At 42.6% G+C, this 72,089-nt stretch overlaps 2 protein-coding genes across 7 annotated transcripts in view; one reads left to right on the top strand and one right to left on the bottom strand.

Annotated features, from left to right (window-relative positions):
* The window catches only part of wwox (WW domain containing oxidoreductase), a 977,325-nt gene extending 970,858 nt beyond the window's left edge, over nt 1-6,467 (bottom strand). For 5 of the 6 annotated variants that reach the window (XM_055648844.1, XM_055648848.1, XM_055648849.1 and 2 more), the window contains exon 1: nt 6,300-6,467. In XM_055648844.1, the coding sequence (XP_055504819.1) occupies nt 6,300-6,406 (107 nt within the window). In that variant the 5' untranslated portion in view covers nt 6,407-6,467. The remainder of the gene's footprint in view (nt 1-6,299) is intronic. The other variant, XM_055648843.1, reaches the window with a different exon arrangement.
* Nucleotides 6,468-10,537: 4,070 nt separating this feature from the next.
* Nucleotides 10,538-50,310, top strand: LOC129705331 (dynein light chain roadblock-type 2). The gene is made up of 4 exons (XM_055648853.1): nt 10,538-10,696; nt 21,473-21,548; nt 37,194-37,361; nt 50,097-50,310. The coding sequence occupies exons 1-4, from the start codon at nt 10,694-10,696 to the stop codon at nt 50,138-50,140; spliced, it is 291 nt and encodes a 96-aa protein (XP_055504828.1). The 5' UTR covers nt 10,538-10,693; the 3' UTR covers nt 50,141-50,310.
* Nucleotides 50,311-72,089: the final 21,779 nt, after the last annotated feature.

The following is a 72,089-nucleotide window of genomic DNA, read 5'->3' on the forward strand; positions in this document are numbered from 1 at the left end:
TTTTTCAATTTTGAATTGGAATTTAAAAGGGACAATAGGGAACAGATGTAACAACAACAAAATTCAACTTCAATCCTCATCCAATCAAAAATTAAATACACTTTCAAAAGTTGTACAATGCAGGGCCCAAAAATATTGTGCACGATCCATTCTCTGTAATTATAGTATGCAACTAAAATAGAATTCATAAATAATAAAAATCAATATCCATTTACTGAGAATTAAATGACCTAGTGAATAAAAATAGCACAGGTTACAATTCAAGGGCAGCCTCAGCCTAAAAAGGGTAAATTCCCTCTAAAGCTTGAAAGCATTATAAGCACTGGAATGGTTCTGATTGTGCAAATTGTATCATGTTTGTTAACACATAAAATGCCTCAGGGATCGCTGCTGGGCTCTTTGCTGTTCATTTTCTATATCAACTATTTGGATGAGAATGTACAAGGCATGGTTAGTAAGTTAGCAGATGACACAAATATAGGTGGTGTCATAGAGTGTGAAGACAGCTATCAAGAATTATTGCAGGATCTGGTACAACTGGGCAAGGAATGGCTAATGTAATTTAATAACAGTTAGATGTTGCAGTCTGAGAAGTCAAACCAGGGCATGATCTTTGCAGTGAATGGTTAGGCCCTGAGGTGTGTTGTAATCAAGAGGGATCAAGCAGTTCATAGTTCCCTTAATGTGACGTCGCAGGTGTACAGGTCAGTGAAGAAGGCTTTTTACACGGTGGCCTTCATCAGTCACAGAATTGCATTTAGGGCGATACAGTGCCCTCCATAATGTTTGGGACAAAGACCTATTATTTATTTATTTGCCTCTGTACTCCACAATTTGAGGTTTGTAATACAAAAAAAATCACATGTGGTTAAAGTGCACATTGTCAGATTTTATTAAAAGCCATTTTTATACATTTTGGTTACGCCATGTAGAAATTACAGCTGTGTTTATACATAGTCCCCCCCATTTCAGGGCACAGTGTTTGGGACACGTGGCTCCACAGGTGTTTGTAATTGCTCAGGTGTGTTTTAAATGCCTCCATAATGCAGTTTGCCAAGAAGTACTGAAAAGAGCAACCACAGTTCTGGAAAAAAGGTCTTGTGGACAGATGAGACAAAAATTAACTTATATCAGAGTGATGACAAGAGCAAAGTATGGAGGAGAGAAGAAACTGCCCAAGATCCAAAACATACCACCTCATCTGTGAAACGTGAGGGGCATGTATGGCTGTTGAAGGTACTGGCTCACTTATCTTCATTGATGATACAACTGCTAATGATAGCATAATGAATTCTGAAGTGTAAAGACACATCCTATCTGCTCAAGTTCAAACAAATGCCTCAAAACTCATTGGCCGGCGGTTCAATCTACAGCAAGACAATGATCCCAAACATACTGCTAAAGCAATAAAGGAGTTTTTCAAAGCTAAAAAATTGTAAATTCTTGAGTGGCCAAGTCAATCACCTGATCTGAACCCAATTGAGCATGCCTTTTATATGCTGAAGAGGAAACTGAAGGGGACTAGCCCCCAAAACAAGCATAAGCTAAAGATGGCTGCATTACAAGCCTGGCAGAGCATCACCATAGAAGACACTCAGCAACTGGTGATGTACATGAATCGCAGACTTCAAGCAGTCATTGCATGCAAATGATATGCAACAGAATGCTAAACATAACTACTTTCATTTACATGACATTGCTGTTCCAAACATTATGGTGCCCTAAAATGGGGAGGGACTATGTATAAACACTGCTGTAATTTCTACATGGTGAAACCAAAATGTGTAAAAATGGCCTTTATTAAAATCTGACAATGTGCACTTTCACCGCAAGTGATTTTTTTTCCTATTACAAATCTCAAATTGTGGAGTACAGAGGCAAATAAATAAATGATAGGTCTTTGTACCAAACATTATGGAGGGCACTATATGTTAAAGTTGGACAAGACATTGGTGATGCCATACTTTATTGAGTATTGTATTCAGTTTTGTTCAACCTGCTAGAGGAAAAATAGCGTGGGCTGGAAAGACTACAAAGAAGATTTACAACGATGTTGCCAGGACTCGAGACCCTGACATTGAAAAGACATCTCACCAGGTGCATGTATAAAAATGGTTTGGAGGATATGGGCCAGGCATGGGCAAACAGAATTAGCTTGGATGGGGCATTTTGATAAGCGTAGACGAGTTGGGCTAAAGGGTCTGTTTCCATGCTGTTTGACTCTATGATTCTATGTGACCAATTCTTCTGTATCAATAGCTTGATTACAGCAAATGGAACAAATACATTTTTGCTAAAAACGCACGACCTGTTGTACTTTTATAATTGTATCCACTACTAGACCAAGTGGGACCTTGGTTGGGTCCCGTTGGGTCCCGTTCCTCCAACGCAATATTCCACCATTCACCCGTTCCAACACAATATTCCATCACTCACCCATAGCCCCCAACTGCGTAAGCACGGCTCATTTCCTCTCATCCCCCGGCACACCCCCCCCTCTTCTTCATCCTCCCTCTTCCTTACCCCATCCTCCTGCCCTCCCCCCTCACCTCTCCCTCCCCTTTCCCCTACTCAGTCACTCCCTCCCTCCGTCCATAACCCCTCTCCCCTCCCTACCCACTTCCTCTCCCTCTATTTCCCTGCTCCCACACTCCTCCCACCCTCCCCCCTTTCCCACCCCCACACTAAACACAATATTTAAATAACATTAGACAACAATCCTCGCCCCTCCCCACTCCCTTCCTCTCCTTACAACAATGTAACAGATTTCTCATTGCACTGGGAGTCCTGTCATTTGTTAACATTGTAACGGGTAGGGCAAGTGAAATTGGATTTTTGAAAGTGAAAAGTGATTTTTTTTAAGTTTAAAATGTGAATAACTGTGACAATGGGGAGTAAGGTAGGCCAGAAATTGGTGCACTAGCATGTACCGTTTTGGCGTAATTTCAGGATCACACTCACAGACACACGTGCATACTAAAAAACAAGATGAGAGTTTTAGTAATATATTAGACGAAGTGCAGACCCATTGGGTCTGTTCCCCCAACGTGCAGTTGCGGGGTGGGGGGGGGGGAGCGGCATGCGGCGTCACACACACTAACCACCCCCACACACACTAACTACCCATCTGCACACATGCTAACTACCCCCCTTGATATTATATTAATATTATTAATTTGCTTCTTTTACCCCATAACCGCCCTATCTGATGATGCATAGCCCCCAACTCGCAGGCGCATCTAGAGGGAGGGGTGTAGAGAGTGAGGGCAGAGAGAGAAGGGCAAGAGACAGGGAGGGCAAGAGACAGGGAGAGGGGGGGAGGGAGGGGGGGGGGTGGGAGACAAGAGAGAGACGGGAGGGGAGAGAGAGAGAGAGAAGGGGGACAGGGACGAGGGGATAGAGAGATAGATAGAAACGAGAGAGAGAGGGGAGAGAGGGGGGGAGAGAGAGAGTGAGGGGGAGAGAGAGGAGAGAGAGAGAGAGGGGGGAGGGGGGGAGAGGGAGAGAGAGAAGGGGGAGAGGGAGAGACAGAGAGAGGGGGGAGAGAGAGAGAGGGGGGGGAGAGAGAGAGAGAGAGGACATGACTAAAGAAGAGAGAGACAAGATGTAAAAATTCCGCTGTTATTGTAACGTCAGCAGCTGGGCTGCGGTCAGATTGGTCAACAATTTTAATAAAACAGTCTGAAAATAATGTGCCAAATGTACAGAGGAGTGAATTTCTAAAATCGCTAGGAGATACGTTTCAAAGACACACACACACACACACACGTTTAAATTATAGATAGATATACTCGACCAAGTGGGACCCATTGGGTCCCTGTCACACAGGAGGCCTGGTCCCCCAATGCAACCCATTCCCACAACGCAATATTCCACCATTCACCCGTAGCACCCACGGGAGGCCAGGTCCCCCAACACAACCCATTCCCAACGCAATATTCCACCACTCACCCATTTCCCCCAATGCAACCCGTTCCCCTATCGCAATATTTCCACCACTCACCCCTAGCCCCCAACTGCACGGGGGCAGCTCATTTCCCCATATTCACCCTCCCTCTTTTTAGACTTAAAAAAAAATTAAATTGCACTTGCTGCCAGGCAAAAAAAATTCCTATTGCACTTGCCGCCAAGACTCAAGTGTCCTGGGATTTGCAACATTGTAGCGGGCAGGGCTACAATCCCATTGTGACATCATAGCTGTAACTGCCACTGCAACTTCGTCATTTTTCTCAAAGTGGGGTTTTGTAAAGTAAAAAATGTGAATAACTTGTAAAATATAACATCAATCTGAATGAAACATGATACAAACCACCACAGGACACTGGTGCATAAGGTCGTCCAAAAATGGTAGCACTGTCGTGTACTGTTTTGGGGTAATTTCAGGATCAGACAGAATCACACACACACAGACAGGCATAGGAACAAACAAAATTAGAGTTTTAGTAATATATAATAGATAGATAGATAATGTGTGTACAAATCAAGTACATGATGTACATGTATACAAATTCATGTATGACAGAACCAACCGTTCAACAGTAGAGGAAACAAGAAAGAGTTTCCATCGAGGCCACTGATGTAATATAATCAGCAAAACAAAAGAAACATCATGTTAATAAGGTGATTGTATTAGAAATTTCAAAATGCTTGTTTGTGAAGAGCCTGTTTCTGTGCTGTATGACTATGTTTCCATGTGAGAACCTTGCCCACTGAACCATTGTGGTAAATAGGATTATTCACTGAGCAGCTACCTTTCAGAGTAACTCAGTACTTCTATTGTTTATAAATCCAAGCACGTAGTTTTTTCTGATTTATGTTGTTTGAATAAAGCAACTGATGGAGATACAAGAAAAATGAAAGAAAATACTGTTGCTTCCTTGGAGGTCACTTGGGTCAAGACTTGTGTTGTCACTGTTAATGGTCCAAATGCCTTTAACAGAGTTGATTTCATCAATCAGAATATTTGTGATATGATAGGAGGAACTGGAGTGTTTATAAATAGAAATGCCAAGTTTAGAAACAATAATACAATTTCTAATCTATTGTATTTCAGTTCCTTAGAATCACTCATTTTATATTAGCCTTGTTTTTCTGAAACACAAAACCATTGATTTTAAAGCGGAGCGATAAATCACATTCAGTTTTAAACTTAAGCTTTTCATTGTGCACAAGAAGCCACGTAATAAAGTGTAATAAGTTAGCATCTAATTAAAAGAACATTTCCAAATTTTGTATTAAATCATGATGATGAGTGGAGATGATCATTAGTAATTTCCATTGAGTGCCAAGATCACCTAATCAGCCATTCATAAGATTAGAAAAGCAGGAAGGTTTCTTTGCTGAATTCCTTAGACTAGCAAACCATGTTCAACCTGTACAAATGTACCTGCAAGTGAAATTTAAATAAAGGATGTTGGAATACTTATGATATTTATACTGAAAATAACAGTGCAAATATTAGCAGCATGTTTTAATAATGTTCCTTTCTCCTCTTCTCAACAAAGTGAATGGCGCAGCGTACACAGGTACACTGACAAATATAATTTATGTGAGAAATGGCAGCTCTCAGCAACCTGGGAAGGGAAGCAAAATTGTTTGTGTGGGCGATCACGTGGCAGTAACAAAGCTGTGACATTTAGGTACACCACTATTTGAAAGTCAACACCTTGATTTTCATTCAGGTTGTCTAACAAAGTCGAAGCTTCCTACTGGAATTGTCAAAAACGTGCGAGGTTTCAAATTTGGAATACACCCACATGTAGTTGTAGTGTGCGCACATGGAGCGTTTAAAGATTCGTTTGGTGGATGGAGTTCAGGGAGTGGAGGACCAAGGGAATTGCATGTAATCACATGTAACTGACAACAAAATATTATTAATGAACACTCAGAGGTTCGCAGTGTGAAGGGCTTTACTTTGGAAAAAAGTTGCTTTCAAGGTACAAGGCCAATACACACCCTTTTTCCGCAATATTGCAAGATGAGTACAGAAGAAAACATTGTTGATTGTCTTAATTCTGTGTGTAAACTCCCCTGTATATAAGGCCCAATAACTTATACTTTTGGTTTGATTGTCTATCATTGCGATGACATTGTGCAACATGACAGAAATATAAAGTGCAGAGAGAAATGTCAGCAAATTAAATAAAGTTAGTTGGGTTGTCAAAGATTTAAAAAGTTTCAGCAATGCATTTTGCTCTGGATGCTCTCGGAGATGCGTGACAGTTAAGTCTGCACATGACATGGAATCGATGTATATTTTCCCCACTGCCTCTCTTTATTTGTTTTGTTTGTTTCCTTACTTGGCGTAGTAAACCCAGCCGTCTTTGGTGGTTCTCTCCTCCCAGCCAGGAGGCAGCTCGTCCTCGCTGTCGGTGTCGTCCAGCCCCGCGTATCTGAGAGCAGACATCGCTGCTTCCTCCCCTCCAGCCGCTGTTGTCAGGAGCAACTCGGCTGCCCTCGCCCCACCCCCCGCCGACTGTTTACCTGCGTCACTTCCTCCCGCCGATTGGCTCCAACGCCAGCGAGCATGCGTGTCCGCCGTGCGTCCTGATGGAAGTTGTAGTTCTCAGATTGCTAGAGAAGGACTGAGGTTATGCTGATTTGCAAAAAAAATGACAGCGCTGGAGTAACTCAGCAGGTCAGGCAGCATCTCTGGAGAACATGAATAGGCGACTTTTTGGGTCAGGACCCTTCAAACTGATGTGCGAAATATTTAGGTGGAAAAAAACTACTCGTCAACCACCGCTTTTCTTACTAATGGTTCAGTACGTTCTTTAATCCGGACAAAATTACGAGAGCGGATTTGAAAAACAGATAATCCGGTAAGGCTCTGGAACCAGGGGTGGCAGAAAATCAGTTTACTTTGTCAACTAAGGAAACAAGCAAACAATAAAGAGAGCAAGGGGGAAATATATATATATATCGATTCCATGTCATATGGAGTGCAGTTATAGTAAAAAACCAAGAGTAAAATACATTGCTGAAACATTTTAATATTTAGGAAGCCAACTAACCATTTAATTTGCACACATTTCTTTCTGCACTGTACAGTTGTGTCATAATGCATAATCTTCCCATGTGCCTCTCCTGAGCTACCAGATGTGTTGGAATGCTGAGAAAAACTAATAATGTGCAGATTTCAGTCCTGACCCAAAATGTCACCTGTCCATGTTCTCCAAGGATGCTGCCTGACCCGCTGAGTTCCTCCAGCATTTTATGTCTTCCTTCGGTGTAAATCATTTTCTATTTATTACATAAATTTAACAATGTTGTTGAATAGGGTGATTTCACGAAAGGTCACTAGAGCGTAGATCCGCACTCACGTGACCGAAAATCTCAACTGGAGTACATGCTATACATCCGGTACATGTTAGTGAATGGGAAAACACGCACTTTCCCACCCGTTAAAAACATCGAAAACGGCCAGTTTTTGAGCTGCAATTTGCTGTGCCAGTCGGGGTGACCGTGAGGCACAGCTACCTAGATTTACAGTCCAAAAAAAAGATAGAAACTAAGGTAAATTAAAGAGGGAGCTGAAGGTGCCAATCCAGTGGAAGTGAACAGCGGACATTTGCCGTGGAAATTTAAAGGTCCAAAATATCGGGAATTATCGCGTTTGCTCGCTGCATTTCATTAAAAGTAAGTCAATAATGCCTAACTTTTGATGAAATTCAGCGAGCAAACGCGACAATTCCCGATATTTTGGTCCTTTAAATCTCCACGGCAAATGTCTGCGAAGCACTTCCGCTGTTTTTCCACCTTCAGTTCCCTCTTGTAATTACCTTACTTTCTATCTTTTTTTTGCCTGAAAATTTAGGTCGCTGTGCTTCACGGTCACCCCGACTAGCACAGAAATTTTCAGCTCAAATATCGGCCATTTTCCATGTTTTTAACTGGTGTGAAAGTGCGTGTTTCCCCATTCACTAACATGTACCGGAGTGACATATGTCCTCCAGTTAAATTTTTCGGTCACGTGAGGGGGGATCTACGCTCATTTGACCTTTGGTGAAATCACCCTATATGCTCTTCCTCAATGCCATTCTTCTAATAATATCCACACAGCTTATAAAATCATACTGTTCATGCAGAGAAGGTCATTCAAATCTTTGTCATTTCCAAACAAAGATCATCAAGTCCAATTTTTCTCTTTCCCAATAGCCCTGTAAATCACTCTCACTTAAGCACATCCAATTCCATTCAGGAAAACAGAATGATTCTGTCTCCACATCCCTGCAAGCAATGAATTCCAAGTTTAACTACTCTTAGTAAAAATTGCTTTCTCGCATTTATTGGTTAAAAGATATGACCATTCAGGTTTTGTGCCTTGGAACAAAACCTGAGTTCAATGAAGGAATTCTGTAAAGTGGGATTGAAACAGTTTAATGCACAGCTACTGATAAGGGGATAACAAGGGATGAATGTGTGCATTCTCTTTCAGAGGATCAGGAAATACAGACGGGGAACAGAATAACTGGAAGATAATATGAGCTTTCAGCACATTAATAATAATTTTTAAACTGCACAACCAGGCAATAGACAAGAATGGTTGCAAGGGGCAAGTACGACAGTGTGGGGTGGAATAAGAGGCAGCCTTTTGGATGAGATTCAGGGCTTTTCTGAAGAACTATGAGCAGCAGGAACAACGTGGTGAAAGGGAACAGTCAAGAGTGTTTTAATTGTCAATTGTACCGAAAGCAAAACAATGATAATCTTACAGCAGCAAAACAGGCCGAGAAACACAATGCATGCATAACACAAAAAACAAAAGAAAGTTCAATACATTTAAAAAACAATATTAGTGTAAACAAAAGCCGTAAGTCCCTGGTACAACCAAGGCAGTTCTTAGTTCATAGTTTAGTTGGTGTTTGTCATGTTCAAGAGTTTCATGGTTGCGGGGAAGAAGCTGTTCCTAAACCTAGGCGGAATAGCAAGCAATAAACAGGCAAATAAAACTTAAGGCTTTATTATGCATAAATAGCAAAAGATGTTCTTCACCAGTGACTGAACAGAGAAGAGGAATGGAAATTGTAGATTCCCATCGGAGCAACCATGGAGGAATGGAGATTTTTTCAACTAAAATCTGATAATACTATGAATGCTACACCTCAGGTGTCCACTGACTCAGAAACAAAATTATCTAAATTGTATTTTGAAAACAATTTGTAAACTTGGAATATAAATGAATCAATCAGAAGAGAGCACCAGCATCAACATTAACAAATCCGCAAGGATCATACAACTTTCTATGGTGTTGTTTCCATCGTTCAATGACATTCTCCCTTGTGGACCATAAATACACCTTTCACTATGTCCATAGATCTGCAGGTCTTAGCTTTTCAAGTACACATCTATGTACTTTTAAATTCTGATGAGCATTCATGCAGTGAATCCCAACCACATTATGAGAAAAAACATGCCCCCTTTTCCGCTATACTCGTTCTGTCAATTTGACACTTCTGCTACAAGAAACTGGTCAGTCATATAGCACGCAGATCCAGACACTTCGGCCCAACTCATCCATGATGCCCTATCTAAACTAGTTCTATTTGCCCGTGTATGGCTTATATCCCTCCAATCCCTCTACTCTACTGAACGTTTTTCCTTCCATTATTTATTATGTAAAAGAATATGTGTGTTATGATTGTGTTTATAGTTTGTTTGGTTGTTTGTCTTTTTGCACAAAAGTCCGCGAGCATTGCCACTTTCATTTCACTGGACATCTCGTATGTGTATGTGACAAATAAACTTGACTTGACTTTTCCTATCCACGTACCTGTCCATGTATCTATGGAATGTTGTTATAGTATCTATCTAAATTACCTCCTCTGGCAGATCGTTCCAAATACCCATCACCCTCTGAGTGAAAAAGTTACTCCTCAGATTCTTATTGAATATTTCCCCTCTTACTTTAAACATATCTCCTCTGGTTCTTGATTCTCATACTCTGGGTAAAAGACTCTGATAATTCACCCTGTGTATTCCAATGTTTCCACATATAGTACCTCAGGATTCATATTTTTATACAGCTGAATTAAGCAGCCCTTCAGCCTACTGTATTAATAAGGAAAATCTCTAACTCATCCTATTATTCTTCATAGTTGCTGGCACAAATAGCCACTGGAAAGACACTGAGCACCGGGTGTCAATCAGGTGAACAGTGAGACTGTCCCAAACAATCCATCCAGCTGCCCTTTTATGCTCAACCCACTTCACCTTGCAGCAGAATTTACAGATTTGTTAACTACAGATTTCAACATCTGCGTGTCTCGATAGTGCACACTTATGCTTGTCCCTTTGTTTTTCATTCTGATTATCCTGTTTATTTGATTAATATATGAATCACCATTAATAATTACCAATAATTATTCTTGTCAATAATATTTAACAATTATTCTTATTGTTAATAACAATTATTCTTGTTAATAATTATTAATATAGCGATCAATATAGTTCTTATTATTGGAGGAAGAAGAATCCTCTGATGGTTTGGTGAACCTTTCGGACAAAACCACTGAAGTCTTAAGGGTGCATAATCCCAATTCCAAGTTACAACCATAAGTAGATCATATTTGTGCCGAAGGCGTCCTACAGTGAGCGCATCCGGGTCAAGAGTCACTTCCGGTTCCGCCTAGCAACCAGTGGACCTTCTCGAGTGTTTGTGTCGCTGTTCGCTGCTGGATTTCGGGGGGAGAAGATGGTAAAACACCAAATTCAATCTCTATTAACGATACTACTTACTTTTGTATCGTGCGGGAAATTAGCTGGGAGGTGTTTATGCTGTTGTATGGCACGGTCTGCTGTGGAATGGTCAGCAGTGGAACTGAGTACTCTGTAAATGGCTTTTTTTTTAAATAAAGGGTTTCAAAATTATTTGAAACGCATCTGCAACCTGATCTGTAAGTTCACAGCGTCCATCTCTCTTCAATGTTGGGGTTTTATTGTAACGATATTTTGGATTTTTATTGTTCAATTTTTATCTCTCTGTGAGGCATGTTAATTTTAGCAATGGCTGGTTCTGGTGAAAGATAATTCGGCCTACATTTCATCTTTATTATTACTGTTTAATTCTTGCTCTGAGTGGTTGATTGATTATTGATGGGTTGTCCTCCAATCAGCCATCCAGTATTTTACAATAATTAACTATTTTAATAGCTTTCTTGCTTCCTGGTTTTCTAGGAACCTTTTTTTAATCGATTTTTTTTGTTGATTGGTAAATTAAAATTGTCATTGCTAATTACAGTCGTAATGAATATCTCTGGGCTTCTGGAAATGCTCTGGCCTCTTTTTTGTTTGCAAAGACAAATTGAAACAATGGATTGGGGAATAGTTTATTTTCAAGTAGTATTATTGTGAAGATTGTAGTTTTTTTCTAATGGATTTGAGTTATTGGCAATGTTTGATTTTAAACTGTCTAATACCATAAACCAGTCTTATTGTGGATTTTGGCTTCCAGTTTTATCTCTGGAGGCAAAACAAAGAGGTGAATAATAAATGGTTTAAGTGTTGGTCATTGTTGGCCCTTTACTGCTCATGGAAGTAGTGTGAGATTACTGAAGCATATTGATAAAGATCCTTTTTACACCCCACAAAAACGTGGATTGTAATTGCTATACTGAGTAATCCTGTCAAAATTGAAAATGACAAATAAAGAATTAGGTTGTTAAATGTGCTTATGTATATAAGAAGAGAATGGCACCTAGTTTCTATGTTTTTATATTGGGGACGATCAGCCATGATCACAATGAATGGTGGTGCTGGCTTGAAGGGCCGAATGACGTATTTTCTATGTTTCTATGAAATCTCCATATTAATGTTTGATTTTTGTAACTTGAAAGAAAGTGCATTATTCAATCGTAATATATCATATTCAGCATATGAATGGTATTTTTCAGCATAAATTGAATTTAGGCATGCCTCTTGGTAAACAAACCCAGTTGCAGCCTAAATAATGTTTTATATAGTTGTATCATAACCTCTGTTGTTTTATTCCATGCCATGGCTATTAAACACATCTCATTTATGCTTTCTCAACCATCTTATCTACCTGTGCTGCTACCTTCAGGGATCTTGGGACACGGACATCAAGGTCCTGTTCTTCCTCAGTTATTCCTCACTTCCTTAGATGTATAATTTATTGTGCATTGCCAAGCCGTATTTACCTTTCCAAGCTGCATTGCCCCAACCTTTTCTGGGCTTAATTCCATCTGCCATTGCTCTGTCCATCTTACAAACTAATCAATATTATTATTTTTTACCAAATACTATCATCCGAACTACCAGTGGTGCTCCAATTTTCATTTTATCTGTCAATTTACTAACTACACTTCCAAATTGTTAATACATATAACTAGCAGCAAATTTGCTAGCACCAATTCCTATGCCACATCACCAGTTACAGGCTAACAGAAATAAAAACAGCCCTCATCCATCATCTTTACTCTCGTTACCAAGCCAGTTTTAGATTACATTTCCACATCATTCTGATATAGGGAGTTCTTGCTTTCTCCATGTGGAATCTTGTTTTCATCAATATACTTAGTTACCTGTCCGCATCAATATATTTGGTTACCTGCTTTGAAAAGTTCAATCAATTTAGGCATTAAAAAACAACAAGTGAGAGGATTAATCCATGCCTCGTCAGGTACACATTAATCCCCTCCCTGTTTTTTTTCCCCCCCCAATAATTTCCCCACCACTGATGTGAGACTCTCTGGCATAAAATTACCTGTTTTATCTCTTTAGCTGTTCTTTCATAAAGTCTCTGCATTTGCTGTTCTCCGGTCAACCTCTTCTGTGGCCAGAGGAGATTTGAAATTTTCTGTCAGAGCCCCAGTAACCATCTTCTTTGCCTCCAGTTTCTAACTCGGACACATCTCATCCGATTCTGAGTGTTTGTTCACTTTTAGTCCCACTGAGATATTCCTTTGCAAATTCCATTTGTTCTGTATAGTGAATAGGGCTGGAAAAATAAATCATATCATACCTTGTCTATATCCTCTGACTCTGCAGGCAGATTACCATTTTACTTCTTGGGCTGGTTCCCTCTTTCTCTTTACATTTTGGCAAGTATTGTGTTATTGATAAGGTGACTGTTTATTCATGGCAAATATAACTATAAACTTTTGTCACAAACCATCGTTTCACTAAGTGTTCTGAGCATGAAAGCACACTTTTGTATAATCCCCTTGTCTTCCTTCCCCACGCCCCCGAACGAGAGTTGGAAAGAATTATCGTGTTGAATACTGAGCTGTAGTAGATGAACAACAGCCATCCAGCTCCTTGTTAGGTCATGGAAATGATGCAAAGAGGAATTAAAACAAAACTTAAAAGCTCAAAACTTGGGTGGTTTTGCAGATAGTGAAAGTGGTTGTGAAAGATTGCAGCAGGATCTGGATTAATTGGCCAGGTGGGCTGAGGAATGGTTTCAGAATTTAATACAGAGAAGTGTGAGGTGTTGTATTTTGGGACATCTACCAAGGGCAGGACCTACACAGTGAATGGTAGACCTCTATGGGATGTTGTAGTGCAGGGGGATCTAGGAGTGCAAAGCAATACCGTAGAAGCTGATTGTAAGGGAATCCCCGACTTGACGGAGCATCGCAGGTACTATACCTGGAAACACCGGGGAGACCGCCATGGTTTTCGGAAACGTGGCCAATTGACAGCATCTCCCGGCAGCAACGGACTGGACCTGTAAGGGAATCCCCGATCACTGGGGAACGCCCGACCTGGCGCAGGTTCTCAGGTAACAGTAAGTACAGTTCCTGGAAACGCCGGGGAGACCTCCATGGTGTCCGGAAACCTGGCTGAGGGGCAGGACTACAAGTCAGACTGAAGCGGAGGGGACTACGACCCACTCAGCCCACCATCCTATTAGCCAACGTACCAGAAAATAAAGTGGAGGACTTAAGGCCAAAGGGAGCTGAGGGAATGCTCTGTGTTCTGTTTCACAGAGACATGGCTCATCCCCAGCTTCCCAGACTCAGCTGTCCAGCCTGAAGGTCTCTCCATCCATCGCATGGACCATACGCAGGCATCTGGGAAAGGGAGAGGAGACGGCGTCTGCCTCATGGTCAACTCTTTGTGGTGCTCAGAAGTGGCAGTTCTGTCTAACTCTTGCTCTACGCACCTGGAACATCTGGTGGTGAAATGCTGCCTCTTCTACCTACCGAGGGAATTCACCTCCATCATCCTGACCGCAGTCTACATCCCACCCCAGGCAGACATCCGTCTGCAGGGCTCGAAATTAGTGGTATCCCGGGTGCCAATGGCGACCTAAAGTGCCCCGGGCAACCTAAATGGCATGCCATTATGCCCGGCTTGGCAAGCAACCGGGACATCTATCGTTTAATTCTGACCAGCCCCACCTCTCTATCTCTCGCTCCGTCTCCGCCCGCCATCTCTATCCGTGTCCGGGTCTCGGGTCTCAGCTCTCCGACCGCTCATTTGCTGGCACGGCCGGCCGCCTTACACTTGCGCACTGACGCGGCCTGGACACCCTCCCCTGCACATGCGCACAACCACGGCCAGCACATCATCGGCCGTGGTTGTACGCATGTACCGCCCTGCACACGTGCACTGTCATGGCAACTGGTCGGCGTCGGCCACTTTCTCCCTCCCTTTGCATTGTGGGAGATCTGGCTGCCATTGCTGTCCGGTCACCACCTCGCCGCGACCGCTAAAAACCAACGCAGAAGCACTCCCTGGAGCTGGAGTAACTCCCTGAAATAACTCTTGCTTCTTGGTTTTCTGGTCCTCCAAAAATATTCCAAATGGAATTTAATCAGGAGAGGATCCACCACCATCAAATTCTGAAAAATAACAGCCTATTGCACTTTATCAGTTTATTTATTGTGTATATCTATGTAATATAGACACACTGAACTTTTTATCTCCTGTTCTGTATTATGTTTACATATTTTGTTGTGCTGCAGCAAGCAAGAATTTCATTGTCGTATCTGGGACACATGGCAATAAAACTCTCTTGGCTCTTGACTTGGACTTAAACAAAAAAGGGTTCTTAGGAAATAAGAGCTACCTTAAATTTAGTTGTGTCTGGTTAGGTACCTTTGGTAGGGTGAAGATGCTTTAATTGTGCGGGGGAACTCCATGGACCAGCCAGCATCTCCGGATAGAAGAAATTGGGTGACGTTTTGGGTAGAGACCCTTCTTTAGATTTCCTCTGGTTTTAGTGTTTTTAGTTTAATTTAAAGATACAGCATGGAAACAGGTTCTTCAGCCCACCGAGTCCACGCTGACCACCGATCACCTGTACACTAGTTCTATCCCACACATTAGCGACGTAAGTCAAGAGTGTTTTATTCTCTCACGTCCCAGTTGGAACAATAAAATTCTTACTTGCAGCAGGACAACGGAATATGTAAACATAGTACTCTGTAAACAATGTTATAAATGAGAAAACAAAACAGTGTATATTTATATATGAACCTATATAAAAAGGGTCTGAAAAAGGTTCCTGCACACCTTTGGAATGTGGAAGAAAACAAGAGGAGAAAACCCATGCGATCAAAGGAAAAAGGAGCAAACTCCATACAGACAGCACCCATATTCAGGATCAATTCCGGGTCTCTGGCAATTTTAGGCAGCAACTTTATGGCCAATGTACTGCCCCATGGTCTTGAACTGAAGTAAAACATACAGTGGCTGTAAAGGGGGACATAGCATCACTTAGAAATTTAAAACTGAAAATGGATAGATTCTTTTTTTAGTAACCAAAGTTATCAACATATAATTTTTTGTGTGTTGGAAAATAAAATATAGTGGCACAGCTGGTGGACTTGCTGCCTCGCATGCCAGAGATTTGTGTTCGATCCTGTCCTCGTGTACTGTCTGTGTTGAATTTGCACATTCTCCCTGCAAGCATGTGGGTTTCCTCTCACATCCCAAAGTCGCATTGGCTTTGTCTGTTAACTTGTCTCTGTAAAATTGCCCCTGATGTGTAGGGAGTGGGTGAGGAAAGTGGGATAACAGAACTTGTGTGAATGGGTAGACATAAATGCTGGAGAAACTCAGCAAGTGAGGCAGCATCTATGGAGCGAAGGAAATTGGTGACGTTTTGGGTCGAGACCCTTCTTCAGACTGATGTGAGGGCGGGTGGGGCAGGAAGAAGAAAGGAAGATGCGGAGACAGTGGGCTGAGGGAGAGCTGGGAAGAGGGAGAAAGCAGGGACTACCTGAAATTTGAGGTCAATGTTCATACTGCTGGGGTGTAAACTGCCCAAGTGAAATATGGGGTGCTTCTTCTCCAATTTAGGGTGGGCCTCACTTTGGCCATGGAGGAGGCCCAGGACAGAAAGGTCAGATTCGGAATGGGAGGGGGAGTTGAAGTGCTGAGCCACCGGGAGATCAGGTTGGTTATTGTGACCAAGCAGAGTTGTTGGGCGATGCGATGGCCAAGCCTACGCTTGGTCTCGCCGATGGAGAGCAGCGGATGCAGTAGATGAGGTTGGAGGAGGTGCAAGTGAACCTCGGCCGCACCTGGAAAGACTGCTTGGAAACTTGAATGGAGTCAAGGAGGGAATTGACCAGGGAGTTACGGAGGGAGTGGTCTTTGCTGAAAGCCGACAGGGGAAGAGATGGGAAAATGTGGCCAGGGGTGGGATCCGTGCGTCTGTCTGTCTCTGTCTGTCTCTGTCTGTCTCGTCTTTGCTGAAACCCCACAGGGGAAGAGATGGGAAACGTTGGCCAGCGGTGCGATCCCAGTGTGTCTGTGTTCAATAAAACACTCTTTACTAGTGCATTATGAAGCTTCAGCATTACATCTCTGTTGATAACCAACTGTTAGGGTGCACACTGCTTTTACTCTTGACAAGCAATGGTTCATTTTGACCCAGGGGTGAGATTGGTGAGGTTAAATGGTCCACCCTATTAATGTGACTGAAATATTAGAGGAGATTAGAAATGAAAACTCATGTAATGCCTGTCGCAAGCAATTGCCAAAACGACTGGATATAGCCATGCATCTCATTCTTTTTTCGTGCTCCAATTTCCGAGTTATGTGAGCTGAAGTGATTGTTTGGCTGACTACTTTAAACATCCGATGCATAGTATACTTGTATCTCTTTGTGTCGCACTAGCAGGTCTCAAAATGTAACGAGTTGCTAACTTAATATGGCAGAGCATGTCAGTGTTTTGTCGCTATTGGTTCCAATCCTGATAGTACCAGAGGATGAATGGAGTCAATGTCTTCAGAATTTAGGCTATGCATTTACAATATGTAGAAAAGTTTGGTCTTGTTTTAAATAATACTTAGATTATTTGCCGTTATATTGTGAAAATTACTATTTTCTTTCCTTGGATAAAATAGTTGATTTATTTCAATGGTCTTCCTGTCCCTACTATTTTCCACTTCACTGGGAGAAAAGCTTGCTTTCTTGGATCTTGCTAGGGCAATTTCTGAGTACTTTAAAATATGGCAATCCACAATAAATTGGCCATTAATCTGTTTTGCTATCTTCCTCTGATAGAGAACCCAAGATTTGAAATAATCATATACAGGTGCACAACCTTTTATTCGAAGATCCAAATAACGAAAACCTCCGAATAGCGACATTTTTTCAGTCCTTGAAAAAAGGTCCTTGAAAACGTTCACCGAGGGCGGCCCGCAGAGGTGACAGAGGAACCTCCGGTCGGTCCTCGAAGAAAGGGGAACTAAATCCCCATCCATAAAAGAGAAGGTGAGGGTATATTGCGCGGGAGGGTTAATAATTGACAATATGCTGCTGTCTGCCCGCTGAGTTAAAAAAGTTCCCACGGTAGACTCACGATACACAGTGTATCGTGAGTCTTGTGTGGGAACTTTTTTTAACTCAGCGGGCAGGGAGCTGCAGATTGTCGCTCCCTTCAGTTTCACCCCACCTACACCCCTCTGCTTCCCGGCCATGTGTGTGACCCCTTCCCTCCCCTCTCCAGCTCCCCGTGCATTGCACCGGCGTAGGGGCTTTGCACTGTCTTCACGTCGGCAATGCCAGTCACCGGAGACGTCAGGACCAACGGAACACCGACCCCCAGGCCCACTGCAAGCACGGAGATCCCAGAGACCCACAGCCAGCAGCAGCCCAGCCCCGTTCCAACTCCAGAGGAATACTGCAAACTAGCGGGAGACATCAGGACCACCAGAAGCCGCTCCCCGGTGGGCGCTACGGCGACAAGTGGCAGTTCGCTCACAGCCCGAGCTGTGCCAGTCACCGGAGACGTCAGGACCAACAGGACACCGACCCCCAGGCCCACTGCAAGCACGGAGATCCCAGAGACCCACAGCCAGCAGCAGGTCAGCCCCGTTCCAACTCCAGAGGAAAACTGCAAACTAGCGGGAGACATCGGGACCACCAGGGGCTGCTCCCCGATGGGCCGCTACGGCGACAAGTGGCAGTTCGCCCACAGCCCGAGCTGTGCCCCCTCATCGGGACACCGACCCCCAGGCCCACTGCAAGCATGGAGATCCCAGATCAGCAACTCCAGCCCAGCCCCGCTCCAACTCCAGAGGGGCAGAAACTGATGGTGCGCAAGGTGCGTCTTGTTCTTGAGGTCGCGCAGCGCGTCGCCGTAGCGGCCCATCGGGGAGCGGATTCCTCTGGAGTTGGGGATGGGGGGGAGGGGGAAGGGGGTATTGTGCTGTTTGATCGCCCCCTGCTATCCCAGGGACAGGGAGACAGGACGTTCACCGAGGGCGGCCCGCAGAGGTGACAGCGGAACCTCCGGGAGTCGGTCCTCGACGAAAGGGGAACTAAATCCCCATTCATAAAAGAGAAGGTGAGGGTATATTGCGCGGGAGAGTAGGAATCCCAAGACAAAGTTGAGTGAGCGTTCACCGAGGGTGGCCCGCAGAGGTGACAGCGGAACCTCGGGTCGGTCCTGGAAGAAAGGGGAACTAAAAAGAGAAGTGGAGGGTATATTGCGCGGGAGGGTATATCGCCTACCTGGAAGAAACCAGACATTTTTTCCAGGATGTCGTCTGCACACCAAAGCTCACGTTTGGCGCCTCTGCTGCACACGGATATAAGAGTGTGAAAATGTCGCCTTAGGCCGCCTAAGGGCATGTAGCCCCGCTAGGGTGACATGAGTGCGGGAGGTGATTCAATGCTGCGGTCACATTTACAAATTCAGGAATTCATTCAACACACTGCATTTCATACAGACATTTATTCTGCAAGAAAAAAACTACACTGAAGACTCAAACTCGCGACCGAGGAACTGCCGGGATCAAGGCGCAAACTCGCGACCTTGCGGATATGAGCCGAGCACTCTACCACTGAGCCAGCCATTAAAATCTACACTAAAAAATTTCCATTCCGAAGACCGACAAATTCCAAATTACGAAAAGTGTCTGGTCCCAAGGCTGTCGGATAAAAGGTTGTGCACCTGTATTTCGAAATATAAATGTTATGTTTTCATGAGCTAATTCCTTTTACCTCTGAACTCCATCCAAACTTCAATCTAGGTCTTTTCCAAATGTGTAAATGCTGCTTTCCTGTCCGTTTGCAGCAGTGTCTGACGTTCGCACTTTCCTGCCTCATTCCAAATTCCTCATTGAATCTTGCTCCTGCATTTCTTTGTGCATCTTCATTCTGCATTTATCTTTCTCCCTTGTTTTTCTATCTAATTTATCTCTCCCATCTGATTTTTATTTTAAAGAATATCTGATTACCATTTTGTAAAGTTAACATCCAATAACTTAAAAAAATATATAAGTAGAGGCAGGAGTTGGCCTTCAGCTAATTGAATCTCGTTGACAAGATAATGTCACGCCGGAAGTATTACCTTGGCACCACTTACCTTCTCTAATATTATACCCTTGATTTCCTAATTCTGACAATCCATTTCTAAATTGATTATTCCAAGTAACCGAGCCTCTGCAAATCTCTTGGGTGTAGAATTCCTCAGATTCCTCTGGCAGAAGGATTTTTTTTTCTCACAATAGCAATCCCTGTTTCTGGACTGCGGCCAAGTGGAAATCCTCCCTTTGTCTACCCTATCAAACCTCATAAGGGATTTGTATCTTTGGGAAATGTATATTTTAAACGTAAGAGGCAATATAACCTAATTTGCCCATTCTTTCCTTGTTAGACAAACCTTGTATCTCGAGAATCAGTCTGATGAACCGTCATTGCAATCTCTTTTAACTCGTAGAGTATTTCAGGTGCCATTACACTTGAAATTATTGCAGTAAAACATCATTAATTTCTCACTTTCCGGAATAAGGCCCATATGTTTTCTTCCTGTTATCCGAATACAAGAATATCAATGTTGCTCTGAACAGCATTTTCCAACTCTTTTTTTAAAATATTCTGGTTTTCTGTCAAATTGGATAACTTTTACACATTGTTACATCTGCTTTGTCCTTTCCCATTCAAAACCTATCCATGCAACTGCTTTCCATGCTTATAACTCTCACTGCCATCTTAGCTTAGTATAGATACATAGAAAATAGGTGCATGGGTAGGCCATTTGGCCATTCGAGCCAGCACCGCCATTCAACATGATCATGGCTGATCATCCACATACCCTATTCCTGCCTTCTCCCCATATCCCTTGTTTCTGCTAGCCCTAAGAGCTCTAACTCTCTTTTGATTGCATCCAGTGTATCGGCCTCCACTGCCTTCTGAGGCAGAGAATTCCACAAATTCACAACTCTCTGGGTGAAAAAGTTGTTCCTCATCTCAGTTCTAAATGGCCTACTGCTTATTCTTAAACTGTGGCCCCTGGTTCTCACTCCCCCAACATCGGAAACATATTTCCTGCATCTAGTGTGTCTGGGAGGGGGAAGGGGAAAGGGGAACTTGCCCCACAGGTTGCCATTAAACCTTTGCTATCTTGTTCTTGATTCCCCTGCGCTGGGTAAAATAATCTGTGCATTCACCCTATCTCTTCCAACCTTTTTGTGTACTTCAGGATTCATAATTTTACACACACGAATTAAGCATCCTTTCAGCATTCCAAAAGGAAAACCCAACTTCATCCTACTATGTGATCTGAGATTTGTTTTCTACACTGTCTGCTAATTTGATGTGCTTGCGCTCAATGTAGATTAAAGTCTCCCATAATTATTGCAATGCAGCTGTTATATGCATCTCTAACTTCCTTATTTATACAATGCCCTATGTTACTACTATTACTTGGGAGCTGATTGGTAATCTCCATGTTTCCTTCCCGCATCAGTTTCGTGCATCTATCCAAATTTACTTTATCGGAGGCATTCTTTTATGTTTCTTCCTTCCTAACATACTTGAGTTATCATTATCCCCAACACAATTACATGATCGTTTTGTAATTTTCCATTGCCGTAATTCCAGAATAATGCATTAATTAGAACATAAAATGATTCTTTGGGTTCCCATGTTCTCAAATTCTTCGTTATTGTTACCTCAGTGCTCGCATTTTGGAAGAAATGTCATGTGAGCTTTTGACTTGCACCAAATGCCGCCTTAGATTAATCGAATATCTCTTGTTTGCAGAGCGAGGTAGAAGAAACTCTGAAAAGGATTCAGTCTCACAAAGGTGTGATTGGTACCATAGTTGTGAATTCTGAAGGTATGTCAATCTTTGTGTTAATATATTTATAACTTGCCTTTTTCGCTCCAAGATCATAATTTAGACCCTGGAGTATTCTAGGATCCTGCAATCAATTGCCTTAATGTGGTAACAGATTTATAGATCCAACCAATCTCTAGTGATGGCAATGGACGAAACACATTCATCTTGGGGAACCCCATCCTTGAAGCAATAAATGTAAATTAAACCAGTTTTCCAAGTATGATTGCGAACCATTTTATTTTTAATTAGTCAGAGCAAACTTTAATCCGAGTAATTTTTCATCCTTTTCTGGAGCTTAAGCAAGTTCTAAACTTGTGGCAACTTGAATTTCATAAATGTCTGAAGAAGGGTTTCGGCCCGAAGCATTGCCTATTTCCTTCGCTCCTAGATGCTGCTGCACCCGCTGAGTTTCTCCAGCATTTTTCTGTATCTTTGAATATCATAAAGCTTTGGTATTATTTATCCACATTTTTGAATTTGGAAGCAAAGGAAAGCATTATAATGCGTGATGGTGGTTCAAGTAAGCAGTTGATTAGCTCCTTGAGTTCCTGATCATTCTCATAATTGAGAGCAAATGCAAGCCATCTGGCCCTTTATGCTTGCCCTCCCATCGATCAAGAACCTAGCTGATAATTTATCTCGGTTTCATTTACCAGCAATATCCCCTCGATAAACTTGATATCCAGACACCTATCGATAACTATTTTGAATGAACTTGATCATTTACAGTCCTTTGAGTAGAGAATTCTAAAGACGAGCCACATGTGAGTCAATAAATTTCTCGTCTCGGACCTTCATACTGAGTGGGTGACCCCTGGTCTCAGCCTGTTGAATGATATAGGAAATTTGTATGTTGTGATGAGATCACCTCTCATTCTTTTAAACTTTGGAGAGTACAAGTTATGTCCACATAATTGCCCCTCGTACGCTCGGTATTCAATCCAGGGACCAGTTCAGTGAGTCTTCACTGCATTCCTCTAAAACAACTACTGTATATTCTTTAAAGGTACAGAAACAAAATCTGCCTGCAGTACTTTGATTGTAGTTTCACCAAGTCACAATATTATTGCAGTGCGGAATCTTTACCACTGTATCTGAATCCTCTTGTAATAAAGTCCAGCGTGTTTGGTTTTCTAATTACTTGGCTGTACTTGCAGTTTACCTTTAAATAACTAATGTATAAGGATACCTTGGTTCCTTCTGAATATCAACATTTCCCAACATGTCATCATTTTGAAAATAAAGGCAGTCCCTGGGTTACAAGGTTCTTTCCAGAGAACTTTTTGTAAGCAGATTTTGACTTTTCTCTCTGTACATCAGGAGCATCTCTCCGTTTTATAGTTACCCATATATTGCAAAAATGTCATTTCATCAAAAATTTAACTTAACACTACCCATAATTAAAATAATGCAATACATTCTGTATCCAGCCATTATTAAACATCAATATTATTACCATCTTGAAAAATGCTTTAACGTCTGTGCAAGAATTTGCATAAAAGTTGGATTTCCGTATGTCATGCCATGTGTAACTCTGGGAGCCCCTGTACTCTGCTCTTCTGTTTTTGCCCCAGTGTATGAACTGCTTTGCCACAAGATATTCCAGGGCTCTCGCTTAACTTTTTCTTTGGATAGGATGGTGGTTGGTTGGGGGGGGGGGTTGAGAAGGCAATCGGTGAGGAATGGATGGATTGAGGCAGGTGAATTAGTACATGTTGGTTGGAGTATGTAAAATTGTGAGGGGAGTTGTCAGTGGTGTTGAATGGGGGGGATCAGTACGGGAAGGATGGGGAGGGGGGGGTCAGTACAGGATGAATGGGGGTAGACAAAAATGCTGGAGAAATTCAGCGGGTGAGGCAGCATCTAAGGAGCTAAGGAAATGTGTAACGTTTCGGGTCGAGACCCTTCTTCAAACTGTTTCCCCCCCCCCCCCCCCCCCCCCATTGGGGGGGGGATCAGTACAGGATGGATTGGGGGGGGGGGGGGGGGGCAACACAGGATGAATGGGGGGGGATCAGTACAGGATTAATTGGGGGGGGGGGGGTGGTGTGGAGGACTGTGGAGGCAGGATAAATTGGAAATCACTACAGGATGAATGAGGGGGTCAGTATAGGATGAATGGGGGATGGATACGGGATGAATGAGGGGATCAGTACGAGGATGGGGGGTTCATGAAAGGAATGGATCAGTACAGGATGAATGAGGGGATCAGTACAGGATGAATGGGGGGGTCAGTAAAAGATGAATGGGGAGATCAATACAGGATGGATGGGGGGTTTGGTGCAGGGTAAATGGAGGGTAGGTCAGTACGGGATGAATGGGAGGATTAGTGCAGTATGAATGGTAGGAGAAGTGCAGGATGGATGGGAAGGGGGGTCGGTATAGGATTAATTGGGGGACCAGTGTAGGATATGGGGGGGGGGGGGGGGGGGGAGAATCAATGCGAGGTGGGTAGAGTGATGATTAGATTGGGGGGGGGGGGGGGTGATGGGGAGGGGAGCACAGGGGATGTCAGTGAGGACTGAATAGAGGAGGAGGGAATGGGGATCAGTGCGGGATGGAGGGGGTGGGTCCCAGGATTGGAGGGGGAAGGGGGGGGGGGGCAGACGAGAGAGAGAGTCCTCGGACAACATCGGCCCGCTGCCGTGGCCGTCTCTGTCTAACGCCAAAGTGCTGCCGCCTCCGCCATGCTTGCCAATCCGCCAACGGAGCATTCACAACCCCTCCCGCACGCCGAGGCCGGGAGGAGGGAGGGAGGGAGAGGAAGGTTCCTTCCGCTGGGCGGGGTGCGGGAGGGGGAGGCGATGGAGCTGCTATCGTGGCCGCTGCTGTTGCTGCTGTTCGAAGCCCGTCATTTGCTCCGACCATTCGTCACCACGCACCTAGTATCTTTGCCCCACAATCAAAGATACTAGAGGAATACAGCCGCCGTCGACACGAAACGTCACGTTCCTATTCTCCAGAGATGCTGCCTGACCCACGGAGTTACTCCAGTTTTTTGTGTCTATCGGTATAAACCAGCGTTCGATTGCCAAGCTGGGCAAAATGAGTCGGCATTTAGGTTGCCCGGCTGCACTTTGAGTGGTCAATGGCACCCGGGCAACCTCTGATTTCGAGCCCTGTATTCCATCTGCCATGTTCATGCCCACTTAACTCATCTTGGTACGTATTGCTGTCAACCTCGATCCACTCCCTGTGCTTTTTTTCCCCTGGAGACATGAGTTTAGTTTTGTTTACTGAGGTGCAGTGAAAAGCATTTGTTGCACGCTAACCAATCAGCAGAGAGGCAATACATGATTACAATTGATCAATTTTCAGTGTATAAATACATAAGGGAATAACGTGTGGTGCATGGTAAAGCCAATAAAGTCCGATCAAGGAGAGTCCGAGTGTCATCAATTAGGTAGATACTAGTTCAGCACTGCTCTCTGGTTGTAGTAGGATGATTCAGTTGCCTGATAACATCTGGGAAGAAACTGTCCTTGAATCTGGTGGTGTGCATTTTCACACTTTAATATGTAGGTTTGTTCCCTTAAAAAATACTCAATTGTCATTTGCGAGTTATTGTAAAACTGTCTTCATTTCCAGTCTGTAGGTCTACTTGTTACCGATGTTTCTTCCATAGCTCTTTATTTTGACCATCACCTAATATAAAATATGAGGGACTCTTAAATACACACCATTTTAAATAATTATTTGAATCACTGAAGTAAACGTGTATGGCAAGGAAACAATTGGGAAGGCAAATAGCATGTTAGCTTTAATAAATAGAGTTGGCATCTAAGAGCGAATAAATCTTTCTCCATATATATTAAGCATATTTTTATATTGATTAATACAATGTCAATATACCTCGGTGAAGAGAATGCATCTCTATATAAAATGGGTCTAAAATGGTTGGCATGAATGACCCATATTGCTGTTGTTTGTTTCTGAATGGTGTTGGAGCTTGCACCCTCGCCTTGTGACTCTGAGTTTGTGTGAGCCTTCCCAAAGCCCAAAGACATGTAGTTACATCAGATGGCTGCTGTAAGTTAATTTTTAAGAGGAATTGAGGAGCCTGTGTTCAGGAGAGCAGGAATGTGCCTGATACAATTGATCTTTGGGTCCCAGTGTAAATCCATAAACCAAATGGTTGCTTTGTTACAAGATAATCAAAATCGGTACTAATAACTATACAAACATTTGTTATCTAATTAAAGTATTCATTCTTTGTGTTTTGGCACTTTCATATGGAAATAGTTCTGTTAAAACAAGAAATAGAAATTCAGCAAATTTGTAACGATAAATCATGGTGTAGGGTTTTAATTAGTCTCTAGACATGAATACTTCTCCCTGTGGTCGATGATGATTTGAATCGGAGAAATGCTCCACATTTGTAGGAGTTGTGGGTACTAGCAAACACATCAAATAAGCTAATTCTTGCCCTTTCTATTAAAGTCATGCTGGAACATCCAGACTTCTAGGATCAGGACTGAGCAGGTATTTCCTTTAATGATTTTGCAGAACTCCTTGATCTTTCTCGAATGCAGAGTAGTTAAATATTAAACTGAGCATCAAACGTGTGGAAACTTGGTCCTTATGGAGAGAGTAAAGAATCTTGCACATTAACTTAAATTTGCAATGTTTCATTTAACCATTTGGAGCACACGTTTTGGGCCTGAAACCTTAAAAGGAATCACTGGAACCTTTCTCAGTTTTTGTCACAGATCAAAATAAACCTTTTGGACATGGGCTACTTCACCTTCCAGAGTTTTAATTGATTCAATCATAACCTTCGCTGTCACAAACCAGCAGTGTGAAAATAACTTGTATTTCTGATAACATGGTTTAGTCTGAGGGCTTTCACTCTAGAGGCTAAACCTAATGGAAAGTGTGTGAGAGGTCTACAGTATTCAACCAATTACCTAATAGCTTCAATAAAAGACAAGCATTAAGATATTGTGACTCAAAATCTCATTGATGGTAAACACATTTCCTGTCATATACATGTTTGAATTCAGCATCAGATTGAATACAACATCCATTATCTACCAAAAGAACCAAAATAGTCCTGTTGGAATCACTGTGAGCAAGTAGCAAGAGACCTACACACGCATTCCTTTAATTCCAGTGTCCTTTAATTTCATATACTTCACAATGTAGCATGCGAAGCAATGCACAGACGTAACAAATCAACGCATAACTTTTCAATTATGTTTAGAAATTTGTTGGAGTGGGAAATGCCTTTGTGCAGAATTTTCATCTCAGCCGTTTTGTCTTATTATTGACAACAAACAAGAATGCAACCAGTTCATGTTCCTCTGGTCTTTCTCATCAACGCAATGGTCCTTTTTAAAATTAATTAACATGCTTGGAATGAGTCTCAAATCATCTGTTAAAAGCCCAGGTGGTTACTTACTGTAAAGCTAGGTTATGTGTAGCAATATTTTCATTTAATTTTGAGAAACAGCATGGAAACGGGTCCTTCAGCCCTCAATGACCATCAATTGCCCATTCACACTAGTTCATTTCCACTCCCTTCACACCAGAGGCCAATTAACCTACAAACCCGCACATCTTTGGGATGGGGGAGGAAACTGGAACACCCAGAGGAAACCTGACCACAGAGGGGAACATGCAAACTCCACACAGACAGCACCCGAGGTCAGGATCGAACTTGGGTCTCGTGCTGTGAGGCATAGTTACATTTTTTTTTGTTAAATAGTTTAAAGGGTCTGTCCACGATGAAAAATACAGGTCATTCCCAGGTCACGATTGTTCGTAATCTGAACAGTTCACAAATCAGAAACATAGCTGCTGGGCAATACATTAAAAAAAAAAGCATAGGCCAGCCAAGGGCAACAAATGTAGGTCCCTTGCAGTCAGAAACAGGTGAGTTGATCATGGGGAACAAGGATATGGCGGACCAATTGAATAACTACTTTGGTTCCGTCTTCACTAAGGAAGACATAAATAATTTGCCGGAAATAGCAGGGGACCACGGGTCAAAGGAGTTGGAGGAATTGAGTGAAATCCAGGTTAGCCGGGAAGTGGTGTTGAGTAAATTGAATGGATTAAAGGCCGATAAATCCCCAGGGCCAGATAGGCTGCATCCCAGAGTACTTAAGGAAGTAGCTCCAGAAATAGTGGATGCATTAGTAATAATCTTTCAAAACTCTTTAGATTCTGGAGTAGTTCCTGAAGATTGGCGGGTAGCAAACGTAACCCCACTTTTTAAGAAGGGAGGGAGAGAGAAAATGGGGAATTACAGACCAGTTAGTCTAACATCGGTAGTGGGGAAACTGCTAGAGTCAGTTATTAAAGATGGGATAGCAGCACATTTGGAAAGTGGTGAAATCATTGGACAAAGTCAGCATGGATTTACGAAAGGTAAATCATGTCTGACGAATCTTATAGAATTTTTCGAGGATGTAACTAGTAGCGTGGATAGGGGAGAACCAGTGGATGTGGTGTATCTGGACTTCCAGAAGGCTTTCGACAAGGTCCCACATAAGAGATTAGTATACAAACTTAAAGCACAAGGCATTGGGGGTTCAGTATTGATGTGGATAGAGAACTGGCTGGCAAACAGGAAGCAAAGAGTAGGAGTAAACGGGTCCTTTTCACAATGGTAGGCAGTGACTAGTGGGGTACCCCAAGGCTCAGTACTGGGACCCCAGCTATTTACAATATATATTAATGATCTGGATGAGGGAATTGAAGGCAATATCTCCAAGTTTGCGGATGACACTAAGCTGGGGGGCAGTGTTAGCTGTGAGGAGGATGCTAGGAGACTGCAGGGTGACTTGGATAGGCTGGGTGAGTGCGCAAATGTTTGGCAGATGCAGTATAATGTGGATAAACGTGAGGTTATCCATTTTGGTGGCAAAAACAGGAAAAGCAGACTATTATCTAAATGGTGGCCGATTGGGAAAGGGGGAGATGCAGCGAGACCTGGGTGTCATGGTACACCAGTCATTGAAGGTAGGCATGCAGGTGCAGCAGGCAGTAAAGAAGGCGAATGGTATGTTAGCTTTCATAGCAAAAGGATTTGAGTATAGGAGCAGAGAGGTTCTACTGCAGTTGTACAGGGTCTTGGTGAGACCACACCTCGAGTTGTGCGTACAGTTTTGGTCTCCAAATCTGAGGAAGGACATTATTGCCATAGAGGGAGTGCGGCGACGGTTCACCAGACTGATTCCTGGGATGTCAGGACTGTCTTATGAAGAAAGACTGGATAGACTTGGTTTATACTCTCTAGAATTTAGAAGATTGAGAGGGGATCTTATAGAAACTTACAAAATTCTTAAGGGGTTGGACAGGCTAGATGCAGGAAGATTGTTCCCGATGTTGGGGAAGTCCAGGACAAGGGGTCACAGCTTAAGGATAAAGGGGAAATCCTTAAAACCGAGATGAGAAGAACTTTTTTTCACACAGAGAGTGGTGAATCTCTGGAACTCTCTGCCACAGAGGGTAGTTGAGGCCAGTTCATTGGCTATATTTAAGAGGGAGTTAGATGTGATCCTTGTGGCTAAGGGGATCAGGGGGTATGGAGAGAAGGCAGGTACGGGATACTGAGTTGGATGATCAGCCATGATCATATTGAATGGCGGTTCAGGCTCGAAGGGCCGAATGGCCTACTCCTGCACCTAATTTCTATGTTTCTATGTTCTTAAGTCACGGCGTTTAACTCAAACATTTAGACACAGCAAAAGATGCCTCGTGGCCCCTAGCAAATCCATTCCATTGGTCTCCCACATGCTTGATGTTATGTACGGGCTGATTACAAGCAAAGCTTTCATAACCTGGGAAGGACATGCCATGCCCAAATATTTTTCTTCATGTAGTGGCCTCCTCTCACTTGCACTTTACTATTATTTTAGTGTTCAATTTCAACATCCGTCTTGCCTCAGAAATTAAGGCTGAACCTTAGTTCTAATTTTGCATGGATGCACGGTGTGGGAATTTTGATACCCAAAAGGTGATTTTTGCCAGAAATCCAAATAATAACTGCAGTGTTTCCCTTTGATTAATATGTAGATAAAAACTTTTGTTCCAAGTTCCAATTGATTTTTTTAGAAATACAGCATGAAAAAGGACCCTTTGGCCCACTGAGTCTGTGCCAACCAGCAATTACCCTTGCCCTAGTTCTATTCTACACATTAGGGACAGTTTGCAGGTTGATTCCATGTCTGCTGCTGAAAGTTAACAGTTAATGAAATAAAAATATGTTAAGAGAGGGGCCTTGTGTGACTGGACATAGTAGTGCAGGTTTGGATGGACAAGTTGTTGCCAGAGCTATTTTGGCTACATCTGTAGGTTAAACCAATTGCAGGCAATCTCGTTGCTCAGTGAGCAGGTTCTGGCAAAGGGTCTTCGACTTGAAAAGTTAACTTTGTTTGTCTTCCCACAGCTGCTACCAGAGTGTTCCCTGCATTTTCTGATTCTATTACCAATCCTTGGAAGTAATTTTTTTTAAATAATATTATTATAGTAAAGAAGACATGTAGATGGAGAATCGCATTACTGACTCTTATTGAGGATATGATGAATAAGAACAGTGTGGGTCAATCCATTCACAGAATGTATTTTCTGAAGATTAATGGTTGTATTGGTGTGTTCGAAGATGCTCAGAAGTAATTGAACTGAATTGATTACATTTTATTAGCCAAATATGTATACATACAAGGAATTTGCCTTGGTGCTTTGCTCGCAAGTAACAACACAATATACAGTAAACAATTAAAAATAAAACATAATTTAAACGTGAATGAAATAAAATACCAGAGCAAAAGGAGGCTACAGACTTGGCTGTTGAGTAGAGCGACTGCTGGTGCAAAAAAAGTTGTTTTTATGTCTCTCTGTGGCGGCTTTTGACAGTCCGAAGTTGCCTTCCAGAGGGAAGTGTTTCAAAGAGTTTGTGGCCAGGGTGAGAGGGGTCAGAGCTGATGTTACCCGCTCTCGGGGCCCTTGCAGTGTACAGTTCGTCGATGGGGGGAAGGTTGCAGCCAACAAATTTCTCAGCTGATCGAATGATGTGCTGATCGAATCATTTGCAGTGATTTCAGTAAATATTTGCTGAAGAGATAGGCAAGGATCTGTGGACATATTGCATTCGTTTTTAATGTCAATCTTTGTTATATTTGTAGCTGGTTCCATAAAGAGGATGAGGAAAATGGTAGAAACAAGGAATTGCGGATGCTAGTTTACGTGTAGGAAAAAAACACAATGTTTCAATGGTGCTGGAGTAACTCAGTAGGTTGGGTAACATCCCTGGAGAACAAGTTTAAGAAAGAACTGCAGATGCTGGAAAAATTGAAGGTAAACAAAAATGCTGGAGAAATTCTGCTAGAAATTCTGGGGCAGGTTGAAAGAACTACTACTTTGGTACAAAGGTAACACATTATATAGGTATTGGACAATTTTGATACAAAAGGAGTGGCAAACTATTAACCAATCATTATGGTTTACCACACATTTAGCTTATTTGCATTAACCAATCAACTAAATCCTTTCCAGTGATTGACAACACGTGTAGTCACATGATTTTCCCTTTTCTGGCCACTTTACACATTTTTTTCCCCTCTGGTTTTCTTTAACCTATTTGCTCAAATTCATTTTATTTCAATGAAGTAAAACCACAGAAATATAAAACTAATTCTCAGAGACTTCCTCTCAGAATATAAAATACACATCATACAGCAATCACACAATACATACACACAAAAGTCAGGAAGCATCTCTCGAGAAGAGGAATAGGTGACTGAAGAAGGTCTCGACCCAAAACATCACCTATTCCTTCTCTCCAGAGATGTTGCCTGGCCTACTGAGTTACTCTAGCTGTTTGTCTGCCAAAGAATTAGAGTTTATTTAGTGGGAAAGTTGTTCAAATATCAGACAAGTAATTGTGTAAACGAAACTAAATTTGTGAGTTTAAATTAATTTTTCTCAATCCTTAAATGTTAACAAAAAATTATCCCTAATCATGCATGCGTTTCCTTACATTTTATTTACACACAACTGATGTCCAGGTGTAAGGAATAATACATAGACTGTAGACTCTAAATGTAATACATAAATGTAGACTCTAAAATGCAATGGTAATCTAATATGATTTAAATCCTATATTATTTGGTACATTATTCTAAATTCACACATCTTAACGTATAATTCTTCTACCTTAGTTGATACTTTCATAACCAGTACCCCATGTGTTCTCGTTATTTGCTCAATAAATGAGAGCGATTGCAATCAAATTAAAGCTGATCATGGTAATACCCTTTGCTCATGATAATAATACGGTATTTCCTTTGAGATTTCACTTGGAACGATCAGACCAGGCTTTTATTGAAGCTGTAGAATATATTGAAGCATTTTTCTGATACTTGACTGCAAATTGCCTTGAGAATCAAATAGCTACTATATTGCTTCCTATTTGTAAATTCCCCACTGAGATAAGCTCACAACCTGTTAATGATAGAAAAACACATACAAATGTACAAGTCATTTTGCTTCAAAGAACATATAAAAACGAGTTGTGAATGGCTGAGGCAGTGTTTCTGATGACGTGTGATGTGTCAGCTTTTCTTTCCCCTGTCAAATGTTAGTTTCTCTGCTCTGTTTTTTACTACACTTTTGATTTGATTCTAATAGTTACTCTTTTTTTATAAAATTTGATTCTGTAATCATTTCTGCCAGCAGCTATGAACTGATTTGTACAGAGTATCTAATTCCCTTACCATTCTGTTTCCATCAACTTTAATTTGCATTGACCCACCATTGAACGTGTGTGAATATAGATATGTACAAACGAGGAACAGGCGTTGTTCTTTTGGCACATTCCACCATTCACCGTGATCTTTGCAGATCATTCACTTCAGTAATACAGTGCCCTCCATAATGTTGGGACAAAGAACCATCATTTATTTATTTGCCTCTGTACACCACAATTCACATTAATTGTTACGTGCAGTGATATTTGAGTTGCCATGCAGCCATACAATTAAAAGAGCACAACACAATTAAAAGAACGATAGAACTTAACATAAACATCCACCACAGTGATCACTGTGATGGAAGGCAATAAAGTTCAGTTAGTCTTCCTCCTTTTGTTCACCCGTGTATGGAGCCTTGCAGTCGCCGCTACGGACGGCCCGATTGTACAGGCCCTCTCGTCAGGATGATCGAAGCTCCGACGTCGGGACGGACAGAACACCCTTTTGGAGTGCCCGAATCGGCCATTTTCTTACTGGAGACCGCGGCTTCTCTATGTTATAGGCCGCAGGCAGGCCGGAGCTCTTCTCTGGTGATCTTCGGCAAGAGATCCCAGGCTCTGGGATGATAAAATCCGCTCCATGCCCGCGGTTAGAAAGTTTGGCAGACAGCGGCTTCATGATAAAGTCCGCAGGCCAGCGGTCGGAGCCTTTCTTCTGGCTCCGCGATGGAAGTCCCCGCCCAGCCCGCTGTTGAAGCTCAGGGCCGTCTCCGATAAAGGTCGCACGAATCCAGGTTGTTAAGCCGCGAGAGAGGCGAAAATGCGACTAGGAGAAAAGTCGCATCTCCACCGAGGTAAGTGACTGGAAACTATTCCCCCCCCCCCCCACTAACCCCCACATAAAAACGTACTGAGAAACATTAGCAGATGGGATGTGTTGATACACTTCAGGATTTATTATGCTGTTACCAGCAGCAGTTGTATCAATAGACAAAAGGTGCAGGAGTAGGCCATTTGGCCCTTTGAGCCAGCTCCGCCATTCACTGTGATCATGGCTGATCATCCACATTCAGTACTCCATTCCTGCCTTCTCACCATGTCCCCTGACACCGCTATCATTATAGGCTCTATCTAACTCTCTCTTGAAAGCATCCAGAGAATTGGCCTCCACTGCCTTCTGAGGCAGAGAATTCCACAGATTCACAACTCTGGGTAAAAAGGTTTTTCCTCATCTCAGTTCTAAATGGCCTACCCCTTATTCTTAAACTGTGGCCCCTGGTTCTGGACTCCCTCAAAAATGATAAGTGAGCCAGTACCTTCAGCAGACATACGTGCCCAGGCCATAACACCCCCACCACCTGTTTCACAGATGAGGTGGTATGCTTTGGAACTTGGGAAGTTCATTTTCTCCTCTATACTTTGCTCTTGCCATCACTCTTATACAAGTTCATCTTCGTTTCATAAGAGCTTTTTTTGAGAACTGTAGTTGCTCTTTTAAGTACTTCTTGGCAAACTGTAACCTGGCCATCATATTTTTGCAGGAAACCAATGGTTTGCATCTTGTGGGTAGCCTCTGTTCATTAAGTCTTTTTGTTCATGAAGTCTTCTGCAGACATTGGTCATTGACAAATTCACACCTGAAGAATGTTTCTGATCTGTTGGATAGGTGTTTGGGGATTTTCCTTTATTATAGAGATAATTTTTCTGTCATCAGCTGTGGAGGTCTTCCTTGGCCTGCCAGTCCCTTTGCGATTAAGCTCTCCAGTGCTCTCGTTTTTCTTAATGATGACCCAAACTGTTGATTTTGGTAAGCCTAAGATTTGGCTGATGTCTCTAACTGTTTTATTCTTGTTTCTCCGTCTCATAATGGCTTATTTGACTTTCATTGGCACAACTTTGGTCCTCATGTTGAGAAACAGCAATAAAAGTTTCCAAAGGTGATGGAAAGACTGGAGGAAAGACTAGGTGCTGAGAGCTCACTTATAACTGCATTAATGAGGCAATTAAACACACCTGAGCAATTAGAAACACCTGTGAAGCCATGTGTCCCAAACATCATGATGCCCTGAAATCGAGGGACTATGTTCTATGTTTAAACAAAGTTTAAACATACATGGTGAAACCAAAATGTATAAAAATACCTATTAATAAAATCTGACGTGCACTTTAACCGCATATGATTTTTTTTCTATTACAAATCTCAAATTGTGGAGTACTGAGTCAAATAAATAAATGATGGGTTTTTGTTCCAAACAGTATGGAGGGCACTGAACAAGGCTCTCGCTTAACTGTTTTCCCCCTGGTGCCAGCCGGGCAACCTTGGCAGCTTTTTAGGTTGCCAAATGACAGTTTAGGTGGTCATTTAAGATGGCTTGCACGACGCGTGTGATAATGTGCTCGGACGAAGGGGGGGGGGGGTTGAGAAGGTAATCGGTGTGGAATGGATGGATTGAGGCAGGGGAATTAGCGCATGTTGGTTGGAGTAGGTACAATTGTGAGGGGAGAGCGCAGGGGATGACAGTGGGCTTGAATGGGGGGGATCTGTGCAGGATGGATGCGGGGAGCAGTGCAGGATGGATGGGAAGGGTGGTCAGTACAGGATCAATTGGAGGACCAGTGTAGGATTGATAGGGAGTGGCAGGAGAATCGATATGAGGTGGATAGTTAGATCAGTGCAGAATGAATAGATGGGGGGGGGGGGAGCACACGAGGAGGGGAGCACACGAGGAGGGGAGCACACAGGATGTCAGTGAGGACTGAATAGAGGCAGGAATGGGATTCAGTGTGGGATGGAGAGGAGGGGTCTCAGGATAAGGGGGGTAGAGGTGGGCGTACGAGAGAGAGAGAGGAAGGGGTAGAGGAGGTGGGAAGGAAGGTCAGCGCTCCTCGGACAACACCGGCATCATCGCTATCAAAATATGGAGGGGACGGGGGGGACACAATATCTTGGCGGCCGCGCGCGCATGAGCACACACGCGCGAGGCTTCGGAGGCTCAATCCAGCGCTAAATGCAGCTCAACTGTCTCGCTTGGTCATGCCTGAACTGATGACATATTTCCCGTAAATCCAAGCTGGGATAACCTGGCGGGACAGGCAGAGTTGAGCTGGGTTTAGCGCTGCTTCTCTGCGCTGGCTGTGGGCCTGGGGGCACCACTCCCATCTGACTCCCGACTTCTCTGGCCACCCCCGGGCGTGGGGAGGGGGGGCTCTCGGGTGGGGACCTCTCAAAACGGAGGGACATGTCCCCCCTGCAACCCCGCCCCCGGGGTCTCTGCCCCTGCTTGTCCATCGCCAAGTGCCGCCGCCAAGGGGGAGGCAGTTGGGATCTCCTCGCCACCGCCTCCCCTCCTCTGCCAACCAACAGGAAGGTGCGGGGCCGAGCAGTGCAGACGCTTCAGACAGCAGAAGGGGGCCTCCCCCTGCCCTCCTCCCGGCCTCGGCGTGCGGGAGGGTTTGTTTTGAAAGCGCCGTTGGAGGAGTGGCAGGCAGCGGCCGCTAACAGGGGAGGAGGGAGGAGATGGAGCGGCCGCCGACGTCGCCGCTGCTGCTGGGGCCCGTCATTTGCTCCGACCCTCCGTCACGCCACACTTAATATCACGCGTTACAGCCGACACAAAACGTCACGTTCCTTTTCTCCAGAGATGCTGCCTGACCCGCTAAGTTACTCCAGTTTTTTGTGTCTATCTTCGGTATCAACCAGTATCTGCGTGCAAAGCCGGGCAAAATGACTCGGTGTTTAGGTTGCCCGGTGGCACTTTGGGTGGTCAGTGGCACCCGGGCAATCGCTAATTTCGAGCCCTGCTGTATGTTCCTACCCTTATTCCTTGAACTTTAAGAAATATATCTACCTCCATTAATATTTTCAATGACCTTGGCCTCCAGTGGTAGAGAATTCATCAGGTTCATCATCATTTGTTGAACAAATTTCTGGTAGTCTTGAGGCTGTGACTCCAGGTTCTGGACTTTCCAGCCAATGGGGGTATCCTCTCTGTACCTGATCTCTCCAGTCCTGTTAGAATTTTGTAGGTTTATCAGACCTCCCAACATTCTTCAAACTCCAGTTAATGTAGACTTAATTAACTATCTCTCCTACATTAATCTTACCATTCCATGGAACATGCAACAGCACAAGAACAGGTCGATCAACCCACAATGTCTGTGCCGAACATGTGCCAAGACCATCTCTTCTATACATAATCCATATCCCCCCCCCCCCCATTCCCTGAATATCCACAATCTAATCCCAAAGTCTATTAAATGCCAGCATCATATCTGCCTCAACCACCAGGTTCGGCAGCATGATTCAGGCACTCACCACCCTCTGTGCAAAAACAATAAAGTTGCCCTGAACATTTTGTTTAAACATTGCACCTCTCACTTTAACACTATGCCATCTAGTATTTGATGTTTCCATCCTGGGAGACCCAGGAATGTTTCCGGGAAACCTTTGCAGTTCTTCCAAGCAGGAGTATCATTCAACAGATAAGGTGACCAAGACTGCACATAAAATTCCAGATTGGTCCTGCACAGCTGCAGCAAGATTTCATTGTTCTCGTGCAGAAATCCTCCCACGATGAAAACCGATGTACTAGCCCTTTAAAAACCAAAAAAACCTGAAGAAGGCTTTCAGACCTAAATCATTAATTCTGTATCTTTGAGGACAGTGACCAATAAGCAGAACATTTTCCCAAGGAAACAGCAAGAGTAAATAGTACTTACAAAATCTAAAAGACACTTTATATCTCATTTATCAATAACTGCTTGCAAGTCTCTTGTATATAATGCAAATTTCCTTATTAACTCTAAAAAAAAAAAAAAAAAAAAAAAGATTTAATTTTATTTGTAATCAATAAAACAACCAAGTGAAATTAATCTTTTCCTTTGGATTGAACTATAATGAGCTAATTTTAGAAAGCTATATTATTCTTGTTTACATCAACTTTCAGGAATCCCAATTAGGACAACTTTGGACAACTCCACCACTGTGCAATATGCAGGACTATTCCATCAACTTGCCATAAAAGCAAGAAGCACTGTCCGAGATATCGATCCACAGAATGACTTGACATTCCTGCGAGTCCGATCAAAAAAACATGAGATAATGGTTGCACCAGGTAAGCTTGTCTGATTTTTTTTTTTTTTTTTTTTTTTTTTTTTGCACAAAAATCTAAGTTCTGAATGGCAACTGCAATTCAAAGGCATGGAGTCTTGACATTAAGAGAAACTGAAATCCCAAAGTAATGGTTAGTTTATAAAGCTTGAGGAAATGTTAAATATTGCTTTGCCTGTGAAAAATTTGTGCTATACTATCTGTCCATCAAATCTTAGTCAAGGGAACTTTGAATTTGGTAATCCTGGGAAATCTTACCAAGATTTGAATCCAGGGAAGAATATGTCAGTTTTGGGTGGCTTTCGTGAGGAAATGCCTGAGGGTATAGACAGTTGGGAGGATTGTTTTTAACTTTTTTCTAACCTAATGCACTGACAGAAGCCACAGAATCGTTAGGAGAATGTGTGCATTGTAAAACTATTGCAATACTGTGTTAATATTTATTTAATGTTCCACTTTAATGTGCACTCTCTTTTTGTTTAGTCAAATAGACCTGGAATTGGGCCAACAATTTAGAAAATATGAATTAAAAACTATGAAAATACATCCGATAAACTGACAATTAGTTATTTAGCATCAGAAAGGAAAATCCCAAATTTTTGAAAACCCAAATATTCGCTCTTTTCATTGAATCAGGCAGCTACTGCACCAGATCAAATTGGGCTACACGCTTCAGTTCATTAATGACCCTTCATGATCTTGTTTGAATAGACAATACATATTGTCTTAGTTGTGCCAACCAAGTATTGAGATATTTGAAAATATAACCTCCATTCCTGAGATCATTTGATGTGCACGCAGGTGTTCATCAATACTTTCTAATTGCTTGAATATGTGAGTAATTTCCAAAAGGGCTTGCCTTCAGATTTTTTGCTATTTATAGAAGAATTAATGCAAATGTTGCAGCTTCATTTCTGATAGGTTCAGTACATCTGTTGTGCTGCACTGTTAATCACAATATCGGTCCTGGCTTGGGTTATTAGAACTTTAGCCTCTGAGTCGATTGTATTAAGTTGAAGGAGGTACAATGCGCTGCAGATGCTAGAATCTGTTGTGAAAAAGAGAACAGCTGGAGGAACCTAACCGGTCAGGAGCTATCTGTGGTAGGAAAAGGACAATCAACACTTCACGTCGAGACCCTTCATCTAGACTGGAAGCGTAGAGGGGGCAAGTAGCCAATATAAGGAGGAGTCGTGGGGCAATAATTGATGGGAGATAGATGTGTACAGGTGAAGAGGGATTCATTGACAGATAAGTCAGGTTGGGGAGGCTGGGGATAGCCGCAGAGACTGGGAAATGATAAAAGGTTGTAGATTCCGTAATCCGATAGGTGAAGGATGGAACTGAGTGAGGGGTAGTGCCTCATTGGCATAACAGAAGGGGATGGTGGAAAGGGGATCCAATGGGAGGTGTGGGAGAGGGGGGCAATAAATGTGGGGGGAGGGTAAAGGAAACAGAGTGTGTGAAAGGCCAGGGTGCATAGGAAGAGAGAGAAAATACCTCGTATTCCACCTGGGTAGATTTTGACTGAAAGCCATGAACATTGAGTTCTTAAATTTGTATGTAGCAGGCTCCTACAATCAGAAAAGTAATTAAGATATGATTTATTTTGATGTGTTTCTGATCGTGGAGAATGTGATAGTCACATACAGTGCCCTCCATAATGTTTGGAACAAAAACCCCTCATTTATTTATTTGCCTCTGTACTCCACAATTTGAGATGTGTAATAGAAAAAAAAATCACATGTGGTTAAAGTACACATTGTCAGATTTTATTAAAGGCCATTTTATTTACATTTTGGTTTCACCATATAGAAATTACAGCTGTGTTTATGCATAGTCCCCCCCCCCATTTCAGGGCACCACAATGTTTGGGACACATGGCTTCATGGGCATTGTAATTGCTCAGGTTTGTTTAATTGCCTCCTTAATGCAGGTATAAGAGAGCTCTCAGCACCTAGTCTTTCCTCCAGTCTTTCCATCACCTTTGCAAACTTTTATTGCTGTTTATCAACATGAGGACCAAAGTTGTGCCAATCAAAGTCAAAGAAGCCATTATGACACTGAGAAACAAGAATAAAACAATTAGAGACATCCGCCAAACCTTAGACTTACCAAAATCATCTAGAAGAAAGAGAGCACTGGTGAGTTTACTAATCACAAAGGGACTGGCAGGCCAAGGAAAACTTCTGCAGCTGATGACAGAAGAATTCTCTCTATAATAAAGCAAAATCCCCAAACACCTGTCTGGCTATTATTTCAATGGTGTCAAATTAGGAAAAGGGAAAGTACAACGAGATCTGGGTGTCCTTGTTCATCAGTCACTGCAATTAAACATGCAGGTATGGCAGCGAAGAAATCTAATGGCATGTTGCCCTTCATAATGAAGAGTTGAGTATAGGAGCAAATAGGTCCTTCTGCAGTTGTACAGGGCCCTAGTGCAACAACACCTGGAGTATTGTGTGCAGTTTTGGTCTACAAATTTGAGGAAGGACATTCTTGCTATTGAGGGAGTGCAGCGTAGGTTTACGAGGTTAATTCCCGGGGTGGCGGGACTGTCATATGTTGAAATAATGGAGTGACTGGGCTTGTATACATCAGAATTTAGAAGGATGAGAGAGGATCTTATTGAAACATAAGATTATTACGGGATTGGACACACTAGAGGCAGGAAACATGTTCCCGATCTTGGGGGAGCCCAGAACCAGAATACAGTTTAAGAATAAGAGGTAGGCCATTTAGAACTGAGATGAGGAAAAACCTTTTCACCCAGAGTTGTAAATCTGGAATTCTCTGCCTCAGAAAGCAGTGGAGGCCAATTATCTGGATGCTTTCAAGAGAGAGTTAGAGCTCTTAAAGATAGAGTAGTCAAAGGGATATGGGAATGGCAGGAACGGGGTACTGATTGTGGATGATCAGTAGAGCCAGGATGTTTAGGCACTAAAAAAACTCTGAAATAGGCAGCAAAAAGGCATAATAAAATTACAAAAAAGGCACGAAAAATGCATTTATTGACAAAAAAGGCATAAAAAGGCATTTATTTCCACAATACAAATATGGTCAAAAATAATAATATAAGGTATACTACATTAAATGACCAACGTTGCCTGGTTGCACATAATTACTAGCATTTTTTTCAAATTATCTGGTATTAAACTATACCGTCTGTCAGACATAATATGCTTCAGTTACTAAAAACGTATTTCTACGCCAGCTGAGGTCACTGGTGCATACCCGAAACAAGCTATAGACTCTATATTCATGTTGATATCTTGTGCATTACAAATACCTTTGAAAAATTTAACAATGTTTTGTATTTCTTCAAGATCTTTGTTAGCTAAAATCATTCTCTCGCATTTTCCTTGTTTGTCTTTACCTACATCGCCAAGAACTTTATGAATATCGTCAGTTACTAATGTTTCACCACGTTTCTCAAGGGAAGTGATAGCTTGTGGGAAGTTTGCAAAATTGGAAGCAATAAACACAAGATCGCGGTGGAGAGACTTTTTCTGCACGATTTCACTGACAATCCTGACTGCAGCAGATTCTTCTTCTTCAAAACAGTTGACGAATTATTTTATCTTTTCAAAATTTGCAGCATAGTAGAGTACAGAGAGCCATGTACCCCACCTAGTCAAAACGGGCTGAGGAGCTATTTCCTTGAACAACTGCACACGTGACGGTACTTTGAGGAAGATTTTCTTGACATTGGAAACTAGGCTATCGACATTTGGAAACAAGCTTGGCAATTCTATGAAGTCCTTGAGCTAAGCATGTCAAATGCAACATTTTGGGGAATAAAACTTTGTCACAAACAGAAATACACTCTTGTGTTTTATACCTTCCAGCCAAAGTACAGCAAGTGAAGATGTAAACAACTGAGCAACAGTTGCGCTGTTTGACTTCCCCAATACTTCTGATGTCAACATATACTCCTTTGATGGTTGACCTGCCTCCAGTGTACCAATGACCACATTGGGAACATATCTTCCCAGAGCATCGGTTGTCTTATCTATTGAGATCCATATTTTGTTGCATGCAACTTCATCTCTAATTTTCTGCACAAGAATGTTGAAGTTGCTGTTAACATAATTTTTCCATAATGATGACTTGCTTGGTATATATTCCTCTACGTATTTCTCTAAAAAACCTCTGAGAGATTTGTTTTCCCATTTCCACAGTGGAATTCCAGCATCAATGAATGCCTTGCATAAATCATTCAAACTCAGATTTGCGACTGGAGCCAGTAGTAAATGTAGTGAGGAGACAAGCTTGGGTATTTTGCTTGGGTAGTCTACACCCCAGCAGTATCAACAATTGACTTCTCTAATTTTAGATAGCCCTTGTCTTCCCCCCCACCACCATCAGTCTGAAGAATGGTCTCGACCCGAAACGTCGCCTATTCCTTCTCTCCACTGAACCTCACCCGCTGAGTTTCTCCAACATTTTTTGAGTACCGTCGATTTTTCCAGCATCTGCAGTTCTTTCTTAAATAGATCTTAGAGAAAACTAAATCAGCAGGCAGCAGCATGAACGAATGAATGACCGACGGTGGTGCCCAGGGTTTCGCCCCGATGGTGGAAGTTTTCTTGTATGTTATACTATGTTAACACGTTAATAATATCATCAATGTTAACGTGTTAACATAGAAAAAGGCGTTGTAATCACGGCACAAAGAGAAAATAGCACGACTTTTTAGTAAAACGGCAAAAAAGGCTGATTTAGGCGCTCGAATGTGAAAAAGGCATTATTTTGGTGAAATAATCAAAATATGCATGAAAGGGCACATGGCATTTATGGCAAAATTCTGGCTCTAATGATCAGCCATGATCACAGTGAATGGCAGTGCTGGCTCGAAGGACCGAATGGCCTACTCCTGCACCTATTGTCTATTGCATCTCCGTCGAGATAAGAGATTGAAAAAAGTTTCCGTCAATCCCCCACACAAAACAAACCAAGAAACACCAAAACATACTTTTAACACATACTTAAAATAACAAAACAGAAAGAAAAGACACAGCCATTGTCGGCGCCCCCGGTATGACTTTGCTGTTGGTTGGAGCCTGCCACGTACAAATTTGCGACCACATTTTCTACATTACATCAATGACTGCACTTCAAAGGTACTTCATTGGTAATAAAGCAGTTGGTGATATCCTGATATGGATGTGAACATTGTTGTGTTGTTGCTAATAAAATAATTTTACAACTGCTGATGAACAAACAGTTGCATTTATTATCCCAGCATTGCTTTGGAGTGGATAAGAAATGGAGGTTGGATAAAACGTTTATCTCCATGATCCAATAACAGAATTGAATTAAAATATTTATCAAGCAGATAAATATAAATCGTGTTGGCAGCCAGTAATGTGACTCTATAATGCAGTTTGCAGATATAAATCTGAAAAAAATGACCTGGATAGCATTGGAAGCATGTGAAATGCTCAGTGCTGTGTGGAGGGGAAGAGCTTTGAAAATCAATTCTCAGCCGCTAGTTAATAACATTATTAGCAGAGATATGTGAGCAGTTTGTGCATAGATACACATCAAGCAAAGGACTATGTAGATTTTTATTTATAAAAAAACGTATTGAAGAACATTTACCAAAATGGATGAAAACATACCAAATATTTTCTGTTAAGTCTCATAAAAATATTAACCTTTGTTTTTGACATTGTGCTCTACTGTGTTTTGAAACTATTTGTAGGTGCTTACATTTTCTCTTATGATACACCTCGTGTAAAATTGATAGCCTGTGAAATGTTTCTGGTTATATCAAATAATTAGTGATTATTTTCCATAAATATAATTTATGTTGTGTGAGTAAATTTAGCATATTCATTAAGAGGAGAAAGAAAACCTTAATAACTCATTATTACTTCAATGCTGCACTCATGAGTCATTGGGCTTGATTATTCATGGAAACGTTGTGTACTGCAGCTTCCAAATTAACTTGCCATTTATCAAATTACCACTGTTGACTGTGTTTTCTTTATTCGCCATGGAAGAAAGTGGCAATCTAATGTGCTCACCATCCTTGTTTAGCAGCTTGTTACTGATGTGTTGGTAAAATAATTACACTTAGGCAAATGTATTTCTGTGTCATAATTTTAATTTTGTTAAAAATTGCACCCGATTCTGTTGGCAAGAGCTGTAATGACCTTGGTGTAATGAAGCCTCAAGTGCTCTCAGCATTTAGATTTTTTGTACTGTTTTCCACAATAAACTGTAAAACTAAAGGTAAGTGATGCAACAAATATACAGTTTTTTTTAATATTACACTACCAGTTTAACTTAATGCTGATCTATCTATCATATTTATCTATATACTTTTAAAATTCTGTGCGTGTGTACGACATTTTTTTGCCCTTTTGATTCGTTACTCTGCCAAAACCACAAGCAAAAACGCCGAGATTTTTACCATTTCGCTAGCGATTTCACTTTTACATTCGCTCATCAACTCCTCATCAAATTTCGTCATTTTTCTGTACACATTTTTAGTAAAATCCTTCCCCCCCACTAACTCGTTTTTTCACCTCTGCATCCTGCTGGCCAGCGACCATAACGGCTGCTGCCGCTCGGCTCTCCTCCAAAAATGCCAACATTTTTCCCATTTCGCTAGGGATTTCACTTCCTCCACTCACCCCCTCCCCCGGCCCGGCTCTGTCACGCTGGCCGAAGCCAAAGATCGCCTGCTCCCCCTGCTGCTTTTCGCCATCCTCGCTGGCTTGCACTCTCCAAAAATTCCCGCGCGTCAATGGCCTGTCGGCCTGCAGTCGTAAGCAGCGTCTTGTGTGTGTGGCATTTTGCATGTGAAACGTATCTCCTCGAAAACCAGACGCCGAAACAGGAAAATATTTACATATTTCAGTAGAGATTACATTATTTTCCTGACTTTTTTATTAAAATTGTTGACCAACCTGACCTTTTTTTAAAAAATCTGACCGCTGCCCAGCTGCTGACGTTACAATAACAGTGAAATGTTTACGTCTGCTGGTAGAAAATTTCCTTATGATTTCAAAATCCAATCCTCTATCAATTTGGTCGATTATTTCCAGAGATATTTACTAAAATTTATAACCAAACTGACATTTTAAAAAAATATTAAGGTTGCCCATCTGATTACCTCACAATGCCTTTGCACCTGGCCCAACTCTCTCTCCCCCTCTCTCTCTCTCTCTCGCCCCTTCTTTCTTTTTCCTCCTCCCCTCTCTCGTCCTCTTCCCCCCCCCTTCCCCCCCCCCCTCTCTATTTCTCCCTCTCTCCCTCCCTCCCCCCCCCCCCCCCCTCTCACACTGTCTCCCCCTCTATCTCTCCCTCTCTCTCTCCTCCCATCTCTCTCTCCTCCCATCTCTCTCTCTCTCCTCCCATCTCTCTCTCTCTCTCCTCTCTCTCCTCCCATCTCTCTCTCTCCTCCCATCTCTCTCTCCTCCCTCCCATCTCTCTCTCCTCCCATCTCTCTCAACCATCCTTCCCCCCCTCACCCACCCTCCCTCTCCCCCACCACCACGCGTTGGGGGAACAGACTCAACGGGTCTGCACTTGGTCTAGTATACTTTTAAAACTCTGGGTGTGGGTGTGTGCGTGTCATTTCACCTGTGAAACGTATCTCCTCGAAAACCAGACGCCGAAATGGCAAAATATTTCAGTTGAGATTTCCCTTATGATTTTAGAAATCCACTCTGTAAATTTGGTCAATTATTTCCTCTGACCTATACATATTCTGGTAGAAATGATTTCATAAATCCACTCCTCTTTAAATTTGGTTAATTATTTCACTATTTATTTACTAAAATGTATCACCAAACTGAATTTTAAAAAATAATATAACGGCTGCCCAGCTGCTGATCTCACAATACCTTTTCTCGTGGCCCACCTCGCTCGTGGCTCCGCCAGCCCCCCCCCCCCCCCCCTCCACCGCTCTGGATTAATGCAGCTGCTGTCAACGTGCATGCGCAGTTTGCCACGAGTTACGTTACCCACACACCCCCCCGTTCTTCAAAAGGCGCAGAAAGAACGAGAATGTTCTGCAGTTCCCGAGGTCAACTTTCTCTCTCCGCGCAGCCGGCACAGCTTGTGAAGCCACGCCCCTCCCGCTCACTCCAGCTGCGGGTTTCCAGAGTCAGGCCGATTTTCTTTATTTACGATATTTATAATTCTGCATATGTGAGAATTAAACATGCCTGTGGTCATTTGTATTTATAATTCGCTTTAACAATATGTACATGGAATGCCTTTGTAATTTCTAGAGAAAGTGAATCTCCCCCAGACTCACTTATGATGAATCACGTTGAGATACTTTCACATATTTCACTGTAACACTTTCTTTCCAGATAAGTTTCCACCCCACCTCCTCTGCAGCGGTTCTTTTGCTCTCCATTTTAGTATATGTAAATTGGTTCATGATTTTACACACTGGAAACAGATGGTGGCGTACACTTCTTGACTCATTGCTCAGTACCTTGTAGCTCTGGCCAGGAAAGCACTTTTCCGTCCCTTCGCCAACAGTTTGTAAGGTCGTAGCTGTCTACTTGAATTGCTGCAGTCTTGTTGCTGAAGGTACAACCATAGTAATACAGTGCAGGGAGGAAGGAGAGCAAAGAACAAGGAAGTAGTATAGTTTCTGGTTTGGAGAAGGAAGCGGGAAGGTAGGTAGCAGGGTGCACAAGAGTGGGAGAGATGGGTAATAATTGGAGCATTGGAGGCTGAGAAAGGCAAGACATGGAGGTGAAATAGATCTAGTGACATTAAGAGCCTTCTCTATCATTCTGTGAGGAGATAGCCATCAAGCACCAGTTAATTCAGCAGAAGAAGGGTTTCGGCCCGAAACGTTGCCTATTTCCTTCGCTCCATAGATGCTGCTGCATCCGCTGAGTTTCTCCAGCATTTTTGTGTACCACCAGTTAATTCAGCATGTTCAGAGGCTGGGTTCCATTGTTTAACCCATCAATGATGGAGGGATGGTGATATAATACCAAGTTGATGTGATGCATGATTTGGAAGAAACCCCCTGCAGGCAGTGATAGAATAATGGATTTGTGCAGCACAGAAATAGTTCCTTCAGCCCACCACGTCTATGATGACCTACTTGCCCATCGATAATAATCCCATTTTTCCACTTTGGACAATAGACAATAGGTGCAAGAGTAGGCCATTCGACCCTTCGAGCCAGCACCGCCTTTCAATGTGATCATGTCTGATCATCCCCAAATCTGTACCCCGTTCCTGCCTTCTCCCCATATCCCCTGACTCCTCTATCTTTAAGAGCCCTATCTAGCTCTCTCTTGAAAATATCCAGAGAACTGGCCTCCACCGCCCTCGTGGGCAGAGAATTCCACAGGCTCACAACGTCTACGTTCTAAATAGCTTATCCCTTATTCTTAAACTGTTGCCCCTGGTTCTGGACTCCCCCAACATCGGGAACATGTTTCCTGCCTCTAGCGTGCCCAAACCTTTAATAATCTTATGACAGTCCCGCCATCCCGGGAATTAACCTTGTAAACCTACATTGCACTCCCTCAATAGCAAGAATGTCCTTCCTCAAATTAGGGGACCAAACCTACACACAATACTACAGGTGTGGTCTCACTAGGGCCCTATACAACTGCAGAAGGACCTCTTTGCTCCTATACTCAACTTCTCTTGTTATAAAGGCCAACATGCCATTCGCTTTCTTCACCACCTGCTGTAGCTGCATGCTTACTTTCATTGACTAATGAACAAGGACCCCCTGATCCCGTTGTTGTACTTATTTTCCCAACTTGACACCATTTAGATAGTAGTCTGCTTTCCTGTTTTTGCTACCAAAGTGAATAACCTCACATTTATCCACATTAAACTTCATCTACCATGCATCTGCCCACTCACCCAACCTGTCCAAGTCACCTTACATCCTCCTCACAGTTCACACTGCCACCCAGCTTTGTGTCATCTGCAAATTTGCTAATGTCACTTTGAATCCCTTCATCTAAATCATTGATTTATATTGTAAATAGCTGCGGTCCCAGCACCGAGCCTTGCGGTACCCCACTAGTCACTGCCTGCCATGTCAGCCCTCTATCCCCAATACCATGTGACCTAATTTTGCCCACTAATCTCCTATGTGGGACCTTATCAAATGCTGTCTGAAAGTCCAGGTACTCTACATCCACTGGCTCTCCCTTATCCATTTTCCTAGTGACATCCTCAAAAGATTCCAGAAGATCAGTCAAGCATGATTTCCTCTTCGTAAATCCATGCTGACTCGGACTGATCCTGTTACTGCTATCCAAATGTGCGGCTATTTCATCTTTTATAATTGACTCCAGCATCTTCCCCACCACCGATGTCAGGCTAACTGGTCTATAATTCCCTGTTTTCCCTCCCGCCTTTCTTAAAAAGTGGGATAACATTAACTACCCTCCAATCCATGGGAACTGATCCTGAATCTATAGAACATTGGAAAATTATCACCAATGCGTCCACGATTTCTAGAGCCACTTCCTTAAGTACCATGGGATGTAGACCATCAGGCCCTGGGGATTTATCAGCCTTCATTCCCATCAGTCTACCCAGCACCATTTCCTGCCTAATGTGGATTTCCTTCAGATCATCTGATCCTCACCACAGATCCTCTGGCCACTAGTACATCAGGAAGATTGTTTGTGTCCTCCTTAGTGAAGACTGATCCAAAGTACCTGCTCAACTGATCTGCCATTTCCTTGTTCCCCATAATAAATGCACCTTTTTCAGTCTTCAAGGGTCCAACTTTGGTCTTAACCACTTTTTTCTTCTTCACATACCTAAAGAAGCTTTTACTATCCTTTATATTCTTGGCTAGCTTACCTTCGTACCTCATCCTTTCTCCACGTATTACCTTTTTAGTTATCTTCTGTTGCTCTTTAAACATTACACAATCCTCTTGCTTCCCGCTCATCTTTGCTACGTTGCACTTCTCTTTTATTTTTATACTGTCCCTGATGTCCCTTGTCAGCCACGGTCGTTCCTTTCTCCCCTTGGAATCTTTCTTCCTCTTTGGAATGAAATGATCCTGCACCTTCTGTTTTATTCCCAGAAAATACCTGCCGTTGTTGTTTCACTGTCAACCCTGCTAGGGTATCTTTCCAGTCAACTTTGGCCAGCTCCTCCCTCATGGCTCCACAGTCCCCTTTATTCAACTGTAACACCGACACCTCCGATTTACCCTTCTCCCTCTCCAATTGTAGATTAAACTTAACCAAATTATGGTCACTACCTCCTAAAGGCCCCTTAACCTCAAGTTCCTTTATCAAATCTGATTCATTACATAACACTAAATCCAGAATTGCCTTCTCCCTGGTAGGCTCCAATACAAGCTGCTCTGAAGGGCCTGTCCCACTTGGCCGTCATTTGCGTGTCACGCAGATAGCGCGCAAAGATTTGTACATCACAAAATCCTGCGACGCCGCGCGCGGCCGCCCGTCACTGCCTATGTCATCGCGCACCATGCGCGCGTAATGCGCACCATGCACACATCACGTGCGTGTCGTGGCGCGTGCATCGTGACGCATAAATGATGTAGCGTAAATTACGCACAAATGACGGCCAAGTGGGACAGGCCCTTTAGAATCTATCACGGAGGCAGTCCACAAACGCCCTTTCTTGGGGTCCAATGCCAACCTGATTTTCCCAGTCTACATGCATGGTGAAATCTCCCATAACAACCGTATCATTACCTTTACTACATGCCAATTTTAACTCCTGATTCAACTTGCACCCTATATCCAGTCTACTGTTTGGGGGCCTATAGATAAGTCCCATTAGGGTATTTTTACCCTCACAATTCCTTAGTTCTATCCATACTGGCTCCACATCTCCTGTTTCAGTGTCACCCCTTGCAAGGGACTAATTTTCATTCCTCACCAACAGAGCTACCTTCTGCCCACCTGTCTGTCTTTTCGATAGGAGGTACACCCTTGAATATTCAGTTCCCAACCCTGACCCTCTTGCTCTCTAATTCCCACAACATCATACTTACCAACAACTGGACATAGCTCCTACCTTGATGTTTCCATTGACCAGTTGCCCGTTAACTCATTAGTGCCAGAGGTCCCAGGATTGGGAAGTGCTGTTGAAGTAATCTTGTATTTTGTAGATGGTCATGTGCAATTTTGTGGTGGAGGAAATTGATCGCTGGAATGTATCATGAGTGTCGATCAGTTAATTTGCTTTCAAGAATAGTTGGCTTTCACAAATTACAAAATGCAGGAATGATTTACAACTGATGGCTACGCTTCAGGTTTAGTTTAGAGATTGAAATATTTTGTTGCATTACCTGTTCACACTTGAATCTTGTAGATAATACAATGCTAAGTTCTTTGTTTTATTGTCCAGCAGCAGTTGTCACCCTGGAATTTAGTCATAACTGCAGCCAGTATCCTTAATGTATAATGACATTCACAAAGGATGGATCATAAAGGCGAAGACAAATAACCAACAGATCGTTTATGCAACAATCTGTTTTGGGGTTCTGATTAATTCTAATTGTCTGTCTAATGTCAGATTTCTTTAAAGCCATCAGAGGTGATCTTGTCTTGCCTTATCAAATCAAATGGTTCTCAAATTTAAAAAAAGAATATAATTTGTAATATGCAATCTGATTTATTGGAGATTTAAGTGTGCAATAATTAAAAATACACAATTTGGCAGTGAATTGAACAGGTGGAGAAATAAATTACTGTTTTCTATCCCTGTAAGTTTGTACTTTCTATTTCCATTGCAGATAAGGAATACCTTCTAATCGTCATCCAGAATCCAAGTGAATGAAGTCAGAATGGATATCTAAAAGGCATCAAGGAGAAAATTCAATTGTTAGACTAAAATTATAATAAGTTATTAGTGAAAACTGAATTTCTGAGTAGTTATGAACCAAATGTTCTTAACATGTTTTTTGTTTAAAACACTTTAAAAATAAATAACAATGCTGTGCACCTTGACTTTCCTTTTTTGTGCCATTATTATTCCAACTATGAATTTAACATGCAAGTGGGCCATTCATTCTAAACGGAAACATAGAAACATAGAAAACAGGTGCAGGAGTAGGCCTTTCGGCCCTTCGAGCCTGCACCGCCACTCAATATGATCATGGTTGATCATCCAACTCGGTATCCTGTACCTGCTTTCTCTCCATACCCTCTGATCCCTTTAGCCACAAGGGCCACACCTAACTCCCTCTTAAATATAGCCAATTAACTGGCCTCAACTACCTTCTGTGGCAGAGAATTCCAGAGATTCACCTCTGTGTGAAAAATGTTTTCCTCATCTCCGTCCTAAAAGATTTCCCCCTTATCCTTAAACTGTGACCCCTTGTTCTGGACTTCCCCAACATCGGGAACAATCTTCCTGCATCTAGCCTGTCCAACCCCTTAAGAAATTTGTAAGTTTCTATAAGATTCCCCCCTCAATCTTCTAAATTCTAGCGAGTACAAACCGAGTCTATCCAGTCTTTCTTCATATGAAAGTCCAGACATCCCAGGAATCAGTCTGGTGAACCTTCTCTGTACTCCCTCTATGGCAAGAATGTCCTTCCTCAGATTAGGAGACCAAAACTGTACGCAATACTCCAGGTGTGGTCTCACCAAGACCCTGTACGAGTGCAGTAGAACCTCCCTCCTCCTATACTCAAATCCTTTTGCTATGAAAGCTAACATACCATTCGCTTTCTTCACTGCCTGCTGCACCTGCATGCCTACTTTCAATGACTGGTGTACCATGACACCCAGGTCTCGTTGCATCTCCCCCTTTCCTAATCGGCCACCATTCAGATAATAGTCTACTTTCCTGTTTTTGCCACCAAAGTGGATAACCTCACATTTATCCACATTATATTGCATCTGCCATGCATTTGCCCACTCACCCAGCCTATCCAAGTCACCTTGCAGCCTCCTAGCATCCTCCACACAGCTAACACTGCCCCCCAGCTTCGTGTCATCCGCAAACTTGGAGTTGTTGCATTCAATTCCCTCGTCCAAATCATTAATATATATCGTAAATAGCTGGGGTCCCAGCACTGAGCCTTGCGGTACCCCACTAGTCACTGCCTGCCATTGTGAAAAGGACCCGTTTACTCCTACTCTTTGCTTCCTGTCTGCCAGCCAGTTCTCTATCCATATCAATACTGAACCCCCAATACCGTGTGCTTTAAGTTTGTATACTAATCTCTTATGTGGGACCTTGTCGAATGCCTTCTGAAAGTCCAGATATAACACATCCACTGGTGCTCCCTTGTCCACTCTACTAGTTACATCCTCGAAAAATTCTATAAGATTTGTCAAACATGATTTACCTTTAATAAATCCATGCTGATTTTGTCCAATGATTTCACCACTTTCCAACTGTGCTGCTATCCCATCTTTAATAACTGATTCTAGCAGTTTCCCCACTACCGACGTTAGACAAACTGGTCTGTAATTCCCCGTTTTCTCTCTCGCTTTTTAAAAAGTGGGGTTACATTAGCTACCCTCCAATCCTCAGGAACTACTCCAGAATCTAAAGAGTTTTGAAAAATTATCACTAATGCATCCACTATTTCTGGGGCTACTTCCTTAAGTACTCTGGGATGCAGCCTATCTGGCCCTGGGGATTTATCGGCCTTTAATCCATTCAATTTACCTAACATCACTTCCCGGCTAACCTGGATTTTACTCAGTTCCTCCATCTTATTTGACCCTCGGTCGCCTACTATTTCCGGCAGATTATTTATGTCTTCCTTAGTGAAGACAGAACCAAAGTAGTTATTCAATTGGTCTGCCATGTCCTTGTTCCCCATGATCAATTCACCTGTTTCTGACTGCAAGGGACCTACATTTGTTTTACCTAATCTTTTTCTCTTCACATATCTATAAACGCTTTTGCAGTCGGTTTTTATGTTCCCTGCCAGTTTTCTTTCATAATCTATTTTCCCTTTCCTAATTAAGCCCTTTGTCCTCCTCTGCTGGACTCTGAATTTCTCCCAGTCCTCTGGTAGGCTGCTTTTTCTTGCTAATTTGTACGTTTCATCTTTTGTTTTGATACTATCCCCGATTTTCCTTGTTATCCACGGATGCACTACCTTCCCTGATTTATTTTTTTGCCAAACTGGGATGAACAATTGTTGTAGTTCATCCATGCAGTCTTTAAATGCCTTCCATTGCATATCCACCGCAACCCATTAAGAATCAATTGCCAGTCTATCTTGGCCAATTCACGTATCATACCCTCAAAGTTACCTTTCTTTAAGTTCAGGACCCTTGTTTTTTAATTAACAATGTCACTCTCCATCCTAATGAAGAACTCAACCATGTTATGGTCACTCTTGCCCAAGGGGCCACGCACAACAAGACTGCTAACTAACCCTTCCTCATTACTCAATACCCAATCTAGAATAGCCTGCTCTCTCGTTGGTTCCTCTACATGTTGGTTTAGAAAACTATCCCGCATACATTCCAAGAAATCCTGTATTGCTCCTCATTTGCCGCTTGCACGTACTTCTATTTTTTTAATGCCCTCTTGTAATTTGCTGCCTTTCTCCTCCCATTGACTATTCCTCACAATATTGTATCATCTTTTGTTTTGTAATTTTGTTCATGTTTTCAAAGTCTAAGCATGGTAATTGTGAGCCAGAGTGGTCCCAACACTGATTGTTGAAGAACATCTTCCATGTTTTTCCATTACAGTAGTCACACTGAACCCTGTCTCTATTGAAGTCACTTAGCAATCCATTTAGTTACTTTTACCCGGTCTCTGCATTGCTTGACCTTGTTTATTATGCTTTATGCTTAGAAAAGAATTATATAGCACGAAAATGGGTAATTCAGACCAACTATCCATTTGCCTGTAGATAGACACAAAAAGCCCTATCTAGCTCTCTTGAAAGTATCCAGAGATAGGTGGCATTTTGGGTCAGGACCCTTCAGATTCAAGAAGTTCCATGCCTATCCGTGTTCTCTTGAGATGCTGCGTGACCTGCTGAGTTGCTCCTGCACCCTGTCTTCCTCTGGCAGCTCATAAGGGGATACCCCACCACCATCTTTGTGGAAAACGTGCCTCTCTGATCCACTTTAAATCTTTCCCCTTTTACATTAATTCCTTGTTCTCTTGTTCTGGATCCCCCTACACTGAGAAAAAAGACTGGCTATCTACCTTATCATTGCCGGATCCTCTCAGAAGCCGAGAAAAGTAAAAAATGTTGATGCACTTTTTTGATTGGTGTGAAGAGACCAGGTTAGATTGCAGGTGATATGGATGCCTCAGAACTTGAATTTGCAGACCATCTTCGCAGCATTTTCTTGAGGCGGTTGTGCTCAAATGCTGAGAACTGTATTCTGGCTTCTATTTCTTACCCTTTCCTCTACCTATAGTACTTGAGTTTGACTTGAATGTATTGATCTGATCTGATCTGATTGGATAACATGCAAACTCAAGCCTTTCACTATACGCCGGTACACATGACAATAACAAGCCATAACCTAAATATCACTCTAGACTGCCCTTAGGTCCTAGACTGAATCTTGTGAACACTAGTGTTCGTAAACTTCGAGATAGAATATTACTCCACTACTTCTCTCCGGTTGGATTTTGCAGTGATGCCATAGATTTTCTCCAGGTGATTTTTGTGTTATGACATGTGCAATTGCAGTTGATAAGATATTTTACAGTCTTGGGATGTTTATTTGCAAATACCAAAATCTTAGTCATTGAGATGGAATGGATATGGATTTGCTGAGGAGTATAGCAACAGATGTCTTTAGTATTGAGTTGCATAAAATTAAAAATTTTCAATTTAATTATTTGTCTGCCATTCCTTTACTACGGGAACTAACAAATTGCTGATGGAATTTCACTGTTGATACCGGTTCTGGGAAGTTTCTTTCATTTTAATTTCTCTATTCTCGTCCTTTCCTCTTCCTCAATAGAAAAATGGGTAATTTACATAGATATCATGTTGGTTGTGTTTGATCCCATGAATAAGAAAACTAACAGTCTGTTTTTACCTCTGGATTCTCCAGAAGAGAAGTAAAAAAAAAAGTGTAGTTTTGCAGAATTTTCACTTTACAAATGTATCTTTATTTTGGGGGGGGCGGGGGGGAATACTGGAGACTTCAACTAAAGGAGAACTGTACTGCAACTTGTTATAATGGACCAGCTACTAAGCGTAATTCCTGTACTGGAATCACTGTCCATTTCAAATTGACATGAGAATATATCTCCCATAAAAGTAGAGAAAATAATCCAAGTTTGTTCAACCTCACCTTACAGCTAATATGCTCTAATCAAGGCAACATTCTGGTGAATCTCTTCGGAACCCTCACCAAAGCTTCCACATCCCTCTTGTGTGTTGATTAAAACTACACACAATACTCCGAATGTGGCCGAAGCAAAGTTTAATAAAGCTGCAACATAACTTCCCAATGCCATTACCTTTCATGAAGCCCCTTAGGGTTCTATCATTTATTATATAATTTCCTTTTATATTTGACCTTCCAAAATGCAACATTCCATAATTATTGGAATTGAGCAACATCTACCATTTCTCCAGATAATTTACCAACTGATTGATATCCCATTGTAACTTTTAACAACTTTCCTTGCTATCTACCAGCAGTCTATCTGTCCTTTCTTTCTGGTTTGTTATTTTAAGTATGTGTTAAAAGTATGTTTTGGTGTTTCTTAGTTTGTTTTGTGTGGGGGGTTTGGGGAAAACTTTTTTCCATCTCTTACCTCGACGGAGATGCGTTTTTTTCCATGTCGTATCTCCGTCCCCATTGCGGCCTAACATCGTGGAGCGGCGCAGCCTTTCCTGGAGATCGACTCGGCGCTTCAACGTAGGCGTAGCATAGTGGACTTACCATAGTGGAGCTGCGATCCCCTTGCCGAGGATCAACTGTGGAGACCTCCAACCGCGGCCCGGTGGACTTTAACATCTTGGAGCCCGGTTTAAACATCACGGTCCCTGGTTAGAGACTGAGTTGGGGCTCCAAGCCATGAGTTTCAACCATTCCAACGAGTGAGTTCCATCACCCCGACGCGAGGGCCTCGGATCACCGGCTGCGGAGGTTTTGATGGCCCCGACCACGGATGGTTCGACAGTCCCAACTGCTGAGAGGAAAGAAGGCGAGATTGGACTTTATTGCCTTTCATCACAGTGAGGAATGTGGGGAGCTGCTGTGGTGGATGTTTATGTTAAATTTTATTTTATGTGGCTGTGTGGCTTCCTGCTTTTCACTTGGTGTGGTCGTATGGCAAGTCGAATTTCACTGTACCTTATGGTACATGTGATAATAAACCCATCTTGAATCTTGAAAGTAATTATGATCAGTTTTTCTGTTTTGAAGTGGTCCTGATTGTGGATGGAATATTTTCCAGGACACAAAAAAAGTGTACAGATTTTTGTCCTCTAGCAGTTGAATGGAATCTTGAACTTGAATTCAGCAGAACAGGCAACCGATGTGACTATCAGAAGATAGACTCAAAATGCTGGAGTAACTCAGCGAGACAGGCACCGTCTCTGGAGAGAAGGAATGGGTGACTTCGTGTTGAGACCCTTCTTCAGACTGAAGATTTTGTGGCTGCCTTCGATTTAAACTAGCATTTGCAGTCCCTTCCTACACATTTTGTCTGTTCCTACCATTAGAGACATTGTCAATGCCGATTACCAAAGTTTGTGTCGACAACATCCACTGCCATCTGTCATCATCACTTCTTCTCAAAACTCGAATCAATTTTGTGTGACAGAATCATCTTCCCTGCACAAAGCTACGATGACTATCCCGAATAAGTCTATATTTTTCTAAATGCGAGTAAATCCTGTATCTAAGAATTTTCTCCTGTAATTTCCCTACCGCTGATAAAAGGATCATTGCCCTATAATTTCCTGGTTTGTCCCTGTTATCCTCCTTCAACAAATGAACAACATTGGCTATTGTTTAGTCTTGTGGCACCTCGCCCATGGTTAAACAGGACACAAAGATCTCTACAAAGCTCCAGCAATCTCCCCCCGCCCCTTCTGTCAATATCCAGGGGTAGATATCCCATCAAGCCCAGGGTATTTATCCACATATGTTTTATCAGACATCCAATACCTCCAATCAACATGCCCTGGAATATCAAAACACTTCTTTAGCTCCCTCTGTTCTCCTTGTTGAATGCCGATGCAAAATACATTTACTTTGGACTGCTTGGTTACACTGAATTAGTCAAATTGCAAAAAAATTGAACACAATTTTTAAAAACGAAAGGAAATTTTGCTTTCCATAGTACTGCTTATTAGATGTAATTTCGCAATAAAAATATTAACTAAAATTTATTTTCCCTTTGATGAAATTCTGTATACTGATACGAAGGCGTTATCTGTTTTATGAATAAAATGCTGAAAAGTATTTGCATTGTGGGTAAGTGAAATGTTTAGCCTAATTTCAAGCGTCACCTCTCCACAGAATCTATATAATAAGGCTGGTAAACACGGTGTTTATTTATGGAAGCTTTTTTTAGGCACTGCTTACTTTATAGTGTTTCCAAGTAAGTTGAAACAATTTTCATCAATCGCCTTGAGCCACAATATAAAACGACAATTTGATAACTTCTGTCCTCAATGTAAGTGTAACTAATTATGGTCCAAATCAAATGCAGCTGATGTATGTTCATAGTATTTTCATTTGATAATTCTTCCATATGTTTTTTTGCACAAACTATTACTGAGAAATTCATAACCACAAGATTATCAAAAAGCACTTGAGTGTATAAAACTAAACCATTATTGAATTAATGCATAATGTAATCCTGCTAAAACATTCAAAAGGGTTGAAAAGCGGAACTTGAAAGAAAAAATAATTAAAGTGATCTGATAGCATATAATAATCAGAGCTTAGTAATTTTCCTTAAGGGTAGAATCAGACTTAGCAGCCGAGGCAGAACAACGCGGCTGGTGTACTAAGGTTATCCCTGTAGAGGTTGGTTGTAGAGGGTTCGTAGCCATGTCAACAACCAGACTCCTGAAGGGAATGGGAGTTCGAGGACAGGCTTTCCAGCAAGTCATCAGGTCACTGTCAGAGGCTGCTGAGCGAAGCAGCAACTGGCTGTGGCTGAAGAGGAAGGACTCCAACTGGGCTGCAAAATGACCAGCAGGAGGGGTAAAACGTAGGGGAGCGCACCCAGGTGTTGCTGTTGAGCCCTCTGGAGGTGTCGTGGGCCTATCAACGAAACACCAAGGAAGGAGGGTGCCCACCTGATGACCGCAATGAAGTTTTGCCCCTACTCCCACTCAAGATAGTAAGAAGGTGCTAATTATAGTAGGGATTGTAATATCAAGTCCTATAAGCCCAGCTGGTGTTGTTCCCTCAGTGGGCAAAGCTGCTAAGCAGGAGTGCACAGTTGGAACATTTTACCATGACATATGTTCCTTGGCAGGTATTTAATGTTGATTCGAAGGACTGAAACTTAAAGAAAACGGTCATTTGCCTGAGCCTGAGCTCCTATGCAACTATTTTTAGGTTACTTCGATGATGGCACAACAAATAAATAATGGTCCTCTGGCTAAGGACAAAATGTGAAGATCAATGTACTGCTATTTCCTGTTCTGGGCTGAGGTAGTGAGTCTCATCTGGGCAGCAACAAGAACACCAAGCAGCAGTTTACTTGGGCAAGAGAAGAAGAAAAACAAATTGCTGGAAAGCATATCACAGAGCTTTTGGAAGAAAATGGAATAGATTCCTCTGTGATCAGAGAATGATGCAGCACAACAGTTTTTTTTTTAGTAAGAGCAACCCAATGAGGCCCACTCTCTGGCTGTTTGCCCACATCTCTAAGGTTTATCTCCCTTCAAGTATTTATCCAGTTCCCTATTGAAAGTAATTTAATCTGTTTCTGTCAAGTATCAAATAGAAAGACACAAGATGCTGGAGCAACTTGGCGGGTCATAAGACCATAAGATACGGGATCAGAATTAGGACATTCAACCCATTGCGTCTACTCTGTCATTCAAACATAGCTAATCTACTTTGCCTCCTCAACCCCACTCTCCTGCCTCCACCCTGTGACCTTTAACATCCTTCCTAATCAAAAGCCTATCAATCTCAGTTCAGCATCTAGAAAGCATAGATGGGTGACGTTTTGGTTCGGGACTTCTTCAGACTGATATCTCTGGAGAACATTGATAGGTGACATTTAGGGTCGGGACCCTTCTTGTGCCTTTCTTTGGTAAACCAGCATCTGCAGTTTCTTACACGAGGCATCAGATAGTCCATTTAAAATGCTATGCCTTCACTGCATGGGCTGACTAATCATAAATTGATTTGCTCTGGTTATCAGCACTTGAGCCATTGGAAATTATTCCTCTTTTATTCAAATTTATTGTGATCACATGCACGTCACAAATCCCCTCGGCATTCTTCTCCGGTTGATAGAAATTCAGGGCATGATTATAATCCCTTGCCCGTGGATAAGTCCTGGTAAATAAAAAACACAAAGCCGAGGATGCTGCAAATCTAAAATAAAAACAAAAAATGGTGGGCTTTCACACAAGGGCAAGCCCCATCTGTGGAGAGAATCAGAGGCAATACTTCAGGTTAAAGACCACCATCACCAACATTCTAGTAAATATAATTTTGCACTATCTTTAAAATCTCCGTATCTCCCTTAAAATCTGGCGCCTGGGATTGGAACATAGAGTCCCATTGGGAATATACCATGATGCCTCCAACTAGGTTTCACACAATGTTAATGTGCATTTTATTTATAGATTCCTGGGTTCCAGTTGATTAGTTAGTTGATGGATTCACCTGCCCTCCCAATTTCAAAGATTTGTGCAGAGAAACACAGGTCTCTCTGTTCTTGCACTCCTGTAAAACAGTGCAGTTTTTCTTGTGTTTTATAGAGTGATACGGTGTGGAAACGGGCTGTCCACAAGATGTTCAAAGCCTCTCGAAAAATAAATCTTCATAACACAGTTTCTTGATTAATAGTTTCTTTATTGTCGAAGAAAAACAGTAAGATATTCATCCAACCTTCTTCTTGATAAGTACATTTTAACCTTAGTCAAACTCCGTATGTCTCCGCATGGTCGAAAGATATTACTTCTCACCATGCTTCCTCCGAACTAAACTAAATAGCTAACTGCTTCTGCGCAAGAATCCCAGCAGCAAACACGCATCCGACTACGTAATAAATCCCATCCACATAATTACAGGCAGACAAAATTTAAAGGCAAATGCCATAATTTATGACACACAAAATTAAGCAAATGGCCACTACATAGCGGCCCCTAATTGTTCTGAGTTTAAAATGAGGCAATTACTAATAGACATAAAAAAAGTAGCCATGAAGCCATGAACATATTTCAAAAACAAAAAATAGCATGCATTTTATATCCGCATTCAGACTTCTTCAGCTTGCCTATTCGCCAATGCATCCTGAGATCCTTGGCTTGGCACAAACAGATGATAGACAGGTCTCTGATAATAATACTGGCTTGCTCGAGCCTGTATATCAGGACTAGGAAAAGCGTACTCAGCTGTTGGTTTGTCCCGAGCCTCTACAGATGCTCCATAAGTAGTTTGCTTCAGTCTAGCACCCAGTTGCTGAAATGAAGTTTTGTCCATCTTTTGGCTACGTGCTAGTTCTGAGTCACGAGGCTGGATATTCTCTGGCTGTAGATTTGATCTAGTAGCTGTCTCCTTTTGAGCAGTTCCTTTTCCCAAATAAGAGTTCATTGCATCAGATGCTTTAGAGCTGCATCTTGAACCCGCACTTTTCATTATCTCCTTCTTCGATTTGACAACCACCAACTTTGTGGCTAGTTCCAGGTGTTCTTTTCGTCGCCTCATCTCTTCTTCTTGTCGCCTCTTCTCTCCTTCTTGTCGTTCAATCTCATGTTTCTTCTCCAAGACATCTGCTTTTATTGAGAGAGCGGCTAGATCAGCTTCATCTTCCATTCGAGCAGAAGTCCTTGATGCTGAACTGGCTATAGAACCAGATTTATGTCTTGATCTTCGTGTAGATACATTCAAGATACAATCTTGTGGTGTAATCTCCTCTTCCATTTCAGCACCTTGTTGCATAGCTCTTTCAACTGTTGAGTGCCGAAGTTGTGGTATAATTTTCGTTAACCACCCTTCCATGTCTTCCATGAAATCTTTGAATAACTTTTTTTCTTCCCACCACTGGGTGCATCTTTCGCATTCTTCCTGAGTTGGCTGTGAACCCAGCAGTGCTTTTGTTTCTCTCCAACCTCATTGCAGAGGTTGCATAGTTGAATCAGATTAGATCGTACTTTCTTCGCGTTCTTATCTCATTCCATTAGTTTCTTCTGGTTTTCAATTGATTTGGTAACCTGTTTCTATAACTTGTTTCCTTCTGGGTTTCCTTCAGGGAGGCAACTTGGGCCTTTTCTGCTTCTTTGAGATACATGAGTTCTCTGTAGCTTTCAATTGACTCGTTAACTTGATCCCATATCGCGTTTCCCTCATTCTGGTATCTTTCCAGGTAAGCTGCTTGTCCTTGGCTGAGCTTGACTTCTTTCATCTCATCTCTGCTTCACTTCGCCACCTTGTGGCTCTTCTGACTCGTCTACTACATCTTGCTCCATGGATTTAAACAGGCCTTAGGTCCGCTGAGAGCAACACCTCCGGGCTGCGGGTCTGCGGAGCGGAGCGGGCGGCGCCGATTTCAACATCGGGAGCCTGGGAGCTCCAATCCGGCGCGGCCTTGTCGGCTCCGGAAGCCGCGGTCTACAGCTTGGAAGCGGCCGTTCCAGGTGGCCCAGCCACTGAGAGGACTCTCCCGACGCTGGGGCAAGACCACCCGGTGAGAACGGCCAGGAACATCGGGCCTCCGTAGAGGCAACTGCGGTGACAGGCCTGACTTTGGGTGAACTTGGGGCTGGGGACTTGACATTGTGCCTTCCGCCACAGTGGTATCCATTGTGGGGGGATGATTTTCTGTCTCTACGTAATCCTGTTAGTCTGTGCCCAAGATGGCTGCCGTGAAGGGAGAGTGGACGCTGGCGCGCTTTAGCTGCCGCTGCTCTCTCTTCACATTGTGTTTTTGATTTTCTGTTTTTGGACTGAATTCTGTTTTTACTTTGTGTCTCTGTGATGTCTTTATTATTTATTTTACTCTGATTATATGTTTATATTCCTGTTAATCTATGTAAGGTGTCCTTGAGATGTCTGAAATGCGCCCAACAAATAAAATGTATTATTATTATTATTATTCCTTCTCACCATGCTTCCTCCAAACTAAACTAAACTAAAAAGCTAACAACTTCTGTGCAAGAATCCCAGTCGCAAACACGCCTCCGACTACATAATAAATCCCACACACATAATTACAGGCAGACAAAATTTAAAGGCAAATGCCATCATTTATGATACACAAAATTAAGCCAAATGGCCACTCCAGTCCCTGCCTCAATTATTTCCTCTGGCAACTTGTTCCATACATCCACCACCCTTTGGTTGAAAATGTTACCCTTCAGATTCCTATTAAATATTTTCCCATCACCTTAAACCCATGGCTTCTGCTCCTCGATTCACCAACTTTGGGCAAAAGTCTCTGTGCATCTACCCGATCTATTCCTCTCATGATCTTATACACCTCTGTAATATCATCCCTCATCACCCTGAGGTCCAAGGAATAGTCCCAGCCTACTCAACATCTTCATAAATCTACTAACATCCTTGTAAATCCTCTCTCGACCCTTTTCCAAAATCTTTCTAATAATACAGTGCCCAGTACTGAATACAATACTCTAAATGTGGCCTCACCAATGTCTTCTTCAATTACAACATGACCTCCCAACTTCTATACTCAATACTTTAGCTGATGAAGGCCAATGTGCCAAAAGCTTTTTTTACCACCCGATCTACCTGCAACTCCTAGATCCCTCTGCTCTACAACACTATCCAGAGCCCAACCATATCCAAAACGTGACACTTAAAATGCAACACTCAAATTATGTCTGTCTGTCTGAAAGGTCTGTCTGTCTGTCCTTGTTTGTTTCTATGTCTGTGTAAGGAGAGTGATCCTGAAATTACGCCAAAACGGTACATGATAGTGCTACAATTCTTTGACCCACCTTACTCACCATTGTCCTGTGATGTGGTGAATTTAAGTTTTCATGTAGCCTCACATTCACCAATTTATGCAATCTATGATTATCTTCCTCATTGTTCACTACTTTTCCAACAATTGTGCCTTATATCTACAAGTACCTACAAGTGTCCCCCTTCAATGATTAGAGGCACATTGGCAGAGTTGCTGCCTTACAGCGCCAGACACCTGGGTTCGATCCTGACTATGGGTGCTGTCTGTAAGGAGTTTGTACGTTCTCCCTGTGACCACATGGGTTTTTTCTGGGTGCTCTATTTTCCTCCCACATTCCAAAGAAGTACAAGTATGTAGGTTAATTAGCTTTGGTAAAATTGTAAATTGTAAAATTGTAAAGGAAAGTGTCGGAAATGGTCCAGGTGTATTTTTAGTGCCGGATGGAAGTTAGTAGCGAAGTTCATGAAGTTAGTGAGTTGAGTGTGGGTGCAGGAGGTAGCACCAATGCAATCATTGATGTAGCAGAGGTAGAGGTCGGGGATGGGGCCCTAGTACGTCTCGAACAAGGATTGTTCAACGTACCCTACAAAGAGGCAGGCATGGCTGGGGCCCATACGCGTGCTCATAGCTACGTCTTTTGTTTGGAGGAAATGGGAGGAGTCAAATGAAAAGTTATTAAGGGTAAGGACCAACTACGTTAGGCAGAGGAGAGTATCAGTGGATGGGTATTGGTTGGTTCTCCGGTCGAGGAAGAACCAGAGGGCTTTGAGACCATCCTGGTGGGGGATGGAGGTGTAGAGTGACTGGACGTCCATGGTGAAGTTGAGCAGATGGGGGCATACACTGATACTCTCCTCCGGCTAGTGGAATTGGTCCTTACCCTTAATAACTTTTTGTTTGACTCCTCCCATTTCCTCCAAACACAAGGCTACCTCCTGCACCCACACACAACTCACTAACTTCATCAACTTCGCCACTAACTTCCATCCGGCACTCAAATACACCTGGACCATTTCCGAAACTTCCCTACCATTTCTTGACCTCGCTATCTCCATTGCAGGTGATAGACCTTTGACCGACATCCACTATAAACTTACTGACTCACATGGCTATCTAGACTACACTTCTTCCCACCCTGCTTCCTGTAAGGACTACATCCCCTACTCCCAATTCCTCCGTCTACGCTGCATCTGCTCCCAGGATAAGGTGTTCCACACCAGGGCATCAGAAATATCCTCATTCTTCAGGGAACGGGGGTTCCCCTCCCCTACCATAGATGAGGCTCTCACCAGAGTTTCTTCCATACCCTGCAACACTGCTCTCTCTCTCCATCCCCCCACTCGGAAGAAGGGCAGAGTCCCCCTGGTCCTCACTTTCCACCCGACTAGCCGTCACATACAACAATTAGTCCTCCGTCATTATCGCCACCTACAACGTGACCCCACCACTCACCACATCTTCCCATCTCCCCCCCCCCTGTCCGCATTCCGCAAAGACCGCTCCCTCTGTAACTCACTGGTCAATTCTTCCCTTCCCACCCGCACCACCCCCTCCCCGGGCACTTTCCCTTGCAACCGCAGGAAATGCTACACGTGTCGCTTTACCTCCCCCCTCGACTCTATTCAAGGACCCAAGCAGTCGTTCCAGGTGCGACAGAGGTTCACCTGCACCTCCTCCAACCTCATCTATTGCATCTGCTGCTCTAGATGTCAGCTGATCTAACATCGGTGAGACCAAGCGTAGGCTTGGCGATCGTTTCGCCGAACACCTCAGCTCGGTCCGCATTAACCAACCTGATCTCCCTGTGGCTCAACACTTCAACTCTCACTCCCATTTCAAATCCGACCTTTCTGTCCTGGGCCTCCTCCATGGTCAGAGTGAGCACCACCGGAAATTGGAGGAGCAGCACCTCATATTCCGCTTGGACAGTCTGCACCCCAGCGGCTTGAACATTGACATCTCCAATTTCCGGTAGCCCTTGCTGTCTCCTCCCCTTCTCAGCTCTCCTTCAGCTCCTCCTCTTCCTTTCTTCTTCCCGCCCCCCCCACCCTGCATCAGTCTGAAGAAGGGTTTTGGCCCGAAACGTTGCCTATTTCCTTCGCTCCCTAGATGTTGCCGCACCCGCTGAGTTTCTCCAGCAATTTTGTCTACCTTCGATTTTCCAGCATTTGCAGTTCCTTCTTGAACAGAACATCTGTAATCTTCTAAAGAGGTATTACCACAACTTTTTATTTTCTACCCCTTAGTCATTTTAAATGCTGTTCCTGTTGTTGATATCTGAGATTCCACTTCCTGTCGTCAAAAACTGCCCATCTTTCTAAACTAGTCTCTGAAGAATGCATTTCCATGCAAGGCATAAGATGGCAGGAACAGTCCTCCACATGGATTATGCTGTTGGAGAATAAAAAATTGAAGAAACATTACCCACTGTAAAATCAATAAAACAAATGCATAGAGGACTGAAAGAGCTCAAGCGTTCAGCAGAGTGTTGCTGTCTTGTTTTCAATCTGAAATGAAAGGAACTGTCTTCACATTGCATACAAAATTAACCTGACCTTTTTGCAGATTCACCAGATGGTTTAAATTCAAAACATTCAATCAAATGAAGTAAATATTCACTGTCTACAAAATGGACTCATGAACGCTGCATTGTTTGTTTTATGGATATGCGAATGTTATAAAGGTCATTATGGTGATCTATCAGAACTATTTACCACGGTAATAGCATATTGGTAGAAATATTTGTCCTTTGTTAAACTAATTACTTCGCTCCTGTTAACATTTGGTGTCTTGGAAGCTTGACAATGTGTGGGAAATATCATACAACTGTTTTCAACTCCCATTCATCACTTCATGGTAAAACTGTAATCATCTAATTTATTTGTAAAACTTTTATAATTAATAGCGAGCTGATGTTTGAAAACATTTCTAGGAATGTAACTTTCGATGGAAAAAGGTGAAAACAGAATTTGTCTTCAGCTCCAACAGACATGCAAAGAAGTGCTTTAGGATATTTTTAAAAATCAAACCAGACCCAATTTCTTGATGCTTTCACATCTCTTTGGCACAGGGGATCACATTTTTCAAAGTACATACAGTTTTTGGTTTTGTGTGCACATTGTACACATAGATTATTTGAAATGTTGATTTATGGCGATGTAAATCTGTCGCCTCACAGTTTCATGTTCATAACCACAAAATGTTCTGAAATTTGTAGAATTAGCATTTTGTCACCTAGAGTAATAACAGACAAAAGAACAAAGGCAATTTGCATGTAGACCATGGACAGACGTGCTTTTTCGTTTCATTTCGTGACCCAAATCACGAATCTACCTGTATACATAACATATTGTGTAAAAATATTATAGAAATCATACCTGAAACTCGTCAAGACCAAAACTTGCACATATTTTTTAAATATGAAAAAAACCTCAAATTTTCCGATTAGTGATTGTCTAATCAATGCACGTTTGAGATTAAGTCGGATTCCAATTGACCACTCACTCGCTTTGTTTCAAGGTAGCTAGGCAGCGAGCACACTGGGATCATGGATAGCAAGGTTTTGAACGAAGAAAGGTAATGTTAACCTTGCTGATAATTTTGTTTTACAATTGATTTATTGTTGTAAAGCTATGATGTGAACTGTTAAATATAAAAGCTAAATAAAAATGTAGAGCTAGGATTAGTATTAGGGTCAGAGTCAGTCGGTAGGGCTGTCGGCTGGCTGGTGGGTGCTGCGAGGGGTCGGTCGGGCTTCCGGCCCGTGGATGCTGCGAGGGGTCGGTCGGGCTGTCGGCCGCCCGTGGGTGCTGCAAGGGGTCAGTCGAGCTATCATCCCGCTGGAGGGTGCTACGAGGGGTCGGTCAGGCTATCGGCCGGCCAGTGTTGCAGCGAGCGAGCGGGCGGACTGATGGAGTCGACGGTGTGGGGGTGCTGAAGGCAGCCCGGGCGGCGTGCAAGCCAATGCTGCTCCCCACCATCATCACCATGATGATCCAGAAGGGCATGCTGGTTGAGATGGACGCGCTGAGCGGCCACACTTACGGAGCCCGCAGCCGGTCCCAAAGCGGCTCCAGCTACAGCCGTGGGCAGCTGTGGAAGTGGGGCGAGTTAGGGTTAGGGTTAGGCATTTTCCTCTCGGTGGAAAATGCCTTAGGCCCCCCCCCCCCCACCAGCCTGGCACTGCCCCAGTCGCACTATGGTCGTGGCCTCCACTCTGCCCACTGCCAGTCAATGGGGTTCAGTAAATGGGGGGAATGCACAGGATCTGCCCTCACCTATTAATTCGGCGGGTTCAGGAGCCGGTGAAACCCGGGACCTCTGCGGCAGTCTCACTCAACATACACACAATTATATTCATTATATTACTTTTATATAATATAATTATATATAATTATATATAACTTGTCATATTCACATCATATATATATATATATATATATATATATATATATGTGTGTGTGTGTGTGTGTGTGTGTGTGTGTGTGTATATATATATATATACTAGACTAGGTGGGACCGGTTGTGTCCCATGTTCACACGGTAGGGCTGGTCCACCAAAGCAATATTCCACCTCTCCACCAATTCCAATATTGGTGGCCAGTGGAGGGGGGGGGGGGGCTTTCTGGAGCGCTAGTATGGGTGTTGTGGGCTGAAGGGACTGGTTTCCAGAGGGCTAGTATGATCATTGTGTGCCAAATGGATTCTTGTGGCAGCTCAGTCACTCAAGCCTGATGTGCTGGCAGCTCACTTACAGCTGGTGGGCTGGCAGTTGATTCACGGCTATTCCGTGAAATTCCATTTCAAGCAGGGTGCAAGGCCACCAAATTCAATTGCAGTTTCCTACCATTTCAAGCAGGGTGCAAGGCCACCGAATTCGTGCAGTTTCAGACCACTTCAAGCAGGGTGCAAGGCCATCGAATTCAAGTGCAGTTTCATACCACTTCAAGCAGGGTATGCAAGTTTCAATCCATTTCAAGCAGGGTGCAAGGCCACCAAATCCAAGTGCAGTTTCGTACCATTTCAAGCAGGATGCAAGGCTACCAAATTCAAGTGCAGTTTCGTACCACTTCAAGCAGGGTGCAAGGCCACCAAATTCAAGTGCAGTTTCGTACCACTTCAAGCAAGCAGGGTGCAAGGCCACCAAATTCATGTGCAGTTTCATACCATTTCATGCAGGATGCAAGGCCACCAAATTCAAATGCAGTTTCATGCCATTTCTTGCAGGTTGCAAGGCCACCACATTCAAATGCAGTTTCATACCATTTCAAGCAGGGTGAAACCACCATAAAACCACTATAAAACACCACATGAACACCACACTCGCATTTCAGTAGACATTTAGTGTATTCAGTTGATTCGCAGCTTAGACAGTGTCGTGACCTCTCCCTCCCCCATCTTGCAGGGACTAAGCCACACCCACACTTCCGGGTTTTATAATCCCTCCCCCCCTACTACCAGAAGGGGCTTGGCCTTCATGGCATGATTGACAGGAGAGAGATTCTTAACATTTTTTAAACACTAATAACACTTTTATTTTTCATTGATGGGAAGAATCCTCTGCACTTGATGAGCGGAGGGGGACTGAGTAAGATGGCCAAAAATCACAGCTGGAAGTGGTAGCGTTTTATCTAAAGTCAATATACAGTGCAAACAGGAAGTTGTCAAGTAACCACCACCAACAGTCATTTGCAGTGCTTCACTTCAAACCAACCACCACCAACAGCCATTTGCAGTGCTTCACTTCAAACCAACCACCACCAACAGCCATTTGCAGTGCGTCACTTCAAATCAACCACCACCAACAGCCATTTGTAGTGCTTCACTTTAAACCAACCACCACCAACAGCCATTTGCAGTGCTTCATTTCAAACCAACCACATTAAGGGCACTCAAGGTCAGTAAAACCACTCTCACAGTTTAGTAGACACGTGTTCAGTGTTATTCACAGCTCAGACTGAGAGACATGACCCTCTCGCTCCCCCATCTTGCAGAGACTGACTGAGGCATTCAACACTTCTGGGTTTTATAGTCCCTCCAGAAGGGGCGTGGCCTTCAGGAGAGAGAATTTCAAAAAATTTTAAACACTAATAACTTTTATTTTTCATCGATGGAAAAAATCCTCTTGTCCTGCACAGTGGAGGGGGACTCTGAGTAAGATAGCCAAAAATCATAGCCGTAAGTGGCAGCGTTTTTTCTAAAATCAATATACAGAACAACAGGAAGTGGTCAAGATCAGACTTTTAGTAATATACACATGTATTTATATATATGGTATAATAATATTTGGTTGAAATAGACCGCAGCACGGAATTAGGCTCCCATAGAGTAATATGAGCATTGAGCACCAGATGGCGCTTACGTTTCGATCTAATTTTCTAATTAGCTTAATTAATTAGTGTGCAACCTTTGACAATGACAAGTTATGAATTCTTTCTCAATTATATTTTATCTTGTAAGTGTAACTTTCTGTCCTCTCAGTTATTTGAACAGCTGAAATTGGTTCAAACTTCCTGAGGAAAATTAACCATAAAGCTATCCCATTGGCATTAATGAGTCCACTGAGATACCAATTAATAAGTCCACTTCGGCACTGCATCCATAGAATATTTCTAACATTAACCAAAGTTTATCTGTTAATTAGAGCGGCACAGTGGCGCAGCAGTAGAGGGGTTGGATCATGACCTGGATCATGACTTTGGGTTCTGTCTCTGCAGAGTTTGTACGTTCTCCCTGTGACCATATGGATTTTCTCTGGGTGCTCCAGTTTCCTCCCACATTCTAAAAACGTGCCAGTTTGTAGGTTACTTGACCTCTAAATTGTTCTCTAGTGTGTCGGGAGTGCATACAAAAGTGGTATAACATAGTATTAGTGTGATTGGGTGATCGATGGTAGGCATGGGCCAATGGGCCTGTTTCCACACTATATCCCTATACTAAACAATTTAGATCTCTGCCATTCAATGCCCCTACTTTTCCATGACACTCAAAGCTTGTCATTGAAATTAACAGTTGCTAAATGAGTGAAATGAAAACTAAAAGGTGAATTAAAAAGGTGAGTAGCAGAGACCAGAAAACAGAATTTATTAGAATTCATGTATTCCTCCAAGGGTCAGTTCCGGGGCCTTTGCTGTGTGCAATAAAATAACAAACATATTGTAAATTCATGAGCTGTGCAACACTGTGGGACGCTTAAGTGTATTGTGGAATTTGATATTACTGGGAGTTACATAGACAAAGCTTATAACAATTAACTGATATATTTTATGCAGCATTGTTAAGTACATGGAAAAGCATATAAATGCAAAAAATAATGATTTATTACGCCAATAGGTATTTCTGTTCTGGACCTCATTACATAACCACAGTTTTTCTCGACATCTGCATGGTGCAGAATATATAGGAAGGATGAAAACTTCTATTCAACATTTGATGGGCATTGATATGATGCAGTGAAATGAATATTCAGTTCTGACATTATGGCTCAGCCTCAACTTAAGAGCATTCCTGCTGCATTATTATTAGTATTCCACTATGACAATTTTTCTACAGCCACAGCTAATTTGGACCCTTATAAATAGGGGTTATTTTCTGCTTTAATCCCATGCCCATCAGGTGGTGAGTTGAATTCATGCACTAATTTCAGTGACATTATTTTGCGCATTTTATTAAGAAATAGTTTTCAGCTTATTTGATAGATCTTCCAGTCTTATGTAAGTAGCTTATAAATAAAAATGCAAAACACACAGCCCATTCTCCTGACAGATATTGTAAAATTCATGAATAAAAGCACTTGAATATTATGTGATATTTGACACAGCATTGTTGCATGGTTAAGGATTTAGAGAATATTTATACGAAAAGTTTATCGTTCGTTTGACACAAATTACACTGACATACAGGGGTACGCCACATCGACATCTGAAATTCCAACTATGGGGTGAAGTGGTATAAGATTCTGGAGTCAGTTGGGGCATGGGGAGTTTTTTGTCACATGCACAAGTATGGGGAGATGCAGGTACAATGAATTCAATGAGTACAATACACACAACATCAAATATACATAAATTAACAAGAGAATGAAAATATGAAGACCACAAAATAAATTGTGCAGGAACACAATTTGAAACAAACCCATGATTTATTTATTACCAAGAAGTGACCTACAGTTTTTAAGAGGGAACTGCAGATGCTGGAGAATCGAAGGTTACACAAAAAAGCTGGAGAAACTCAGCGGGTGCAGCAGCATCTATGGAGCGAAGGAAATAGGCAACGTTTCGGGCCGAAACCCTTCTTCAGGGAGGGCAGGAGGGATCACATTCTGAAGAAGGGTTTCGGCCCGAAACGTTGCCTATTTCCTTCGCTCCATAGATGCTGCTGCACCCGCTGAGTTTCTCCAGCTTTTTTGTGTAACCAGTGACCTACAGTTGTTGAGGTAGGCACAAAATGCTGGCGTAAGTCAACAGGTCAGGCAGCATCTCTGTAGAAAAGGAATAGGTGACATTTCGGGTTGAGAACCTTCTTCAAACTGAGATTAGGTTTATGCAGATGGTTTCAAAAACCAAATGGCTGTAGGAAAGTAGCTGATCCTAAATCTGGTAACGTGGGGCTTCAGACTTATGTACCTCTTGACCGATGGTAGCAGTGAGAAGAAGGCATGCCCCAGGCTGATGGGGATTCTTGATCATAGATGCCGCCTTCTTGATGCAGCACCTCGGGTAGATGTTTTCAGTGGACGGGAGGGATGTGTCAGTGATGAACAAGGTTGAGACACCACTCTCTGCATGTCTTCCTATTGCATTCCTGTACTTTAGAAATGTTGTACCAGACCATGATGTAACCAATCAGGATACCTTCCACAGTGCATCTGTCTTAGTTAGTATTTGGTGAAATGCCAGATCTCTAAGAAAGAAAAGGCACTGTTACTGGTAGTGCTGGTAGTACTACAAGTAGTTTACTCTACTCCCACAGTCTACTTCAATAATACAGATTATCTAATCATTACCAGGGCAGCACAGTGGTGAATCAGAAGGTGCTGCTGCTTCAGAGCATTAATGACCTGAGTTTAATCCTGCCATCTATAACAGGATCTAAGCAGGTTTTTGATAGAGGAAGAACACTTAGACAATATAAATTTTAAAGAACTTTAAATGTTAAAGAACTTTAAGTGTTAAAGCAAAATTAAAGCAACAACCAAGCAACGTGAAGATAGCAATATAATGGCAGTACAACATGCAAGAGTTGTGAGACTATCCCATATTGTCAGTATGAAGCTTGGACATTCTCAGACTGTGTGGGTTTCCTCGAGTGCTCTGGTTTTCTCCCGTATCCTGAAGACGTGGAAGTTGGTAGGTTAAAAGTCTAATTGGCTAATGTGAATGAATCGAAGTGTAGATGAGAATTACCTCAATATGGGTGGTTGATGTGCATGTGTGAGAGAGAGTAGATCACAGAGAACTAAATGGGAGAATGGAATAGATGGAGAAAGGTCTCAATCCGAAACATCTGAAGAAGGATTCTGAGCCGAAGCGCCACCCATCCATGTTCTCCAGAGATGCTGCCTGACTCACTGAGTTACTTTGTAAACCAGCATCTGCAGATCTCCGTCACTACAATGGAGTGAATGGGATTGCTTTGAGAACTGACATGGATTCTACAGGGTCAAATGCACACTTCTATGTTATTGTGAAATATGAAA

The sequence above is a fragment of the Leucoraja erinacea genome, chromosome 17 (genome assembly GCF_028641065.1).
Source record: "Leucoraja erinacea ecotype New England chromosome 17, Leri_hhj_1, whole genome shotgun sequence".
NCBI lineage: Eukaryota > Metazoa > Chordata > Chondrichthyes > Rajiformes > Rajidae > Leucoraja > Leucoraja erinaceus.

Bases quoted from the DNA above. Each gene is read 5' to 3' on its own strand.
- LOC129705331 (XM_055648853.1), top strand. The intron at 21,549-37,193 runs GTATGTCAATCT...ATCAACTTTCAG, and splicing joins CATAGTTGTGAATTCTGAAG to GAATCCCAATTAGGACAACT. The intron at 37,362-50,096 runs GTAAGCTTGTCT...TTTCCATTGCAG, and splicing joins TGAGATAATGGTTGCACCAG to ATAAGGAATACCTTCTAATC.